General features: G+C 39.3%; 1 protein-coding gene across 1 annotated transcript; it reads left to right on the top strand.

Annotated features, from left to right (window-relative positions):
• The first annotated feature begins 22,381 nt into the window (after nucleotides 1–22,381).
• Nucleotides 22,382–71,757, top strand: LOC114652454 (uncharacterized). Its single transcript, XM_051928512.1, has 2 exons — nucleotides 22,382–24,808; nucleotides 71,725–71,757. The coding sequence occupies exons 1-2, from the start codon at nucleotides 22,382–22,384 to the stop codon at nucleotides 71,755–71,757; spliced, it is 2,460 nt and encodes an 819-aa protein (XP_051784472.1).
• Nucleotides 71,758–72,089: the final 332 nt, after the last annotated feature.

Below are 72,089 nucleotides of genomic sequence, written 5' to 3'. Positions count from 1 at the left end.
ATAAGAATAATGATAATGGTATTATACATCCATCCATCCATCCATTATCCACCGCTTATCCGAGGTCGGGTCGCGGGAGCAGCAGCCTAAGCAGGGAAGCCCAGACCTCCCTCTCCCCGGCCACCTCCTCCAGCTCCTCTGGGAGGATCTCAAGGTGTTCCAAGGCCAGCTGGGAGATATAATCCCTCCAGCATGTCCTGAGTCTGCCCCGTGGCCTTCTCCCAGTGGGGCATGCCTAGAACACCTCCCCAGGGAGGCGTCCAGGGGGCATCCTAACCAAATGCCGAACCAAAAAAAAAAGAAAGGTAGCAATTTTCTAATAACCGAGTAGCATGGATACAGATGTTTCTCTTCTTTTCTCTCTTCAGGATGTATTGTTCTAATTTCTTATGAAATCTATCGTGTTATTACCTTGTTAAGAAATTCCCCATCCATTAAAATCCTCCCTTTTGTATTAAACATAAATTTCACTCTAGACTGATATGATTCTTTTCTTTTTCTGTTTTGTTTTTAATAACACATATTTGAACAGTATAGACGAGAACAGACCATTCTGCCCATCAAAGCTGCCAGTCTATCCACTTAAATCTTCTAAAAAAACATCAAGCTAAGTTTAAAAAATCCCTATAGTCGTCCTGTCTACCACACTACTTGGTCAGTTATTCCATGTCTCTGTGGTTCCCTGTGTAATTAGAACTTCATAATGTTTGTGCAAAATTTACCCTTAACAAGTTTTGAACGGTGTCCCTGTGTTCTTAATGAACTCATTTTAAAGTTACAGTCTTGATCCACTGCACTAATACCCTTTATAATTTTAAACAATTCAATCAGGTCTCCTCTTAATCTTCTTTTGCTTAAACCGTATAGGCTCAGCTCTTTGAATCTTTCCTCATAACTCATCCCCATGTATACCTGGAATCAGCCTAGTCACACTTCTCTGGACCTTTTCTAGTGCTGCTGTACTTTTTGTAGCCTGGAGACCAAAACTGCACACATTATTCCAGATGAGGCCTCACCAGTGAATTATAAAGCTTAAGCAGATCTTCTTGGACTTGTACTCTATATAAACTGACATTCTGTTTGCCTTGCTATTGGCTTATGAACACTGTCTGTCAGTTGATAATGTCTAGTCCACTAATACTCTTAAATCCTTCTCATAAGATATATGTTTGATTTTCAGATCTCTCATTGTGTATTCAAACCTAATGTTTTTACTTTGTAATACTTTACATTTATTTACATTAAATTTCACCTGACCAAGGCTGTATGCTTTCAAAGACCCACTGTAATGATTCAACATATTCACCAGATTCCAGATTATCTGCCAATCCACCTATCTTGGTATCATCTGCTATTTTAATCAACTTGTTACTTATATTCCTATTCAAATCATTTCTATATATTAAAAATAGTGGCTCTAGCCATGCCCCCTGCTGGACAACACTCTTAACCAGGGCTGTCTTAATGCATGGGCACGCTGGGCAGTTGCCCAGGGGCCCCAGGTCCATAGTGGCCCCATGCTAATCTATGTATGTTGTGACTTGCTGTTAATAAATAAATACTATACTAAACTATAAATATTTGCTATTGTGTTACAAGTGGACATTGGTATTCGCCTCTGATTTAACACTAGAATCCCTGAAGCCTACGAAAAATCTCGTAATCCTGGCCCACCTTAAATCCCTTTGCACCTCTCCGTCAGTGTCTTTTGTTTTGTAAATGTGTTGATCAGCACAAGCAGCAAGCAGCCTGCTGTCCCAGCCCGCTATGATGGAGCTCAACTCGGGCTAGAAGGTCTCCCAGCTCAAGCCAAGGCTCCTTATCTGCGTGTGAAGTGCCTAGAGTTGTGTAGGGTAAATAATCCAGTATATCGTTATTTGGAATGCATGCATTTCATGTGTGTTCCGTGTCTACAAAGATCTGGGTAAGTGTAGGTAGTGAAGTGTATAATGTGTGAAGACTTTAGTCCAAATATCAAATAAACACATGTGCATTTATTCAAGAATATAACCAAAGAAAAAAAAGCATTTGACTTACATGTGGCTGTCAATGAGTTAAAAACCCAAGCTCAGATGTCAATCGACAGGGAGTTTATACATGTATTCTTGAATGATGCAGAAATAAGAACTGCTGCCTTATAAGCCAAAGGTTCTGGGTTATAGACTGGGTGCTCCGCATTTTGAGTAGCTATTATTATTACTATTATTACTATAATATAATAAAAACATACATTTGATTTGAGTCTGTAACACCTGGTATAAATTTTGGCTACTTGTAAAAGTTAGAACTTGTTTTTTTATTATTCAGTTTTATTCTCTCAGTGGCGTTCACGTGGTACAAAGAACTTGCCTCTCCCTCTCTGAGTTGATGGCATTTATCTCCATTCTTTTCACAAGATCAGTGATGACCAAAGTGGGTGCTGAAGCTGATACCTGCTCAGAACTACTTGTTGTACCGGCAATCAAAGATATGATGTCCCGTGACTGCTATCAGACTGGACAAAGGCAGAACCGTAACAACAGACAGCTTCTTCACAGCGCTTTCTCTGGTTAATAGACTGCTGCATGGCAATGCAACTCTTCTTGGCACCATAAAGTAAAATGGGACTTCCACCTGCAGTTATAGTCACTTTAGTAGCAATTCACCACGCTAGTGTTTACATCTGACAGCGCCATGCTGACGGTGTATGCGCCCAAAAAGAAGAAGCCATTGATTTCAGTCTGTAACAGGCGCTGTAAAGGTTTGCTACATGTAAAAGATATCGTTGAAGGAATATAAGCAGACACACAAAGGCTAGTGAATCATGTCTTCTGGGTATCTGGTTGACACTTGATTTTTTTGTTTTTCAGTTTTATTCCTGAATAAAGGCACTTCATTATACTTTTGGGAAACTGTAAACTGTTTATTTTATATTCTAGTAACCACTTGAATGAGATCAAATCTGTCTCTGCCTCTCTCGTACATGTACACACACAAATTCATACATGAAAACATCACTATTTAAAAACACTATGCCATGGAATACAATACAATACAATACAATACAGTTTATTTTTGTATAGCCCAAAATCACACAGGAAGTGCCGCAATGGGCTTTAACAGGCCCTGCCTCTTGACAGCCCCCCAGCCTTGACTCTCTAAGAAGACAAGGAAAAACTCCCAAAAAAAAACTTTGTAGGGAAAAAAATGGAAGAAACCTTGAGAAAGGCAGTTCAAAGAGAGACCCCTTTCCAGGTAGGTTGGGCGTGCAGTGGGTGTCAAAAGAAGGGGGTCAATACAATACAATGCAGTACAGTACACAGAACAGAACAATTCCTCAATATAGTAAGAAATAAAAAATATAAATTTTAGAAGTACAGAGCAGAATTTAGAGTAGATGATATATCCCATGATAAGATTTGGATTTGTGTAGAGTCCTGGAGACCTCATCCTTCAAGCTGCCTCCCCCATTTGGCCATTCCACGGCTGAAACAGTGCTGGGCCAGCCAATCTGATGAAAGGACCCCTCTTTCCCACGATTCCTGCGATCCTCCATCTGGGATGACTTTTCCTTAGGCAGGCAAATCAACTTGGCAGGTGGGCCATGGCACCAAGTGCCACATTTGAGTACCGAGAAGAAAAACAGAATAAGTGAGGGTTAGTATACAATTATAACTGTCATGTTACTTATGTTTAAGTGCTAATGACTAACAACAGAGATGCAGTCTGTACAGTTAATCAGCAGCTCTAGTCAGGATATGCTAAACTGAAGTAGTGAGTCTTCAGCCGGGATTTAAAAGCTGAGACCGAAGGGGCATCTCTTATAGTAGCAGGCAGACCATTCCACAGTTTAGGGGCCCTGTAACTAAAAGCTCGACCTCCCACTGTTATTTTATTAATCCTTGGAATCATAAGCAGACCGGCATCTTGAGATCTTAATGTGCGCTCAGGTTTGTAAGTCATGATAAGTTCAGACAAGTAAGCCGGACCTCGACCATTTAATGCTTTATATGTTAAAAGAAGGATTTTGAAATCTGCCCTAAACTTAACCGGGAGCCAGTGTAAGGATTTAAGAACTGGAGTTATGTGTTCGTATTTTCTTGTTCTTGTAATAATTCTCGCAGCCGCATTTTGGATTAACTGGAGGCTGTATAAAGAACAGTTTGAACATCCAGTGAACACCGCATTGCAGTAGTCAATCCTACTAGAGATAAATGCATGAATTAGCTTCTCAGAATCCTGTTTATTTAAAAAGCGCCTTAATTTCCTAACATTTTTAAGATGGAAGAAACATGTTTTGGACAACTTTGTAATATGCGCTTTAAATGACATGCTAGAGCCAAAGATAACTCCTAAATTGCGGGCTGATTCAGTAAAATTGACTGGGATTCCCACTGAGTTAAATGATGACAAAATATTGTTATGATCAGCATCATTCCCTCCAACAATTAACATCTCTGTTTTATCTGTATTTAAAGACAAGTAGTTCTTATTCATCCACTCCTTTAATTCACTAACACAACTAATTAAAGACAGCATTGGAGAAACTTCATCTGATTTAAATGAAAGGTATAACTGGGTGTCATCTGCATACGAGTGAAAATTAACATTATGTTTCCTAATGAGAGATCCCAGTGGAAGCATGTAAAGTGAAAACAGTAAAGGTCCCAGTACTGAGCCCTGCGGGACACCATATTGAACTTCTGTGTATAATGATGGAGTACTGTCAGCACATTTCTGTACATATTGGAATCGATTTGATAAGTAAGAACTAAACCAAGCGAGCATGGTGCCTGTAAGCCCAACATAATTTTCTAGCCTGTGCAGTAAAATAGAATGGTCGATGGTGTCAGATGCTGCACTTAAGTCCAACAACATAATTACAGTGGAGTTTACTTCATCAGAGGATATCAGAATGTCATTTACAACCCGTGTTAGTGCCGTTTCTGTACTATAACCAGTGCGAAAACCAGACTGGAATTTCTCAAATAAATTGTAATGCGTAAGATGTGTCTGAAGCTGACTGGCGACTACTTTTTCTAGTATTTTAGAGAGAAACGGTAAATTTGAAATAAGCCTATAATTATTTAGTATATGTGGGTCAAGGTCTGACTTTTTAAGTAATGGTTTAATGACTGACACTTTTAGTGTATCAGGTACTGTGCCATGCAATAATGAACTATTGATAATGTTTAGGATAGGCGTTGCAAGAACATCCATGGCAGTTTTTACTAGTTTTGTTGGCACTGGATCTAGGGAACAAGTAGTGGGCTTCATTTTAGAAATTAAACTTAATACTTCCTGCTCAGTTACAGGATTAAAATAACTAAGGTGCTGAGTGCAATGTGAGACAGGGTCTGCTAAGCTAGTATTTGGTTTGTACTGTGATGCAGAGATCTGGGATCTTATATTTTTAATTTTCTCATTGAAGAAGTTCATAAAGTCTGTACTGCTAATGTCTGTTGGTATTTTGCACTGTTGATCTGAATTTCCATTTGTTAATTTAGCCACTGTTCTAAACAGTACCCGAGGATTTTTATTATTGTTATCTATTAATGTAGAATAGTATTCTGACCGAGCTTTAAAGAGGGCTTTTTTATATTTATTAACACTCTCTGTCCATGCAATTTGAAAGACATGTAGCTTTGTTGTTCTCCATCTGCGCTCCAGTTTTTGACCCTCTAATTTAAGAGCTCGAGTGTTTTCATTAAACCAGGGAGAGTTTCTATGTGCTTTGATCACTTTTATTTTAAGGGGAGCCACTACATCCAGAGCATCTCTCAAGGTCACATTATAATGTGATGTTAGCTGATCTAAATTGTTTTCCGTGTTTACATTTGATGTTAACTGATCTAAATGGTTTTCCACAATTACACTCGACTTACTCAAAGTATCTATAAATTTTGAAGCAGAATTACAATCTAGATGTCGCACTGTCTTTGTTTTAATCTGGGAGTGTGTTGGCAAGGGCAGGACTGAATCAAATGTAATTAAGTAATGATCAGAAATAACTTCATTTAATGGAGTAATAATTAAATTTAGAATTTCAACTTTGTAAGTTATAATTAAATCTAATGTGTGGTTATGATTATGAGTTGGACCTCTGACATTCTGACAAAATCCTACTGAATTTAACAAATAAGTAAAACATTTGCTAAAAGTGTCAGTTTCCATATCAATGTGTACATTAAAATCTCCCATCAGTACTACGTGATCATAATTTATAGCCAAGTCAGATAAAAGGTTGCTAAATTCAGACATGAACAATGAGTACGGCCCTGGTGCTCTATAGACTAGCACTATAATTGTGTTGGAATCTGTTTTAATATTTAAAATGAATGCCTCAAAGGATGTAAAGTTGCCTAAATTTTTAGAAGTGATTTGCATTTTGTTACAATGAATTATTCCAAGGCCTCCTCCTCGACCACAATCTCTAGACTTATGAAGGAGCGAGTATCCATCTGGTGACGCCTCAGCTAGGGGAACAGTGTCACATTTACTAAGCCAGGTTTCGGTGAGAAGACACAGATCAGATTTTGTACTTAATATAATATCATTTACCAAAACAGCTTTAGTGCCAAGAATACAGGCAAGATAAAAAAAAAAACCTATTCAAATGATAACTCATGTTCATTTTTAATGTTTAAACACAGATTTTGTTGGAAGTACCAGTACAATATATATATATATGTTTAATTTTATCCACCATTTACATTTTTATTCCTGTGAGTGGTAGTGTAGGTAGGAGCCCCAGTGCAATGCTTTGCCTGGGGTCCTATAATGCTGTTAAGACTGTCCTACTCTTCACAATTCTGATAGGGTTCCCCACACCATAACCCTCTGCTTCCTGTCTCTGAGCCAATTTTGCAACTATCTACAAACATTTGATTAAAATATATGTTTCTTTGTATGGTTAGTATATCCTTATTTCTTATTTTATTTTCCACTAAATCTATCAAAAGTTTCATGCTTACTAGCATCTTAAAAATGATTTCTAATTGTCTAATTGACTGACTCTGCTGTTTAATAGATTTGCCTATTGTTTCAAATGAACTTTTCAAAGGTCATCAGCTCTTCTTCAGTTCTTAAATCATCCATCATAATAGTTAAGTTTTCACATGTCAGTTTTTTTTTTTTTTTTGATTTTTGAGCAACTCCAATCATATCTGATCCGAATGGCTTTTTTAGGCTAAGCTTTTGTTAATGAGCCAGGAAGACCAGTTTTCTTTACAACATGTTAGACTAACTGCCAACTTCTAAATCTGCACCTTCTGGGTACATGCAGTAAACCCTGTGATGGACTAGTGCCCTCCTGTCTTGTGCCAAATACTGTTGGGAAAGTCTCCAGCTTCCCCCGACCTTGAAGTGGATTAAACAGGTTTAAGAATGATGATAGCTTGCACAAATATACCTTGACACTTAGACCTAAGATGAGCTCAATAATTTATGAATTATTAAAAAGCCTAATATAAGCATCAGTGTAGACTCTGCTAGGTGTGTGGATTTGAGAAGGATTTGAGGAGTGTGTCTCATCTGCAAGTTTACAGTTGTAATGAAGAATAAGTTTCACTTCCTGGAAATGCACTGTTGGAGCTATTCAACAAGGTTTTTGGATGATTGGTGGAGCATCTGTGGTCTAAGTGTGGCTGACTGATTAGAAGCCAATCTATTGTGCCATATCTTTTAAATGGAGACCTTATTGCTACTTTCTAGTTAACATTGTCATTGTTTTCATCAGTGCCAAGAAATCTAGACCCTCTTATAACTTCAACTCAAGTGTCAATTCTCTCTTCACAAGGCCTCTCTTTAGAATGCAGTTTCTGGGTTTGATCTAATAAGGCTGATCAATCATATGCAAAACTGCATTCAGGGATGTCTCCATGATGCACAACTATAAGCACTTGGTCAGTAAACAAAGAGCCATAACTGAATAATTGGCAATCTTGATGGACAAAACGTTTTGACTAATTGTCAAGTAAAAGGTTGGCCATATGTACACCCAATGTCAAAACCTCAACTCCTTCCTTTATAACCCATTGCAAGCACTAGATCTTTTTTCTGGATGTGGCTGTAACTCTAGTCCATAGCAAGACCATTGTTGCATAAGGTGTAGCTGCAACAAAGGCTGCAGTGATCCCTTTTACTCTGAAGGGCTATCTGGTGCTAGACTGTAACAATGAAAGACCCGTCTGTAATGGAGGTGGACAAGACCAAACCTTGCTAGAGTAAAGTAAGGTGCAGAAGCAAGAGAGACCTGCATAAAGCCACATGTTTGTCATGCTAACAGTGGGAATCAAATGATCACTGCAAATGAGGACCACTGTGTATGAAACCTCAGAGAAAACTGCAGTACTGCCCCCACCAAAAAGGTGCAACCAAACTGAAGTAAGAGATGAGGTCCTAAACAAACAAAGAAAAAGAGTGCTTAACATCCTTCAATGGGTGCCAGAGAAAGCTGACCCAGAAGTAGCAGAACAAATCATTGCCTAAACCCAGATTCAAGAGGAACCAAACCATAAGTACACACACTTTGATTCCAAGAGCTATTGATTCTAACTTAGTAGTTAGGATAAAGCCAGCTAATATACTGTATTATGGTTATTGGTACCAGTGTAAGTGAAAGCTATTAACTTTTGTGAAGGATACATTTTTAGCCATTATAAATTTCTTTTCGTACATTCAGTTGGAAAGTTCAGAGCACTTTGAAAAGTAAAAATGATTCAATATTTCTAAGCTCAGATGGTAGTGAGTTCCAGAGCTGGGGAGCAGAGCAACTGAATAGTGGTAAGACGGACGACGGGGACATTCAAGTGGATGGAGGAAGAGGATCTAAGAGTACAGGAGAGAATGGCAATATGGTGGAGGTCAAACAGATATGGAGGGGCAAGGTTGTGCATAGCTTTAAAATTAACAGAAGAATTTTGAATTGAATGCGGAACTGAACTGGAAGCCAATGAAGCTGCTGCAAAACGGAAGTGATATGGTGAGTAGAGGGGGTTCTAGTAATGATGCAGGCAGCTGAATTCAGGACCAGTTGAACCTTATAAAGAGATTTGTGAGAAAGACCAAAGAAAAGGGAGTTGCAATAATCCAGACGAGAAGTGACAAGGCTATGAACAAGGACAGCAGTGGCGTGGGGAGTGAGGGAGGGGTGAATACGATTAAAGTTACACAGGTGGAAATATGCAGACAGGGAGATGTTATTGATGTGGGACTGAAAGGATAAAGTACTGTCAAGGATGACACCCAGACTCTTAACCTGTGTGGAAGGGGAAACAGAGGAATTATCAGTAACAAATGAAAAATGGTCAGTTTTGGATAATGTTGATTTTGCACTAATGAGGAGAACCTCAGTTTTGTCACTATTTAATTTAAGAAAATTTGAAGAAAATCAGGATTTGATTTCTGCTATGAAATCAGTAAGCGAGGAGGGTGGAAAGGAAGCAGTAGGTTTGCTAATGAGATAGAGCTGGGTGTCATCAGCATAACAGTGGAAGCTAATGTTATATTTACGAAAGATATTGTCAAGGGGAAGGAGGTAAATAATGAAAAGGAGGGGCCCCAGGATAGAGGCCTGGGGCCCACCTGAAGTAACAGCGGTGGGTTGGGATGTGAAAGTTTTAAGCTGAACAAACTGAGTGCAGCCTGAGAGGTAGGATCTGAACCAATCTAGTGGAGTGTGGGTAATGCCAATCGAAGATAATCTATTGAGAAGAGTAGTGTGACAAATAGTGTCAAAGGCTGCACTCAGATCAAGGAGGATGAGAATAGTAATTAAACCAGAATCAGCTGCCATAAGGAGGTCATTAGTAATTTTTATAAGTACCGTTTCTGTACTGTGGAGGGGACAAAAACCAGACTGGAACTTTTCATACAGATTATTTTGAGATAAATGAGAATGAAGTTGAATAGCCACTATTTTTTCAAGATTTTTGGAAATGAAGGGTAAATTAGAAATAGGACGAAAATTAGTGAAATTAGTCGGATCGGCAGCAGGTTTTTTCAGTATTGGGGTTATTGCAGCAGTTTTAAAAGATGAAGGAACAGTACCAGTAGTGAGAGAAGAGTGGATTATAGCAGAGATAAGGGGGACCAGAGAGGGGAGGCAGGCTTTGACCAGAACTGTAGGGAGGGGGTCCAGTTGACAGGTGGATGGCTTAGACTTACAGACAAGATCTGAGATTTCTGAGAAAGTAGGAAGCTGAAAAGAGGAAAATGAGTGAGTTGGTGGGTGAAATTTATATGAAGTACTGGAGGAATCCGTACCGAGAGACTGTTGAATCTTCTGGATTTTTTCATTAAAAAAGGACATAAGGGAATTGCAAAATTTAGTTGAGTAAAGATGAGAAGGTAAACAATCCGGGGGTTGTGTGATATTGTTAAGTAGTGAAAACAATGACTTGGTGTTGCCTTCATTGGAAGAAATAATGTGAGTATAACAGTTAGATTTAGTTTAGGCAATACTGTCCTTGTAATAAAGTATATGGTTTTTGTACATCTTTTTGTGAACAAAGAGTCGGTTTTTTATATAACCGTTCAAGTTGCCGGCCTTTGGCTTTCAAAAGCCAAAGTTCAGACGTGAACCAGGGAGCAGAAAAGGAGAAAGAAACAGATCTAGTTTTTAATGGAGTGACAGAGTTAAGAATACCATTAAGTCCAGTGTTATAGTGTGAGACCAGTTCTTCAGGAGTGGATAAATTATGAATGTCCATAAGGGAATCAATACTAGAGGAAAGAGAGTGTAACTTAATATTCTTAATATTATGGAAAGACATGAGACGGGAAAGCTTAGTGTTGGAAAGTGCAAGTTTAACATTGAATGAAATAAGAAAATGATCAGCTATGGGGAGTTCATCTGCAGTACAATCAAGCGGGGTAACTCCAGAACAGCAAATCAAGTCTAAGATATGTCCTTTGGAATGAGTGGGAACATCAGTTTGCTGCTGGAATCCATAATTCTCAAGGTAGGATGTAAAGTCTCTAGTAATAGGGACATTGATATTATCTATATGTATACTGAAATCCCCCAGAAGTATTGTGTTTGATGAAAGAGTAGATAAGTGTGTAAGGAAAACAGCAAAGTCGTTCAGAAAGTCATTATTTGGTTTAGTGGGCTGGTAAACAGTTGCTATAATAGTAGGAATAGGTCCATTTGACACACAAGAGATTCAAAAGAACTGAAGGCAGGAACAGACAACTTCAAGACTTTCCATTTCTCACGATACATTAATGCAAGACCTCCTCCCCGACCAGAGCCACAGGGTTGAGAGATGTAAACAAACCCAGGGGGAGTGGATTCGTTAAGATGGGAAAAGTCATGAGGTTGTTGCCATGTCTCAGTTAGACAGAAAAAGTCAAACTTACGATCAGTGAGAAGATCGTGGATGAGAGGCCCCTTGCTTGTGAGTGAGCGGATGTTCAGCACAGCGAAGTTGACAGCGGTGTTATCGCATTTAGCAACGGTGTTAGCTTACCGGGCTAGGCTGGCTAACACACAGTGATCAGCGACTCTGCTTAAATTACGTCGAGGACGTCAAGAACTTGATCAGATGGCGTTTATTATTGTTGAACTGTCAGCTTGGATACTCTGGCGGGACCCGCGGTGGATGTGTCTCCGACGGGGGAGGAATACGATGTCTGGGTGGAGATACAGGCCAGTCAGCGGAGGCTCGGACAGGCGAAAGTGGAGTCGGAGTACCTTGGCAGCTGAGTACTGAAGCAGGCCTGTCACAGGTAGGATACAACTCTCTCTCTCTCTCTCTCTCTCTCTCTCTCTCTCTCTCTCTCTCTCTCTCTCTCTATATATATATATATATATATATATATATATATATATATATATATATATATATACTGTATACAGTAATCCCTCGCTATATCGCGCTTCGCCTTTTCGCGGCTTCACTCCATTGCGGATTTTATATGTAAGCATATTTAAATATATATCGTGGATTTTTTGCTGGTTCGCGGATTTCTGCGGACAATGGGTCTTTTAATTTCTGGTACATGCTTCCTCAGTTGGTTTGCCCAGTTGATTTCATACAAGGGACGCTATTGGCAGATGGCTGAGAAGCTACCCAGCTTACTTTTCTCTCTCTCTTGCGCTGACTTTCTCTGATCCTGACGTAGGGGGATTGAGCAGGGGGGCTGTTCGCACACCTAGACGATACGGACGCTCCTCTAAAAATGCTGAAAGATTATCTTCACGTTGCTACCTTCTGTGCAGCTGCTTCCTGAAGTGAAATGCCGCACGGTGCTTCGCATACTTAAAAGCTCGAAGGGCACGTATTGATTTTTGATTGAAAAACAAACTCTGTCTCTCTCTATCTCTCTTTCTCTTCTCCTGACGGAGGGGGTGTGAGCTGCCGCCTTCAACAGCTTTGTGCCGCGGTGCTTCGCATACTTAAAAGCCAAACAGCCCTATTGATTTGTTTGCTTTTCTCTATCTCTGTGACAGTCACTGCTCCTGATGCGCACTCCTTTGAAGAGGAAGATATGTTTCCATTCTTTTAATTGTGAGACGGAACTGTCATCTCTGTCTTGTCATGGAGCACAGTTTAAACTTTTGAAAAAGAGACAAATGTTTGTTTGCAGTGTTTGAATAACGTTCCTGTCTCTCTACAACCTCCTGTGTTTCTGCACAAATCTGTGACCCAAGCATGACAATATAAAAATAACCATATAAACATATGGTTTCTACTTCGCGGATTTTCTTATTTCGCGGGTGGCTCTGGAATGCAACCCCCGCGATGGAGGAGGGATTACTGTATATATATATATCCTGCCTGGAAGGTCAAAATGAAAGGATGTCATAGATGGAGATGCAACCCGGCTAGGATGGTTTTGAATTCTTATACCAGATGGGGTGAAATAATAATAAGTGTACAGAGGTTAAGCTGGCTATCAAGAACAGTTCATCACCCAGTATGAGAGGTGGCAGTAGTCCTCTGGTTTAGTCTCAGTTTGGGCACCCACAGGGTTGCCTGGAATTTGCAGTTTGAAAGGGTGGCACTTTTGGGATCCTTGGGGGCTGCCAGAGGGCACATCTGGGAGTAAATCTCCCTGTTCTTTGAAGCTTCTGTGTCTGTTCTGGGTCCAATGAAAAAGGTGTCTAACGTTAATCCATGAGTCAATGTCAAGGACATCACTCACTAAGGAGGAGTGGAAGGAGACAAAAAAGCATTTGGATATACTGTACTCTGCTAGTTTAAGCTAAAGATCCTGTTATGGTTTTGTTATAAAAGAAAATTATTTTAACCTGGGACTAGGTTTGTGGCAGTTGGGTTTGGTGTTTGGGTCTTATACACTTATATATACACTTACTGTATATGCTCTTGCATGTATCCATCTTCTGTTTTGTATTTGGCTTATTGCAACAAGTGTGTTTGGGTTATAAAGTCTATCATCAAATCTGAACCACAAACAGAGAATGTGAAAATTATTTAATGTAGTCTTTGGCTAATTTATGAACTTTCTTCATACGTAAATGGTAAACAGAAAATCTCTTCATAGTTCTAGCATTCTGTCAGGAAGGTGAAACAGAGATCCCTCACACACGTCACATTGAAGATATCAGATGCCAACATTATACCCACAAATAGCAGCTAGAGGTCCATACATTTCTCTCAGGATCTTAGGCAGTGAAGCCATTGCTAATGTGAACCACATGAAACTGGAGTTGACATCTGACATTAAAACCCAGTGACTTGAGGACCCAATGGTTATGTTTACAGCTTGTCGTGTCAGATTAACTATGAGAAAGAATGAGTGAGACAAAGTGGCATGGCATGAGGATAAAGGCAGCAGAGGGAAGCATTGATTCAAAAATACTGTGCTACTTTAATTGCCTTCTGAAAGGCCTTCCAGGCAGAGAACGAAATGTGCACTGTGATTTCATTATTTATTTCTCTATTTTTATGTGTATTTCATCATATCAGCATCACATGTTCACATTTATCATCATCATATTGGTCACTTAGCTATAAATCTAGACTTTCCTGTGAACTTCATTTTTTTCTTTATTTTAGATATTTATAATTAAATATTTAGTAGTTTTCATCTTAATCTTCATATCATTCATCTTCTTCATCATCATCTTCTTCATCATCATCTTTATCATCAGTTAACACAGGATCTAGAATTGCTGTAAGCTGAATTCTTCTAGGGTCCCAGACACAGTCTTCTTCCTGACCACTGCGCACCATTCCACATTTGGGTGGCACCCAGGCAGTGTCATACCCATAATTGTGCCATATCTTTTGCAATGGGTGATCCTGCCTGTCAATCTTCTTGACCCGACCTACATTGACAAGAAGTTCAAGGACAGCTCTATTCTCTGGCCTAGAGTGTATAGGATACCTGCTGGCCTTATGGATGTCCCGGCTAACATAGACTCCAGGACCTAGCATGCCATCACTGGAGCGCTGGAAGCCATACTTCTTGATATTCTTGGCTTTCCTTTTTGTGGTTCCGTGGTACATCACATAGACTTGGCCATTCTGTGGCTTGGTGTTGTATTCAAGTGTGGTTGGGTCACCATTAAAAGAGTTAAAGAAGCAAGCCATAATGAAGGATCTAAAACTAAAAAAGAAACAGAGAAATGGAGTGAATTACTGTAAAGTGTAAAACCAGCAGAACTTAAATTAAGAACACATCGGAATAGCAAACAACCATAACACAGTGTCATTTCTGGTGTAAAGATAGATCTTCAACACGGCTCTTCATCAAAGCAATTCCAGTTACTAAATTAAGCCTTTGGTTATTTAGTGTTGGTTTCATTATTTTCTGTATTGATTTAGAGGCATATTATTTGTTGTTAGCGCTTTTATGCCAAGTTATTTGACCAATGAGAAGAGTTTTCCTCTGAGGAAGAGGACAGAGAAGAAAGAGAAAAAAGAAAGTGAAAGAATAAGATAAAAGGTAAATGCAGAGAAGATCTTTTTTATTTTATCTCTTTGTCTTATCTTATCTCTAATTCCAGCCAGGGAACATAAGTGTGCAAAGTCAAACTAATCCCAGAGTGTGAGAGTGAAAGAGCAAGAAGAGCATGGAAGCCACAAATGTTTCATCAGAGATTTTGAGAGGTTTTCTTCCAGAAGAATGAGAAGAATGGAAATGCTGGAATTCCCAGGCTTAGGTTGTTCTTCCATGAACTAGAGAAAGAAAAATGAGATAGATAGATAGATAGATAGATAGATAGATAGATAGATAGATAGATAGATAGATAGATAGATAGATAGATAGATAGATAGATAGATAGATAGAAGCTCAAAAACTAGTAATAAATAAAAATTAAATAAATATTTTATAACAAACAACAGCCTCCCTCTCAAATACACACCAGAATGACTAAAAACAAAGAAATATTTTGACTTGGCTGAAGATTAAAAGAGTAGTCAAAGTGAGACATTATGCAGACGTATTACTGTTGGTACAAAGGAGCCACCATAGTGTTTCTTGATACACTTCTGCTGAATAATTTGTTGACTGAAAGTCCTCAGTGTTATTAGTGTGTCAGAGAGGGGATGTTCAGTATTGTTCATAATGGCACTCAGTTTTGTCTTCTTTCTCTCCTTTGCTACGACCAGAGGGACCAGGGGTCCAGAGTGTGTCCTATAACTGAACCTGCCCTTTTAATGAACTTGTTGATTCTGTTGGCCTCTGTTGAAGTGATGTTACCAGCCCAGGACACCACACTGGTCATCACAAAGATGTGAAGGATGTCATCATCCATATTAAAGGACCACAGCCTCTTACGAAAGAAGAGCCTGCTCTCCCTTGTATTATGAGACCAGTCCAACATGTACAGGCAGAAATAAGTGTGAACTTGACATCATTCTAGAGAGAAGACACTTATAATAGTGTTAATAATGTGAACAACTCAGGGTAACTAGTAAATGGATTGTTATTATCATTAGATAGATAGATAATAATAATAATAATTCATTACATTTATAGATAGATAGATAGATAGATAGATAGATAGATAGATAGATAGATAGATAGATAGATAGATAGATAGATAGATAGATAGATAGATAGATAGATAGATAGATAGATAGATAGATAGAGTACAATCCCTCTTAACCGGCCACCTCAGGACTTGACCCATGGCCGGTTGCCATTTTGGCTGGTTAATCCGACGCATACCTATTTTCATGTAGAAAAATATTTGCTTTGCCAGTCATTTGCCGTGCTTTTCCCAACACCAAGTTCGGCATAAATTTTCGCCATGGAATCACTGTTATCCAACTGCTTTAGCGCCTTAAGACGCGTATCCATTGAAACTACAATTCGTTTACGTTTTGTGCTCATCGTAAAGGAAACAGTTCAGTAAAATATCAGAAAATACTCCGCCCCCCTTCTCCACTTTAAATTCCGAGAATGTTTGCTTCAGTCATACAAAAGTCGCGTTCTTTTATTCGTCCCACGTACTACAATGTACTCTTTTTAACTCCAAATCATTGTTTTATTACCCCCTCCACTTGTACTTACCTTATAACTTAACTGGGTGCGTTCAACAACGTTTTGGCACTCCACCCTATTCCTACAACAAATAAAAGAACTCGGCTATACTCGTCACAAGCTAGCCAGATTGATTCGTGGAAAATTCATAAAGGAATATGTAAACAGAAATCACTCTGAGTGTAGGAGTGTGACGATGCGGGTTCACTCCACGCTCCTATCGTCCTTCCGGGAGCCCTGAACCTGACACTGTCGGTAATGTCACCGAGATGAGATGACAAATGAGGACAATTCTCTAATGAATCCAGGGGACAGTGCAAAAGTGCTTTTATTACTCAAAAATTAAAACAGTGTTCAAACAAAAAGTGCAGTGCATCATAATTTCAATAAATAATCCATTAAAATGGGTGAAAGGTGGAGGTTAAAATACAATAGAAAAAAATCTTTTAAAAACAATGAGGTTAAAACAATGGCTAGAGGCAGTCTCTTAAAATCCAAAGCACGGTGCCTTCTTCTTTCTACCTGGCAGCTCCCCTGCTTTTCCCATTGGGCTTAGCAACAGGGGAGTCGCCCTACCTGCAGGTGCAGCTGCCTTCCACACTGGTCCGGTAGCCCTCCGATCCCTGGCTATGTCGGACTTCATCCAGACCGAGACTTGGGTTCTTTCCCCAGCGGCCAGGGTGCTCACGCTGGGGCTAAACTAGCCCAAAGCCTCCATGACTGCGGCTGCCTTTCGACAGCCAGTCGTATTCAATACCGATCACTCCAGCTCCGTGATCGCTCAGCTGGAGTGACCGCTTTCCTCAGCCCCACCAAGTGTCGGCCAAACACTACTCTGCAGGGGCTCACCTCCCAGCTGCCTGCCTTTGCTCGATTGAGCCTGCTCTCTCTCTCTCTCTCTCTCTCGCTCTCGCATGGGCTATCTTCTCCCTGCTTCCTCCCGCCTTCTTCCCTGCAACCTCCGTCTCTTTCTTTTCTTCCCCCCCCCCCCTCCACTAGCCGCCTCGCACTTCTATATGTTACAGGGACGTGGATCAGCTGTGGCAATAACAATTACGGATGCGGAGAACTCCTCACCTGTGTACTTAAGCGAGGTTTGCCTGCATCATGAATTCCCCGGAACCAATCCGCCACACACACCACGCCCACCTTGTTAAGCCGCGAGTGCAGCGATTATTTAAAAAAGTGGCCCTGTTAACTTGAGCTGTGGACCCGCTACACCACAAGGAGCCCTCTCACCTTCCAGGAGAGAAGGAAGTGCATACATATAATATAAAGAAAAACTCAGGATTTAAAAAAAAATATTTTATTTTATTTTAACAGGCTGGTTAATCTGTTGGCCAGTTAATGCGAGGCCGGTTAAGAGGGATTGTACTGTAGATAGATAGATAGATAGATAGATAGATAGATAGATAGATAGATAGATAGATAGATAGATAGATAGATAGATAGATAGATAGATAGATAGATAGATAGCATCAGGTAGAGGGATCCTTTCATTGGATTGGCTGGCCCAGCACTAACCCATCTGTGGAATGGCCAGTTGAGGAAGGCAACTTGACGGCCGAGGTCTCCAGGACTCTGAACAAATCCAAATCGTATTATGTGATATCATCTACTGTTAAAATCTGCTCTGTACTTGTAATATTTTTATTTTATTATTATTCTGTATTGAGGATTACTTGTGTTTTGTTCTGTGTATTGTATTTCATTTACACCCTACTTTTTGACACCCACTGCACGCCCAACCTACCTGGAAAGCGGTCTCTCTTTGAACTGCCTTTCCCTAGGTTTCTTTCATTTTTTTCCCTACTAGGGTTTTTTTTTGGAGTATTTTTTTGGAGTATTTCCTTGTCTTCTTAGAGAGCTGGGGGGATGTTAAAGGGCAGGGCCTGTTAAAGCCCATTGAGGCACTTCTTATGTGATTTTGGGCTAGACAAAATACATTGTATGGTATTGTATTGTTTGTATTGTATTGTATCTATCTATCTATTTACTGTATCTATATAAAGTATACATTGTCAGGTGTGTGCACATAGGGGACAGCTCAAGGGCTCTGATGATCTACCGCTGCTCCTGGGATTGGTGCTGTGTCCTAATTCCTTTTCTCATCCTCCCTCTGTAGATTAGAAGATTGATGGCTATAACACTACTGACGTCACTTCCAGTTGTCCGTCCACCTGGATCTGCCTCTTCCTGCTGAAAGGACTTAAAACAAGAAGATCCACCATCCTGAGTCAGTTCTGTTATGAACTCACACATGTGAAGACATTTCCTGAGTTGTTGCATTTTTTTTCTTTTGCTTTAAACCATTCAATTATATTTAAAAACTAACACATTTAAGAGCATATTCCTTCTTCTCACCAGTGCATCACTGTTACTCAAGAACTGATTATTTCTTTATAGATAATAATTTCTTGCCCACAATCAAATCTTGAAAATATGACGCTATTTTTATCTCTGACCATGCCCTACTGATCATGAAACGCACATCATTATGCTCCACATACTCATCTCACAGCTGGCGTCTTAACCCCCTGTCATTAGCTGACGAGAACTTTACACGATTTATATCCAAGCAAATGGATTTTTTTAAGAAACAAATGCATCCTCAAATATCTCTGCAGGAATACTCCGGGAAACTCTGAAGGCATTTTTAAGAGTACAGATTATCTCATCTTTCCCACAAAAACAAATCGGAAACCAAGAAGGCCTCAGAGTTAATCAGTGAAATTAACAGAATAAATCAAGAACATGCCAGGTCTCCAAATGAGGAACTTTTTAGGAAAAGACAGGCTTTGCAATCAGAACACAACCTCTTGACAACAAAAGGAACTGAAGAACTCATTTTTAAATTGCAACATAATTACTATGAATACAGAGAGAAGGCTAATAAGATCTTAGCACAACAAATCCATAAGCAGGAGGTTTGCAATGCAATTCCAGTAATTACCAACACAGACGGAGACAAAATCATTGACCATAACAGTATAATGCACACATTTAGAGACTACTATAAGTCCTTATATTCTACTCAGTTTAAAGAACACAAGACACAATCTAATGGTTTTATGATACATTGCAGATACCACAGCTAGATGCAGAGGAATTGGATACACCACTGACACTATCGGAATAACTAGATGCTATAAACGCACTTCAGAGTGGGAAAGTACCAAGGGCCTCATGTATAAATGGTGCGTAAGCACAAAAATGTTGCGTACTCCTGTTTCCACGTTCACATCGCGATGTATAAAAACTAAACTTGGTGTAAAGCCACACACATTTCCACATCAGCTAAATCCTTGCCGTACGCACGTTCTCTGCTCGGTTTTGCAAACTGGCGGAACCCAGCGTCAAAGCAGTTCTTTTGTTCCAGTGTGGTTTCCCTTTCTTTTTTAGATCCACATCCCTGATGCGGCTTTATCAAATACACTAAAATTAACTGCATATCATTTATTAGTTTAAGGCATCTGATTGTAATTAACCTGTAACAATATACAGAATAGCCAAACTACTCCAAATACCACAGCTGCTTTAGTGTTGTTATTCTTAGTGCACTACTCAGAGTATTTAACCCACTGAATCTGATTTTGGAATCACAGCCCTACAGCAGCTGATTGGAATGAGAATTATCAGTATACAGCATCAAGCACACGCTGCCTCAGCCATGCGCACTGTTTATTGAACTACTCTCATACAACAGACGCTTCAGAGCCTTTCCTGTACGGACCTCGCAGTTCAGATACAGTTTCATCCCAAGAACTATAAACGCACTCAATCAGTCCATCAAGTGCTCCTTGTAGAACTGTTTGTACTTATTAGTATAACCACCTCACTGTAAACTTGCGATACAGTTATAATATTGCACAACCTGAGCCACTTTATAAAGCCTGTATTTACATATGATGATGATATTATTTTTAAGATGAAATGCAGCAAAATATGTTTATTACATTATACAGATAAAATGTTAACATCATCTAAATTATCTATATTGTTAATAATTAAACATGTGAGGGCACGGTGCCGCAGCGCTAGTGAGGAGCTGGCTCTCCGTTCACGGATTGTTCCTGCCTCACGCTGTATTCTTGCTGGGGCTCGCGCAACACTGGAAGGATAGAATACTTAAACATATACTACGAAGATATTTCAATATTTCTTAAAAATGTTGAAGAATTGCCGTTTTAAGCTTACAGATGGCTTGACATCTATTACAGAGCTGATTTTGTGGCAATTGGACCCTTAGAGAAAGAAAAGGAAGGACAGGAATTGGGGGTTAGTGCGTTTGAAAGAGACAGTACTGCTGCAATAAATTATTTCAACTTGTGGAAGTTGACGTACGCGCAGATTTATGCATCTGGATTTTTTGTGCATACGCACATTTCCAGTTTCGTCTGTATGTAATGTTTTAGTGTGAATTCTACACATGCCATTATGCATGAGGCCCCAGGTCCTGATGGCTACCCTGCCGAATTTTATAAAACAATTTCAGTTAAGTTAGCTCCCCTCTTATTAGCAACATTAATAGAAGCCAAAGACAAAAAAAAATTCTACCTCAGACTTTTCGCCAAGCATTAATTACCGTTTTTCCTAAGAAAAATAAGGACGTATTACAATGTGCATCAAAGAGACCAATCTCACTTCTGAATAATGATGTTAAGATACTCTCCAAAGCCCTAGCTAGAAGGATTGAGAAAGTGCTTCCTTCGGTAATATCACAAGACCAAACTGGATTTATTAAAGGTAAACATTCGGCTTCCAATCTTCGACACCTATTTAATTTAATATATTTACCCATAAAAACTAATACTCCAGAGATCATATTATCTTTGGATGCAGAAAAAGCATTTGAAATGGTTGAATAGGATTACTTGTTCATCATTTTGCTAGAACATCTGTGCATGGATCAAACTACTGCATACCAGTCCAGAAGCTTCAGTTTATATTAACAACATTATTTCAGACTACTTCAAACAAATACATGGTACTAGATAAGGATGCCCCCTGCCACAACTGCTATTTGCAATTACCATTGAGCCATTTGCTGTTCAGTTTCGAAATGCATCAGAAATAAAGGGGATTTTCAAAGAAGGACTTTTACAGAAAATGTCACTATATTCAGATGATATGGTACTGTATATATCAGACCCACAAAATTTTGTACTTGCAACCCTAACTGTACTAGCAGAAAAGATATCTGGACTCAAAATTAATTTGAACAAAAGGGTGCTTTTTCAAGTGAATTCTCTAGGAAAACAACACTAGATTGAACACCTTCCCTTTTATCATTGCAGAACAGTTAAAATACATAGAGGTAAACATCACAAGTAAATATAAAGCTCTTTTCTCAACAGAATATTGCTGTTTGTTGGGAATAAATTAAACAAGATGTGCATAGATGGTCTACCCTTCGTCTTACTTTAACAGGGAGAATTAACAATGTCAAGATGAATATCCTCCTTAAGCTTCAGGTTTCTATTTCAGAACATCCCCATATATATTAACCATTCTTTTAAGAAATTACATTAAATCATAACTTAATTTATTTGGTGTCTCGATGCATGCTCAATAATCCAGGTAAGGAAATCCTAGAAATTTGATTCTGTTCATCTGGACAAAGTTTTTAAGTGGGAGATTCTGTTCATCTGGACAAAATTTTTAAGTGGGAGAAATATTTCGAGACTTATCCAAGTCTCTTCCTCAGTCTCAATTGACTGCAGGTTTCCCCAACCTTATAAACAGTACCTTTGCTTAATCACAGAGACTAGCACCATTGACAAAGGGCCAGTTGATCAGTGATATGCAAATTGTCCACTGATTAGTAGACGTGTGAACCATTCATAGAGGGTTGAGGAATGGCTGCAATCACAGCATTGTAAGATGAACAGATGAACAGAATCAAATTTCTAGGATTTCCTTACCTGGATTATTGAGCATGCATCGAGACATCGAGAGCCACTTTGGCAAGGACGGCCTAAAGCTTGTACGTGAGTATGAGCAAACAGCACGCAAGATGGCAGACTACAGGAACCATCTGAGATTCAGACTCAGATGTAGACAGAGCGGGATCACTCCTAAAAGTCTACAGATGAAATCGTCAGTAAAAGGCCTGCGAGCTAACAAAATCCTCCAGAAGGCACAGAGTCAGCTGCTAAATGAACGGGTGAGACAAACTAACTTCACTATTGATGTTTTAAAATCCAAAGAGGAGCAGATCCACCAAAGACTTTCTTCACTTCTAGATGAGAAAACACTTCAGCAGGTGCTTGAGTTTACCGAGAAGGCTCGTCTAGCACAGCATGAAAAGTCTAAAACCAGGAAAAAGAGGAAGTTTGATCTACTTGCTGTGCGCCACAAACACCAGCACGCTATGGGGAGTGTCCTCCACAACCAGCAGAGAGAAGGATGCCAGACAGAAACTAAAGATGTGGACAAATGGGTGAAGAACTTGTCTGACAAACAACTCACCCAAGCAGAGAAAAACGTCCTTTCTAAAGGGTTAAATTTTGCGGTCACACCGAAACAAATCCCACTAGTGGAACTGATTACAGCCACAGAATCTGCTATCAGAAACAACAACATTGCTGATTTGGAAGCAGAACAACTGCGGATAAAAGTTTCATCATGTCTCAGCAACGCAAAACCCCCTGCATCCAATATCAGCATTGAGGAGAGGAAGGCCCTCACGGCACTCAGCAAGGACAACAACATCATCATCCTTCCAGCGGACAAGGGGAGATGCACAGTTGTGCTTAACCAGACAGACTACCATGAGAAAATTTTATCTCTGCTCAGTGACAAAAATACTTATGAGCCCTTAAAACGAGATCCAGGTAGTGGTTACAAGAAAAAGGTGATAGATTGTCTTAAGCAGTTAGTTCAGGACAATGCTATTGACTGGACCACATACCACAGATTATACCCAGAGGAATCTACACCAAATCTGTATGGTCTACCAAAAATACACAAACAGAGTGCTCCTTTAAGACCCATTGTCTGCATGATCAATTCAGTCACGTATAACATCTCAAAGTTCCTGGCCGCTGTTCTTAACCCGGTGGTAGGCAGCTCAAAACACCACATTCAGAACACTTTGGATTTCGTGGAGAAAGTGAGAGAGGTCATTATGGAGGCAGAAGAAACCTTGGTCTCATTTGATGTTACATCTCTATTCACTTGTGTCCCAGTGACTGAAGCAGTGGAGGTAGTACGTAAGAGATTACAGAATGACCCCACTCTCAGTAAAAGAACCTCTCTCAACGCAGACCAAGTGTGCCTGCTTTTGGAACTGTGTCTTCAATCAACATATTTCATATACAAAAGCCAGTACTACAGGCAGAAGCACGGGTGTGCCATGGGTTCCCCTGTTTCACCTATAGTAGCCAATCTATATATGGAAGAAGTGGAAAAGAGGGCTCTATCATCCTATCCTGGAACACCACCGAGCCATTGGTTCAGATATGTGGATGACACCTGGGTGAAAATCAGATCTCAGGAGGTACCACAGTTCACAGACCACATCAACGAGGTGGACAAACACATCAAGTTCACCAGAGAGGATATGAAAAATAACAAGCTAGCCTTCTTAGACCGTGAAATTTCCATCGTCAACGGGGGACATTTGAAAGTGGATGTGTACCGTAAACCCACACATACGGACCAGTATCTAAGGTTTGACTCTCACCATCCACTAGAGCACAAACTAGGTGTCATTAGGACTCTACAACACAGAGCTAACACCATTCCCACAGACTCAGAGGCCAGGGAAGCAGAAGAACACCACGTCAAAAAGGCCCTGAGTAAATGTGGATATCCCAGCTGGTCCTTTGTCAAAGCAGGGAGGACACCTAAAGAACGCTCCAAGCGATTCATGAGAGAGGAAGGACATCCACTGCCTAAGCGAAAACCCTTAGTGATCCCGTATGTGTCAGAAGTATTGGAACAGCTGAGGCACATTTTCTCGAAACACCAGGTCTCAGTGGCTTTCAAACCCCAAAACACGCTACGCCAAAGATTGGTCCATCCCAAGGATCGTGTCCCACGGCACAAACAAAGTAACATAGTTTACGCAGTTAAGTGCCAGAAGGAGTGCCGTGAATTGTACATCGGGGAAACCAAGCAACCACTGGCTAAGCGCATGTCACAATACAGAAGAGCTTCCTCGTCAGGCCAGGACTCCGCAGTCTATTTAAATCTACAGGATAGTGGTCACTCCTTTAAAGATGAAGAGGTGCACATCCTGGACAGGGAGGAGCACTGGTTTGAGAGAGGAATCAAGGAGGCCATTTACGTGAAAAAGGAACGACCATCTCTGAATAGAGGAGGGGGCCTAAGGGTACATCTGTCGCCATCTTACAATGCTGTGATTGCAGCCATTCCTCAACCCTCTATGAATGGTTCACACGTCTACTAATCAGTGGACAATTTGCATATCACTGATCAACTGGCCCTTTGTCAATGGTGCTAGTCTCTGTGATTAAGCAAAGGTACTGTTTATAAGGTTGGGGAAACCTGCAGTCAATTGAGACTGAGGAAGAGACTTGGATAAGTCTCGAAATATTTCTCCCACTTAAAAACTTTGTCCAGATGAACAGAATCTCCCACTTAAAAACTTTGTCCAGATGAACAGAATCAAATTTCTAGGATTAATTTATTTGGAATTCAAAAAATCTGCGCATCCAAAAGGTGACCCTGCAACGACCTAAATCAGAAGGTCGCATGGCTGTACCTAACTTTCAGTTTTATTACTGGGCGGCAAACATACAAACTATAAAAACCTGGACATTGACACAAATAGATGACCACACACTAGTGTGGTCCGCAATAGAAATTAAATCCTGTAGTACTTCTTTATGATCCTTGCTTTGTACACCAGTAAATACAAGGTATTGTCAATATACTAACAATAAACTAACAATATACTAATATTTTATCTGTGGCACCTCGAATTTACAGTTTTTAATGTTTAGAGATTTTTATATAAATAATATCTTTGCATCTTATGAACAATTAACACTCCAAATTTAGTCTCCCATTAACACAATTTTTCCACTGTCTCCAAATTAAAAACTTTGCTAAGCCCAATTTTCTTCACCTCCCACCTATTTATATTCCAGAAGAGATATTGATTGGTGTTGAGGACTCAGACAGCATCTCTATAATATATAACAACATTTTAAAGTCCCTTACTTTTAAAGCTCCCAGAGTACAGTGCTCAACATTTCAGAAACAGAGTGGAAGGTAGTCACACACAGAATTCACTCTCACTCCATATGTTCAAAGCATTTAATTATTCAACTTAAAATCTTTTATCGAGCACAATTTTTATCGCTTTAAATTGTCCAAAATGTTTCCAGGGCAAGATCCAACCTGCGAACATTGCATTCGAGCTCCAGCTTCATTGGGCTGTATGTTTTGGGCATGCACCAAATCAACATCATTCTAAACAAAAATTTTTAAGACAACCTTGGTGTCCCAATCCCTCCTAATCCACTAACAGCTGTGTTTGGTCGACTCCCAGATGGGCTTAAAGTGGAGAAGGACAAACAAACTGTAATTACCTTTTTCTTCACTATTAGCACGTAGACTTGTCTTGCTCAACTGGAAGAATCCTAGCCCACCTCTGTTAAGTCAGTGGGTAACTGATGTTATATATTACTTGAAATTGGAAAAAATGAAATTCTCACTTAGAGGATCAGTACAAAACTTTTAAAATATGGCAGGACCTAATCAATAACATTTTAGAATAAGTCTTTATACTGGGGGGAAAAGACTCCTTTCTCTCTTTGCTACTCTCAACAGTTTTACTTGGGCTGTAGGCCTCTCTTTGTCATGGGTTGGTGACGATTTGAATTTAGTTTTGTTAAGTTTGACTTGATTGTATATGGTTTTAATAAATTCAGTAAAAGATAAAAACTAACAAACTATCTAATAATGGTAATAAAATATATTTAAAATGTAATGAAGTATATATTTTCAAAAACATTCAAAAATATTTAGTTGGCCTGTTTTAATATATAAAGGTTAATTTCCAATAATTTTGCATAAATGACAAAAGTTACAAAATGAAAGTAAAAAACTAAAGCTCCACATGCTATATAAAAACTATAAAAATGAGGCAGCAAATCTCCAGCTTAATAAACAAAACTGTGGTCAAATGCCAAAGTAGGCTTAGAATACAACTAGCTTGCTAGTTGCTACAGAAAATAAATCACTAAGGTGGTCCCAATGTCAAAAAAACATTTAGCCCCCATTGGTAGTTCCCAACAATATACTTTAACAAACATATTTTCAACCATATGGTATATGAGATATGCGATATACTGTGTGTCTCTGAACCTATCTATCTATCTGGCAAATGTAAACCCCATTCTTCTGTGTGAATTCACTTTATTTTCAACTCCCAATATCTCACTAGAAGTTATTTAGGTTGGTACCTGTGTGCAGGCTTGAAAGGAATGTGAACATTTTCATTTTTTGGGGGGTGCACTTTATTAATCCCTGGGGAGAAAATTCAATTTTTTTGTTGTGTTGATATCAATAGTGAATGAAATTTTACAATAATAGAAATAATTTTGGTCTCGTACGATATAGAATCTTTTTATTATAAGTAATTTAACCCTTGTAAGGAAGTTGTGTGTATGCTTCCACTTGAGCTTTTTATTTAATTCTCTAGGTATCTTTGCACACATTTTATTCTCTACTATTCTTAACTTTAAATTCTGATCTTATACATTGTTTCAAGTTTTAAGAAACATTTTTGTGGTGGCTCTGAGGCTAGGGATCTGTACTGGCAATCGGAAGGTTGCCAGTTCGAATCCCGTAAATGCCAAAAGGGACTCTGCTCTGTTGGGCCCTTAAGCAAGGCCCTTAACCTGCAATTGCTAAGCGCTTTGAGTAGTGAGAAAAGCGCTATATAAATGCAAATAATTATTATTATTAAAAAAAAAAAAATTATTATTATTATTTTTGTGCTGCAGGCTTGATGTGCTTTAATATGCATTTTAAGCAAAAAGTTTTATTTTTGTTTCTGGAAGTGAGTAAATATGCTGTAAGGCTAAAATTTTAAATTTGGGTATGTTTGGAATATTAGATCAAATGTTCTTTAGAAAGCAAATGCAACCATATAAGTAGAAAGTTATATAGTTTCATGTATCATCTCAAAATACAAAATAAAAAACAAAAATGTTAAACTACTGAAAAACTCTTTCAACTGCGGTGGGTTGGCACCCTGCCCAGGATTGTTTCCTGCCTTGTGCCCTGTGTTGGCTGGGATTGGCTCCAGCAGACCCCCCGTGACCCTGTGTTTGGATTCAGCGGGTTGGAAACTGGATGGATGGATGAAAACTCTTTCAATATAATTTGGAAATATTGACCTAGTCTCATCATACTTTGTCAGTTATCAGCTAATTTTGTACAACAGACTGGATATGCTGTCTGCCTAAATGTGTATAAATTCTAATGCTTTGATATAACAAATCACAGAATCACTTAAATAAAAAGACGGGAAAATATGACTTACTAGTCAAGAGAAGAGAATTCTTTGGAAAAGAATATTTAGAAATGTTAACTTTGAATAAAACGTACACACCAATCACTGGACTGTTAACAAAACTCTGCAGACAAGGACCTCACTTTTTACTTGTACTGCACCAGCGCTCAGTTTAGAAAGTGTTCTGTCATAACTGAATTTGGTCCAGGATACAGAATGTGTATATACAGTAAGATACATACTGAATATGAACAGTTTCAAAAAGCTCTCTTACCTACGTTTTAAAAGGATTTCTTCTTTTTCACTGAATTTTAATTTTTTCAATTGGATTTTGTCTTGTTTTTTCTTTGTATTTTTGCGACAGACTCCACTCTCTGCATGAAGTAAAGAAACAGTAACATTTAGATGATCTGTATAGAAAGATAGACAGAAAGAACTGAAAGGCACTATACGATAGATAGATAGATAGATAGATAGATAGATAGATAGATAGATAGATAGATAGATAGATAGATAGATAGATAGATAGATAGATAGATAGATAGATAGATAGATCTTTACAGTCCCAACAGAGAAATTAAGCATATACTTGACATACACAAAAAGACAGTAAAGAGTTATAGAGGTGTCCTGGCACACAGAGCTGCCTTTCCTGTTCTTCTCACGGTTTCCTTTTCAGGCTGGTTTATTTCTAAATATTGTTCTTTCATATTGGATTCAGACAAATTCTTGCCAGCTGAAGAAAAGATTGCCCAAGTGACTATTTTTAAACATCTGGGTGGAAATCAAGCTCTTTAGGTCACTGAGTCAAAAGATTTGTTGGTTTATCACACACTTCTTCATTTTATGTTCTCTTTCAATTTATAAATGTACCTGCTACACACTTTCCAGTGCGGATGATGAAACAATTAGTGAAAAATAATTGTTATCTGCACAAAAAGAGAAGAGGAAAAGAGCAGCCTACCTTGAGAAATGCCAAGTGCCAAACTGGTGAGAGGGCACCGTTCTTTTTGTAGGGTGTGTGTCAGGACATGAAGCAGACAGACAATGTAACCTTATTAGAAAGTCCCCAGTGCTTAATCATGATGTCACTTTTACCACAAACAGAAGAGAAAACAACTGTTGCAAGACTTTGCATATTTTGACATTTTAATCCCTTAGACACGGCGACTGACAAAACCACATTATTCCACACAGATATACATCTTGTTGATACATCGCTTAAAGGCATCTTTTTATGAGATCACCGCCTTGTCCACAGAAAATACATAGTTATGGCAATTCTTAATTCTGCTTAATCTAAGTATGTTTACATCAGCACTTAATGCAAAACAGAAAATCCCCCTGAAGATGGTGCCCACTTCACCTGCACTGTACTGAGGCCAGCCTATACTGCATGTCTTTGGGAATGAGGGAGTAAAAATCTGATCACCTGGAAGAAAACTTCTCACACACACATGGAGTACATGCAAACTCCACAAAGATAGCGTTGGGTTTGGGATTAGAACCCCAGGCACTTACCACTGTGGTGTTTTGCCGCCCACACAGAACACGGTGAATAATAAATGAATGTGTATAGTGTCTGTCAACATTTGGACCATCTTTTTAAATAAGCTTATGCATGGCAAGTACACTGGTAAGGGACTTGCATGAATACTGCCCAGTGCCATTCTCAGGGTCTACAAAAGTAAATGTTCAGTAAATGTTCAAGTGTAGAAATGGCCTGCCTGCCTCCTTTCACCAGTTGTGTTAAAACAGGATAATGTGCCCACTGTGGAAAGAGGCTCCCATGACCATTGTAAGATGTACCTCAGCATGTGGTTGCAATCCATCATTGAAAGATCTCCTAAAAGATCCATTTTAAACATATACATGTGTTTTGTGTGTGCGGAGAACACTTTATGTGCATTTAAGCATCACTTGCTGCAAAGTATGAATGACGCATTGACAGCGGCTGTGTGTGCTCGCTGTTACTTGCAATTAAGATGATACAATGGGAGTAAATGTGAGGCCTGAAACAACTGCTAACCACATTCACGACAAAAGGAAACTGCAGGCAAATATTAAGAATCAGAACACTTCTGTGCTAATATTAGAAGTTTTTTTTCCCCTTTGATGCATGTTCTCTGTTTGGAGGACTTAATTACTTCAAAAGGCAAATTTTCAAGCTTATGTTTTTTAGGGCGTGATTGGGAGGAATGGCCCCCCCGATCTGAACCTGAGCGGTGTTTTGTTATTGGACTTCTGTGCTCGTCACAGATTGTCCATAACAAACACCATGTTCAAGCATAGGGGTGTTCATATGTGCACTTGGCACCAGGACACCCTAGGCCTCAGTTCGATGATCGACTTTGTGGTCGTGTCGTCGGACTTGCGGCCACATGTCTTGGACACTCAGGTGAAGACAGGGGCGGAGCTGTCAACTGATCACCACCTGGTGGTGAGTTGGCTTCGATGGTGGGGGAGGATGCCGGTCAGGCCTGGTAGGCCCAAATGTGTTGTGAGGTCTGCTGGGAACGTCTGGCAGAGCCCCCTGTCAGAAGTAGCTTCAACTCCCACCTCCGGCAGAATTTTGACCATGTCCAGACGGAGGTGGGGGACATTGAGTCCGAATGTGCCATGTTCCGTGCCTCTATTGTTGAGGTGGCTGACCAGAGCTGTGGCCGTAAGGTGGTCAGTGCCTGTCGTGGCGGCAATCCCCGAACCTGTTGGTGGACACCGGCGGTGAGGGATGCCATCAAGCTGAAGAAGGAGTCCTACCGGTCCCTTTCGTCCTGTGGGACTCTGGAGGCAGCTAATAGGTACCGGCAGGCCAAGTGGGATGCAGCTTCGGTGGTTGCTGAGGCAAAAACTCAGGCATGGGAGGAGTTTGGGGAGGCCATGGAGAACGACTTTCGGACGGCTTCGAGGAGATTCTGGTCCACCGTCCGGCGTCTCAGGAGGGGGAAGCAGTGCAGTGTCAACACTGTATATGGTGGGGATGGTGCGCTGCTGACCTCGACTCGGGATGTTGTGGGTCGGTGGGGGGAGTACTTCGAAGACCTCCTCAATCCCAATAACATGCCTTCCAATGAGGAAGCAGAGCCTGGGGACTCGGAGGTGGGCTCCCCCATCTCTGGGACTGAGGTCACCGAGGTGGTCAAAAAACTCCTTGGTGGCAGGGCCCCGGGGGTGGATGAGATACGCCCGGAGTTCCTAAAGGCTCTGGATGTTGTAGGGCTATCTTGGTTGACACGTCTCTACAACATCGCATGGACATCAGGGACAGTGCCTCTGGATTGGCAGACCGGGGTGGTGGTCCCCCTCTTTAAGAAGGGGGACCGGAGGGTGTGTTCCAACTACAGAGGGATCACACTCCTCAGCCTCCCTGGAAAAGTCTATTTGGGGGTTCTGGAGAGGAGGGTCCGTCGGATAGTCGAACCTCGGATTCAGGAGGAACAGTGTGGTTTTCGTCCTGGTCGCAGAACAGTGGACCAGCTCTACACCCTTAGCAGGGTCCTGGAGGGTGCATGGGAGTTCGCCCAACCAGTCTACATTTGTTTTGTGGACTTGGAAAAGGCGTTCGACCGTGTCCCTCGGGGAATCTTGTGGGGGGTGCTCCGGGAGTATGGAGTACCGGACCCCCTGATAAGGGCGGTTCGGTCCCTGTAAAACCAGTGTCAGAGCTTGGTCCGCATTGCCGGCAGTAAGTCAAACCCGTTTCCAGTGAGAGTTGGACTCCGCCAGGGCTGCCCATTGTCACCGATTCTGTTCATAACTTTTATGGACAGAATTTCTAGGCGCAGCCAGGGTGTTGAGGGTGTCCGGTTTGGTGGACTCAGGATTGGGTCACTGCTTTTTGCAGATGATGTTGTCCTGTTTGCTTCATCAGGCCGTGATCTTCAGCTCTCTCTGGATCGGTTCGCAGCTGAGTGTGAAGCGGCTGGGATGGGAATCAGCACCTCCAAATCCGAGACCATGGTCCTCAGCCGGAAAAGGGTGGAGTGCCTTCTCAGGGTTGGGAGCGAGATCCTGCCTCAAGTGGAGGAGTTCAAGTATCTTGGGGTCTTGTTCACGAGTGAGGGAAGAATGGAGCATGAGATCGACAGGCGGATCGGTGCGGCGTCCGCAGTAAGGCGGGCTCTGCATCGGCCTGTCGTGGTGAAAAAGGAGCTGAGCCATAAGGCAAAGCTCTCAATTTACCGGTCGATCTATGTTCCTACCCTCACCTATGGTCATGAGCTATGGGTAGTGACCGAAAGAACAAGATCACGAATACAAGCGGCTGAAATGAGTTTCCTCCACAGGGTGTCTGGGATCTCCCTTAAAGATAGGGTGAGAAGCTCAGTCATCCGGGAGGGGCTCAGAGTAGAGCCGCTGCTCCTCCGCATTGAGAGGAGTCAGATGAGGTGGCTCGGGCATCTGATCAGGATGCCTCCTGGACGCCTCCCTGGTGAGGTGTTCCGGGCACGTCCAACCAGGAGGAGGCCCCGGGGAAGACCCAGGACACGCTGGAGGGATTGTGTCTCCCGGCTGGCCTGGGAACGCCTCGGGATTCTCCCGGAAGAGCTAGAAGAAGTGGCCGGGGAGAGGGAAGTCTGGGCATCTCTGCTCAAGCTGCTGCCCCCGCGACCCGACCTCGGATAAGCGGAAGAGGATGGATGGATGGATGTTTCATGTGTGTATTTTCATTTAATATTCTTTTAGCATTGTTTACAAAAGATTCCAATTTTTTTTTGTTTATTCTTCAGTGTGCCAATCTTCCATTTTAGAAATTCAGTGGGTGGTAAATGGGTCACGAGGAAAACTACATTGCTGCTAGGGACCAACTCCCAGAAAGCACCAGGATTCGCCGCATAAAGATTAACTTGCATATTCCAGTACATCCACCTTCTTTTTCTTCTTTCGGTTGCTCCCGTTAAGGGTTGCCACAGCAGATCATCTTCTTCCATATCTTTCCATCCTCAGCATCTTGCTCTGTTACACATGCATGTCGTGTCTCACCACATCCATAAACCTTCTCTTAGGCCTTCCTGTTTTGCTTTTGCCTGGCAGCTCTATCCTTAGCACCCTTCTCCCAATATACCCAGCATATCTCCTCTGCACATGTCCAAACCAACACAATCTCGTCTCTCTGACTTTGTCTCCCAACCGTCCAACTTGAGCTGATCCTCTAATGTACTCATTTGTAATCCTCCATCCCCGTCACACCCAATGCAAATCTTAGCATCTTCCACCTCCAGCTCTGTCTGTTGCTTTCTGGTCAGTGCTACCGTCTCCAACTCATATAACATAGCTGGTCTCACTACCGTCCTGTAGACCTTCCCTTTCACTCTTGCTCATACCCGTCTGTCACAAATTACTCCTGACACTCTTCTCCACCCATTCCACCCTACCTGCACTCTCTTCTTCACCTCTCTTCCACAATCCCCATTACTCTGTACTGTTGATCCCAAGTATTTAAACTCATCCACCTTCGCCAACTCTATTCCCTGAATCCTCCTCATTCCACTGTCCTCCCTCTCATTTACACACATGTATTCTATCTTGTTCTTACTGATCTTCATTCCTCTCCTCTCTAGAGCATATCTCCACCTTTCCAAGGACTCCTCAACCTGCTCCCTACTATCGCTACAGATTTTTTCCAGTACAACCACCATTAGTCCTTTATTCGGGGTGGAAGGAAGGACAAACACAGGTTAAAAAGTTTTGGGGTGCCAACCCTGTAATCTCTATTTAAATTAAAGAGAAGCAAAGTAGTATAGGCAACAAATAAATCATGGCCACTGCTGTTAACAAACAAAGTGTTTTTTCTAATTATGAGAAATTCCACTATACTCTCTCATTCACACTCACGTTCAAATGAAGACGCCAGCTTCTGTTGGGCAGTTGTTTAAATACGTCTGAGCTCAGATAGGGCAGGGCTGGTGAGGTCTGCAGAGGTGTGCACGGGCAATGGGAAAACAAAGGTTGGTAGCAACAGCATCCCCTGTCTTCCCGTGGTGGCATCTCTTACCTTGTTAGAGCCTTAAAGGCTCCCGCTATGGAAACGTGTGACACTAGATTTATGAATTTCAGCTGTAAACAAGTGTTGTAATGCTTCAGCTTCTGGTTTTCTGGTAGTGACTTATAGCTTACTACATATTTAGAAATCAAAATAAAATTGAGGTGCTTATAGTGGGTCCATCAGGTAAAGCCCAAATTGGTCTTGGTCTTCTCGGCTCGGTTTCCAAACCTCAAGTCCGCAATCTTGGTGTTACTTTTGATAGTAACCTCTCTTTTGAGAAACAAGTAAATTCTGTAGTCAAGAGTTGCTTTTTCCAACTTCATCTATTAGGTAAGATAAAGCCTTTTTTATCTTCTAGGGATCTTGAGATAGCTACTCATGCATTTATTTTTTCTCGCCTCGATTACTGCAACTCGCTGTATTCTGGGATTAACAAATCCTTGATACACAGGTTACAGTTGGTACAAAATGCTGCCGCTCGCTTTCTGGTTGGGGCAAGAAAGTATGACTCTGTCTCTCCTATTTTAGCTTCTTTACACTGGCTGCCTGTCAGTTTTCGAATTGATTTTAAAATCTTGCTGCTAGTTTTTAAATCTTTACATGGGCTTGCTCCTGCCTATTTATCTGAACTGTGTGTTTTACATCAGCCATCTAGAGTGCTTAGATCTTCTGGTCAGCTGTCTCTGGTTGTCCCTCGTACCAAGTGTAAAACCAAGGGGGACAGGGCTTTTGCAGCTGTCACACCTCGTCTGTGGAACTCTTTACCTCATCATATAAAGGAGTCGTCTACAATTGAACTGTTTAAAACAAGATTAAAGACTCATTTCTACTCTCTTGCATTCAGTGACCTTCAGTAATACTGATGGCTTCCTCTTTGTGATTATATTACATTACTTCTATTTTTTATGTATATAACATTACTTCTATTTATTATGTATTTTATTTTATGTTCATATATTTTACTTCTATTTATGTTTTATGTTAATTTGTTCTATTTTTGTAAAGCACTTTGGCCACAGCATTACTATGTTTGTTTTAAATGTGCTATATAAATAAGTTGACATTGACATTGACATTGTTGTGTTTTTATTAACAACTCCTGGCAATTCTTGTTTATCTATAATACCAGTTAATCCCTCAACATTGTAGAAACTTGTTTTCTAATTTTTGTCTCATAAAACATGCCTATAACATCTCTCTACTTTTTATAATTTTATGTTGTTTCCAAATATATATATTACAATAAAATATTTGTAGCAAAACAAGCAAACACATATAAAACAAAAGAAAAGAAAAAAGTTATTTAATATAATAAATACAATTAATTCAACTTATCAAACAAAGAGTTAAGAAACATTAACCACAAAAAAAAATTATTTCTCCCTATCTTAGTCTATTAATAAGAGTTTCAAGCTCTTCTGTAGCCTATTAGGAGTTACTACATTTTCTAGAAATGTCGGACATGACTTTATCCTGCATAAGGTATGGTTTTGATTAACATTTATTTATTGTTGTACACTAAACTAACTATATATTTTGCATACCCTGCACATTGTCAAAAACAGTAATCTTAATAGCATGAAGGCCAAAATATACAAATATAAATGATTTATTAAATAAAGAAACAGAAGGAAGGGATAAACAAAGAAAGAGCACATCTATACAGGTAAAGCTTATCCACTTGTCTACCTCCAAGTAACACAAAGAACATCCAAAACGCACCTCCAAGTTCTCTTTCTCTGTCTTTTTCTAGCTTTCTGTTTCTGATCTGATTCTGTCCTCACATTCTTTCACCATTTGAGTCCTTGCTCCAGAACTCCATCTTCTTTTCATTGCTTATATCAGAACCACTTCAGTAAAATTCACATTTTGCCCTTATAGATTTTGGTTATAATGGTTGCTCCAGAAAATATCTTCTAACTTATTTTCAATATGAAAAGTCATTCACAGGATACAAAAACCAGCAATCCATCCATTCTCTGACCTCAACATTTTCTCAGATTTTTTATTAAGGTCATGAAATTCGTGTCCTCTACTCTACCAGAATCAATCCTTCATTTTTTTGATAATCAAGGGCCTCTGGAAGTCACACTGTGTATCAAAGAATCTTGGGAAGACTTAGACCTTCTACACCTTTTTAAGTGTAGTTTTGTAGCACCTAGATGTCACAAATCTTACATTTGCACCAATATGAATATTTTCTGTTTGTTATTGTTTATTTAAAAGCAATTTTTCACATTACTATTTGTTATTGTTTCATTGGTGACATCATTCCAGTACCATCATTCTGGTACCATAGGGTCATGTTGTTGTTTGTGGCAGTCACATCTGATGCCAGTTATGTGTATTAACTGAAGCTCTACATGTGATGTCTTGGTATGGATAATAATTAAAAATGGCATTGAGCCAATGCTTGTCATACGTAAGCCAGAGATCTTCACCTGGCTTATATTTATACTTCATTTTGATGTCTTTTTCCTACATTTTTGATTCTTCATTATAATTTATGTCAACAGTTATAGTTACTTTTACTATTTTTCTAGTTATGTAGCTTATGCCAATTTATTTTCTTAATTATTTAGTTTCTGTTTGCATATTTTTGTTCTGCTATGTTCCTTGTGTTTTGCGGGTGGACTCCCAAGAGGTGGGGCCTCCAGTACTTCACTGCCCACAGCCTTTAAAGGCAAGGTGAAAGAGCAAACTCCTTGCAGTTTTTAGTGGGAACTGAATGGGGAGCAGACAGGCCATCTTTAAAAGCAATGCACACCAGATTACATATTACAGTTGTGTGATATACAGCACAGCTTCTGATACAATATTAAAAAATCCAGACCATATTCAATATCAGATTTTGAGATTGGGTACTGGTGTATTTAAGACAACACTGACATCAGCAATGCAAATGGAGATGGGGATAATGCTCTAAAAATTAGAAGAAAACAACTGAAAATAAATTACTAGGTTAGTTTACAGGGGTATAGTCCAGATCGTCCAACTAAAGAAACATTGAAACCTTGTTGGTAGAAGGAGAGGAAGAAAATGAAAACTTTTGGGTGGGAAGTGACGCAGAAAGCAGAAGAACTCATTATAGACACTGTGGCAAAAGGCGCTGTATAGGCGTCGACCCGACACAGACTGACAGCAGAGGCACGTATAAAATGAACCAAAAAGATTTATTTTCTTCAGCTGAGGTCCACATCTTCCCCGTGTCCGTCAGCTTTATCACAGTCCCAAAACACACCACAATGAAGCAAAACACCACCACAAGACTCTCTTCTTTCTCCTCCACTCCTCCAAGGCAGTTTCATCCTCCTCCTCCCGACTCTGGCGCCTGGAGTGGTGACTGTCGACCCCTTTTATAGCCCACCCGGAAGTGCTGCAGGTGCTTGTTGACATTCTTCCGGCTGCACCTCCAGCTGTGGCTGCGTTCCTGCCCAGATGGGCTTGTTAGGCCATGCAGCCCCTCCTGGCAGTGGCCATGGAGCCCAACAGGTGTTCCAAATTATTGGCCCCTATGCAACCCAGGGGGGCAGCCAACAAGTGTTCCAGGGGACGTAGTGTGCATCCCATGACTGCTCCCCTGATCCAGTGTCAAAGGGGCGTCCCAACCGGGCATGGGCCCCAGTCATCTGCCACAACACATTAAACATTAACAATACTGTTACCTGCAATACAATCTTGGTTCTTCCAGGCACGATTGTAGATTTCACACTTTTACATATAAAGAACAAGGATAGATAATGTAATTTCAGTGCATATACTGTACAGAAATACATTGACAAGTATCACAGGTATGGACAGATTTATAAAGATACATCAAAGGATTCAGACAATAAAATAGGAGTAGTAGTCATTGTTCCAGAGTTATGTCTCCAATATTGTAACAGGGTTAGTGAAACGTTATCAGTCTATGCAAAAGAAATTATTGTATTACTGTTAGCAGAAACTACAACAGAATTCAAATGATGGGTCTCACTGTAACTTTTTTATGGATACCAGCTCATATTGATATTAAAGGTAATGAAACAGCAGATCAAATTGCAGAAAATATCTAGAAATCTAGAATGTAGAAAATACAAACAAATAGTTAGTTGTTGGCCTGAGTAAATCTCAAGGCAAAAAGTATTGTTAAACAAATGATGAAGGAAAGATGTAAAAAACAATGGAAGGAAGAAAGGATGTACAGGGAGGAACAGAAATAATGAACGATTGATAACAAGACTTAGATTTGGACACACTGGTCTGAACAGTTCACTTTATAGGATAGGGAAACATTATACCGATATTGTGTGAATATTGTGGAAAGGTAGAAACAGAAGAACATGTGATATTACAATGTAGGAAGTATGACAAGGATAGGAAAATATTAATAAAGAACCTCAGGGAACTGAAAGTGAATCTTACTTTGATGTTTTGCAGAAGAAATCGGGGGATGCACGCTATCGGTGTATATTACAATTTTCGAAGAACACCAAGTTGAGTGAGAGGTTGTAGTAATGAAAACATTCTGATCCACACTCCATACCAGTGTGGTGGGGTTAATGTATCAAATTCTTGTTTGCCAACTGCCAGTAAAGAAGAAGAAGAAGGAGAAGAAGAATGTCAATATCAATTTATTTATAGAGCTCATTTAAAATATCAGTAATGCTGTAGCCAAAGTGCTTTACAATAAAATATGCAATAAACATAAATAGAATAAAATACAATAAAAACACAATACAAACCAACAATAAACTGAAACAAACAAATGACAATGTGGAAGAAAACCATCAGTATCACTATATGTCACGGAAAGCTACAGAATGGAAATGCATCTTCAGTCTCGTTTTAAACAGTTCAATTAACGACTCCTTAATGTAATTAGGTAATGGATGCCACAGACGAGGTGCAGCAGCTGCAAATGCTCTGTCGCCCATAGTTTTGCACTTAGTATGAGGGACAACAAGAGACAACTGATGCTTAGATCTAAGCTCTCAGGAAGGCAGGTGTATAACACACAATTCAGATAAATAAGTGGGAGCACACCCATGTAATGTAAAATTTTAAAATAAATTCTGAAACTAACAGGTAGCCAGAGTACAGAATCTAAAATGGGAGAAACAGAATCAAACTTTCTTGCCCAAACCAAAAAACGGGCAGCAGCATTCTGGACCAATTGCAAACTACGTATCAAGGATTTGCTGATCCCAGAATACAATGAGTTGCAGTAATCAAGCCAAGAAAAGATGAAAGCATGAATAACTTTTTCAAGATCCCTAAGAGATAAAAAGGCTTAACCTTGGCTAAAAGACAAAACTGAAAAAAGCAACTCTTGACCACAGAATGTATCTGTATCACAAATGAGAGGTTACTATCAAAAATAGATAGATAGATAGATAGATAGATAGATAGATAGATAGATAGATAGATAGATAGATAGATAGATAGATAGATAGATAGATAGATAGATAGATAGATAGATACTTTATTAATCCCAATGGGAAATTCACATTCTCCAGCAGCAGCATACTGATACAATAAATAATATTAAATTAAAGATTGATAATAATGCAGGTGAAAAACAGACAATAACCTTGTATAATGTTAAATGTTAACGTTTACCCCCCCGGGTGGAATTGAAGAGTCACATAGTTTGGGGGAGGAACGATCTCCTCAGTCTGTCAGTGGAGACAGGACAGTGACAGCAGTCTGTCACTGAAGCTGCTCTTCTGTCTAGAGATGACACTGTTTAGTGGATGCAGTGGATTCTCCATAATTGATAGGAGCCTGCTGAGCGCCCTTCGCTCTGCCACAGATGTTAAACTGACCAGCTCCATGCCAACAATAGAGCCTGCCTTCCTCACCAGTTTGTCCAGGCGTTTTTCTTCTTAATGCTGCCTCCCCACGTGTAGAAGAGGGCGCTCGCCACAACTGTCTGATAGAACATCTGCAGCATCTCACTGCAGATGTTGAAGGACGCCAGCCTTCTAAGGAAGTATAGTCAGCTCTGTCCTTTCTTGCACAGAGCATCAGTATTGGCAGTCCAGTCTAATTTATCATCCAGCTGCACTCCCAGATATTTATAGGTCTGCACCATCTACACACAGTCACCTTTGATGATCACGGGGTCCATGAGGGGTCTGGGCCTCCTAAAATCCACCACCAGCTCCTTGGTTTTACTGGTGTTCAGTTGTAGGTGGTTTGAGTCGCACCATTTAACAAAGTCATTGATTAGGTCCCTATACTCCTCCTCCAGCCCATTCCTGATGCAGCCCACGATAGCAGTGGGCAATAACCCCAAGATTCTGAACATGAGGTCTGCAAAAGTCCATAAAAGAGCCAAGGAGTTCAAAAGCAATTTGAGCTTTGGCAGGAGGACCAGCCATCAGCATTTCAAATTTATTTTGAATAAGATCAAGATAATTGTCAGCCATCCAGGATCTTAATTCTACAAGACAATTGCAGAGCCAATTCATTGCAGAGTTACACACAGGAATACAGACTTGCATGTCATCAGCATAACAATGAAAAGAAACATTACACTTCCTAAAAATAGCTCCTATAGGATGAAGATAAATAGAGAATGAAATAGGACTCAGAATGGATCCCTGACATACACCACATTTAACAGGAACAGTAGACAAAAAAGAGGAATTGAAAGTCACTGAAAAGTGTATATCTTTAAGATATGACCTGAACCAGTTAAGAGCTGCCCCTTTAAGCCCCAGCAAGATCTCATGGTCAATAGTATCAAAAGCTGCAGAAAGGTCAAGGAGGACAAGGACTGCTGCCCCACCTGAGTTGGTAATGAAAGAGATGTCATTAAATACTTTCAGGAGGGCAGTCTCAACACCATGAATCGCCTAAAGCCAGATTGGTAGATCTCAAATAAATTATTGAAGTTAAGATATCAACCAATTGATTATAAATAATTGTTTTCTAATATTTTAGCCAAAAATGGCAATTTGGAAATCGGAGGAAATTAACTAACACACATAGATCTAATTCTGCCTTTTTAAGACAGGGTCGCACCACTGCATGTTTAAAAAATGCACAACCCCTTCACTAATAGAACCATTTATAACAGACAACAATGCTGGACACAAGATATGAAACGCTTCCAGTACAATGCATGGTGGAACAACTTCAAGAGGACAAAAAGTAGGTCTGAGTGTGTCAATAGTATTTTTCATCTGTGATAGTGAAACCACATCAAAGGATTACAATACAATGCCATGATTAACAACAAGAAGTACATAACCAGTTGGAACAATACCAGAGCAGATAAAGAATAAGAATGAAAGAAACTGCTCACATGAATGGACAGTACTGCTTAATCCCATCTCTGAATGGCGGTAAATAACTGCATTAATTGCATCAAATAAGACCTTGGTTTTCTTACAATGAGTGGATACCAAATCTGAGAAGTAATCATGTTTACATTTAACTTCATCCTGGAAGCTGAACAGAGAAGTCCTGTTACAGATGGCCTGACATTCTTCCAGCACCGTCCAGCCGGCACAGCATGAGGTTTCATTAAACCATTGAGCAGGTCTCCTTTTTCACAGTGTATTTTGAGGGGAGCAATAGAGTATAAAACCATTTTACATGATGAATTTAAAGCTAAGACAGAATCATCAATACTATCACACTGGTTTGTAGATCAAAACTAGACAATATGATTTTAAAATCAGATATAATAGGAGAATTTAAAAAGCGAGAATAGCTTGAAACACAACCTACAGTAGCAACATCAACAGTAATGTTCAAATCCATCATTACAGAAAAATGATCAGTAGAATGAACATCACATATATCAGTGTTATTAACTGAAATACCACATATAAGAACGAGATCAAGGGTGTGACCAAGAGTATGATGGCACTACATAAAAGTACACAGGATGCTACAAGTCTGTATTGACTTAAATTTTCCATCATATCAGCCCTGCAACTGCAAACCTTCTGCACACCAACACATCCTGGTTCAGGGTGATATGATTCTGCTTTTAGTACTTTCTGCTTTAGCACCTTCGGGGAGGGTTTACATAGAGAAGTATATTGCACCTAATATCCAATTATGTCACACATTTCCTGTTATCGCATTTCTCTTTTTTATAACGTTCATAAGTAAGTTTAAAATACCACTGTGGTTTATGGTGCTCTGTTTGAAACCTCATAGCACTTTTTCCAGTTACTTTGTGTGCTTTAATTGTCTAATGTGAGCTGCCATCCTAATAATCTTATGATCTTGAATAGTTTCAATCCTTCCTAACATCTATCCATGAACCTAACAGTTATATTAAAGTATAACAAGAGGTTATTGCCTATTGTGGCAGCATCAGGCTCAAATCAGACACTGAAAAGGGAAGGTAGTAACATGGCATTGAAAGCTACACTGCATACAGTAGCTGGACTAAAATAAATGGACAGTCTTTGCAATATAACTAAACACCAAAGACTCAGGTGACAGAGAGGAATATGTTCAAGATTTGATCCCAGCACAGAGGCAGGAGTGAGAACCACCATGTTGCGCATATTCCATTTCCCCACCTGTGTATCTGAGCCTGCATAGTCCAATTTAGTCTGGGGGCTGTGGTCTATCCCAGCAGCTTTAATTATGTGGTACCAGCCCATCAAAAAGTACATTCTAACACACACAAACTCAACTCATTATGCTGGTGTAAAACTCTGATTCTGAGGAAAGCCAAGACGTTTCAATGTCTCTATGCTTCTAAAAGTGCACCATGGAGTTCATAGTGTAAAGAAGGCTTTAATAATTGCTCATTCTTGCTTATTTATATTTTACCATTTTGATGGTGGCATTCTTTAGCCATATTTTATGTAAATTGTTATGGGCACTTCACACTTTGGAGCTTCTAGTTTCAGAGATTCATTCATTCAGTTCAGTTCAATTCAGTTTACTTTTGTATAGTGCTCTTCACTTAGTGCAGGCTCAGTGTGCTATTACAGGCACAGCAGATAAAATGCAAGTTGACATTTTGCAAATTACTAATTACATATTGAACAGATGACTCATTCATCATAGGCTCCATTAATAATGGAGATGAGTCAGAGTACAGGAAGGTTGTGGTGGACTTTGCCTTGTGGTGCAGGGACAATGATCTACAACTCAAGACAGATGAGCTGGTGGACTTCCAGCATGTCAAGGAGCCTCTGAGACCAGTCATCATTCAAAGGGAGGGCTTTGAAGGGGTGCAGAGCTACAAGTACCTCAGGATTCACATGAACAACAAACTGGCCTGGTCTGACAACACAGTAACACTGTACAAGAAGGGGCAGAGCAGACTGTACTTGCTAAGAAGACTCATATCTTTTGATATATGCAGCAAGCTGCTGGAAATGCTTTACCAGTCCATAGTAGCCAGTGTGGTGTTCCACGCTGCAGTATGACGGGGAAGCAACCTGAGCACAAAAGAAGTACAATGCCTGAACAAACTTATCAGGAAAGTGTGCTCTATCACCGGGGAAAACCTGGACACAATGGAAGCTGTTGTGGAAAAATGAATGCTGGCAAAATTGGCCATCATTATTGAATTGCCATAATGAAAAATCCCCTCTATCCCTCCAGGAGGTGCTGTCTTGGAGCACTTTTAACCACAGGCTCATTCTACCACAATGTGCTAAGAAGCACCTCCGGGGGTATTTTCTGTTCATTACTATAAGGCAATTCACTGCTTTCACCTGATGTACTTGTTAAGTTAATTGTAATTTATTTATTTACTTATCGATCAATCGATTGATTAGTTGGCCGCATTATCTATCCTATTCTTGTTTTGTATGTTTCTGCTGCTGTATGCATCTAAAATTCTCAGTTAGCCACTATAGTGATGCCATCTAGTAGATAGCCATAGAACAGCTTGTGGGAAAATAGTGCTATAAATAGTCCGTAGGTATGTTGTTGTGAAAAAGGTATAAAGTTGCTGATGTTTTGAAACAACAACTTTTAATTGCAAGATGAATATTTTGATGATAATGACAGTGATTGAGATAGTGACAATCATCTGGATGATGTGGAATCTCCAGGCTCTGGCACTGATGCAGATAGCTGCCCTGAAGGCGTATCTTCATTACAAGGTGTCTGACATGTCATGTGGACAACATAAAGAAACACGTTATATTTGGGTCACATTCTGCCATGCTTCAAGTTCTCTCATTCAAATGCAGACCTTTAGTCATGTTGCTGGTCAAGATAAAGTAATTAATTTCTTAAAATTTTGACAGAGTTACTGCTGATAATACAACCATTGCTTTCTAATATCATGATTTTTGACAGAGTTTATTATTAATCCTATAAGCATAGAACTTTATTGCAGCATCCTTGTAATAAGTGGTCCAGTGTGTTAACAGTAGAAGATTATTTAATGTTTTTTTTCATAGGCTATTGTGTGGCCTTTGACCATCAGCTTATCATTTAAATGTTCCACTGTTTACATTGCTAGTTTTATTAGAATATGCAGTAAATGCTTCAAGGTTAATAACAGACAACCTTCAAGCAGTTTTGGCATCAAAAAGTGTTTATTAGCAATGCACTACTCCTCCTTTTCAGTAACAAATGTTGTTACATTAAAAAAATACGATATAGTCATTTATTCTGATTTCCAGAACCAATGATATATGCCTTTGCAATAATTAAATCTAGAAGATGAAATCCTTTCTGTTTTGGTTGAATTACATGTTCTTTGAGATCTAAAAAAATACAGTAAGTTTATAAATTCTCTTGCTTTAGGTCACACTGGTTAGCTAAATCTTCTTCTTCTTTCAGCTGTTCCCGTTAGGGGTTGCCACAGTGGATCATCTTCTTCCATATCTTTCTGTCCTCTGCATCTTGTTCTGTCACCTGCATGTCCTCTCTCACCACATCCATAAACCTTCTCTTAGGCCTTCCTCTTTTCCTCTTCCTGGGCAGCTCTATCCTTAGCATCCTTCTCCCGATATACCCAGCATCTCTCCTCTGCACATGTCCAAACCAACACAATCTCGTCTCTCTGACTTTGTCTCCCAACCGTCCAACTTGAGCTGATCCTCTAATGTCCTCATTCTATTCCTATCCATCCTTGTCACACCCAGTGCAAATCTTAACATTTTTAACTCTGCTACGTCCAGCTCTGTCTGCTGCTTTCTGGTGAGTGCAACCGTCTCCAACCCATATAACATAGCTGGTCTCACTACCGTCCTGTAGACTTTCCCTTTCACTCTTGCTGATACCCGTCTGTCACAAATCACTCCTGACACTCTTCTCCACCCATTCCACCCTGCCTGCACTCTCTTATTCACCTCTCTTCTACAATCCTCATTACTCTGTACTGTCGATCCCAAGTATTTAAACTCATCCACCTTCACCAACTCTACTCCCTCCATCCTCACTATTCCACTGATCTCCCTCTCATTTACACACATGTATTCTGTCTTGTTCCTACTGACCTTCATTCCTCTCCTCTCCAGAGCATATCTCCACCTCTCCAGGGACTCCTCAACCTGCTCCCTACTATCGCTACAGATCACAATGACATCAGCAAACATCATAGTCCCCGGGGACTCCTGTCTAATCTTGTCTGTCAACCTGTCCATCACCATTACAAATAAGAAAGGACTCAGAGCCAATCCCTGATGTAATCCCACCTCCATGTTGAATGCATCCATCGCTCCTACCGCAGACTTCACCACTGTCACACTTCCCTCGTACATATCCTGTACAACTCTTACGTACTTCTCTGCCACTCCCGACTTCCTCATACAATACCACAACTCCTCTCAAGGCACCCTGTCATATGCTTTCTCCAGGTCCACAAAGACGCAATGCAACTCCTTCTGGCCTTCTCTAAACATCTCCATCAACATCCTCAGAGCAAACATTGCATCTGTGGTGCTCTTGCTTGGCATGAAACCATACTGCTGCTCACTAATCATCACCTCACTTCTTAACCTAGCTTCCACTACTCTTTCCCATAACTTCATGCTGTGGCTCATCAATTTTATTCCCCTGTAGTCCTGCACATCCCTCTTATTCTTAAATATCGGCACCAGTACACTTCTTCTCCACTCCTTAGGCATCCTCTCACTTTCCAAGATTCCATTAAACAATCTGGTTAAAAACTCCACTGCTATCTCTCCTAAACACCTCCATGCTTCCATAGGTATGTCACCTGGACCAATGGCCTTTCCATTTTTCATCCTCTTCATAGCTGTCCTTACTTCCTCCTTGCTAATCTGTTGCACTTCCTGATTCACTATCTCCGCATCACCCAACCTCTTCTCTCTCTCGTTCTCTTCATTCATCAGCCTCTCAAAGTACTCTTTCCATCTGCTCAAAACACTCTCCTCGCTTGTGAGTACATTTCCATCTTTATCCTTTATCACCCTAACCTGCTGCACATTTTTCCCAGCTCGGTCCCTCTGTCTAGCCAATCGGTACAGGTCCTTTTCTCCCTCATTAGTGTCCAACCTCTCACACAACTCATAATACTCCTTTTCTTTAGCCTTCGCCACCTCTCTCTTCACCTTGTGCCTTATCTCCTTGTACTCTTGTCTACTTTCTGCATCTCTCTGACTATCCAACGTCTTCTTTTCTATCCTCTTCCTCTGTATACTCTCCAGTATTTCCTCATTCCACCTCCAGGTTTCCTTTTCCTCCTTATTCTTTCCTTTTTTATCTCTTTTTTTATTTACACTGGTTAGCTAAATAAAAACTGAAATTTCCTACTATTAGAAACCTGTGATAATTAGTTATTATAATAGATACTTAATCATTTCATCAACAAAAGAGGAGTTTAGAAGATAACAGATGGTCAGAATGAAAGAACAAAAGTAAGAGATGCTGGGGGAAAAAAAAAGTATCGAAGTTCTCAATGCTGAGACGTGCTGACGCAACTTTGCAAATGAGAGGGTGCTGAGAGTTCCTAAGAATTTGTGTGTTTTCTGTGGCATGAGAATTAATTTAAAATACATTTTGCTGCTACAAACTTGGGTCTTGGTTGCCACTAAGGAACCATATGGGAATTTTTAAAGCTTTTTTTCCCTTAAAAAGGGTTTTTTGCTTTTTTTTTTGCCTGCACAGGAGCAAAAGTAGCTGCGTGTTTCAGATGGGCCCAATATTTGGATTCCCATATGGAAAAGAATGGATACCAGACAGGTCTCAAGAGGGAACCTTACGGGTAAAAACAGTTGCCCCACATGGTTTTTATGTGGGGTATATTGCAACTTCAGTATTGAGTACATAAATGGTCCTGCATGGATTGTAAGTGGAAATTTCAAGGGTGTCTTGTGGGCTGCCTTTTGTTAAATTATTTTACAGTAACCACTTCAAAAACCCCCAAAAAAACAGAATTTAAGTGCCCAATCAAAGAATACAATTAATTGTTTATTATATAAACTAATACAGTAATAGAACAAATTATTGATAAGAATAAACAAAAATTGAAATAATAATCTTACAATAAATGTTTTTTATTTCTGTATTTTAAAATTATTTAAAAATGCAACAGAAGTATTGAAGAATGCAAAGTAAATTATATTAACAATTACAGTAATATATATACTTAAGTATTATTTGCATAATGTACGTGTAATTACATTTTTGAGTAACAATAACTATCTAAAATTCAGTTAACAGTTAAATTATTTGTATATGATAAAGTTTAATAACAACTAAATAATAAACAATACAGGAAACAGTTAAAAACAAATGTAAGGGTAAACATGTATAAAACAAAAAATAAAAATTCTACAAAAAACAACAGGGATCCACTGTTGAGCAAGCTGAATATCAAAAAGCACAATACAGTTCCAAAAGCTTGGACCTCTAATTATATCTGCAATAAAAACAATATTAATCCTATTTGATGTCTAAACGTGTACATCATTCACTTGTCAATCCTGTATAGTTCTCGGCAAGCTCTTCAGTATGTCTAAATGAGGGAGGAAAAAAAAAACTTTGATTATATTCAGTAAGAATCCCCTTAAAAACACAAACATACACATACAGTTTAATGTTTCTTTCTTCCAGTTTAATAATACAAATAGCTAAAGAGCAAATTGCATGACTGAAAATTGGTACATAATGTCTTGTTCAAGAGGTTCGACTGTTGCTTGGACAAAAATCACACTGCTTGTACAATGACAGTTATAATTTAGTAAATACCAATCTAACTGATTATAAACAAACAACAGAGATAAAATAGGAAATTATTAATTCAGGTGTGGGCAACCCTCCTCCTGGAGTGTCCATTTCAAATCATTTTTAATATATATATATAAATGATTTGTATAGGAATATAAGTAACAAGCTGGTTAAGTTTGCAGATGATACCAAGATAGGTGCATTGGCAGACAATCTAGAATCTGTTATATCATTACAGAGGGACATGGATAGCATACAGGCTTGGGCGGATATGTGGAAGATGAAATTTAATGTCAATAAATGTAAGGTAGTACACATAGGAAGTAAAATGTGAGGTTTGAATACACAATGGCCGGTCACAAAATCGAGAGTACACCTTATGAGAAGGATTTAGGAGTCATAGTGGACTCTAAGCTATCAACTTCCTGACAGTTTTCAGATACCATTAAGAAGGCAAACAGAATGTCAGGTTATATAGCGCCTTGATGTGTGGAGTACAAGTCCAAGAAGATTCCGCTGAAACTTTATAAAACTATGATGAGTCCACAGCTTGAGTAAATTCGTGATTACTCCTTTTTTTTTTTTTTTTTTTTTTTTTTTACGAATTTTCGCTGTGTTAAGATCAAAATTTTGTTTGCTATCAACAATTGTTCCCAGATATTTGTATTACTCTACCATCTCCACTGTCTCCCCTTTAATTAAAGTTGAAACAGTGGATGGTGGGGAGCACCTGAAATCTACCACCATATATATTGTCTTAGAAATATTTAGTTGTAAATAGAAGCAATCACACCACTGTACAAACTCATTGACAACATGTCCATGGCAGTCTTCCTTATCTTGTAGAAGACTCACAATGACAAAGTCGTCTGCAAATTTCAAGATGTGTCTATCAATGATAAACAAAAGAGGAGATAAACAACAACCACAGATAAACTTAGGCTATCACTGAAACAGTCACTGACACTCACTCTTTGTGTTCTGTTTGTTAAAATGTCCAGAATCCACCCCACCAAGTTAGAGTCCAAAAAAAATTGATTGATCACTTGCTCATCTAAAATGTGGGGCTGGATCATGTTAAAAGCTGATTAAAAGTCTGTGTGGTTTTTTGATCCTTCCAAGTGGTCTTACAATAAATTCAAAAGTGTTAGTGTGGCGTCCTCAAACCCCTTGTTGCTCTGTATGCAAATTGGTGAGGGTTCAGAAAAGCCTTTTTTTAAGCAGTTGTTTCTTGATTAACTTCTCAAAGGATTTCATGATATGAGAAGTTAATTCCACTGGCGTAAAGACACTCAATATTTTGGGGTGTGCAGTTATTATAAGTAGAGCCAAGGGTGGAATAGGAGGGTTGGAATAAATTCTTGCATCTCTTTGGCACTCCATGATGCGGGTTGCCTTTCCCAAGTGTTTGATGGAAACAACAGCACAAAACGTTAGTTTCTTAATTTTATCTCTCGAAATTGGACTCACTTAGTTTGTTGGCTTAAATCAGCGTTTTTCAACCTTTAAGTATTTGCGACCCAAGTTTTCATAACAGTTTTAATCACGACCCCATAACGTTTTTTTGAAAGGAGCCCACTAATACCAATTTGTTCTTTTTTAATTAATGATATATCATAGATGCATATTTTATTATACCTACTTAACTTATATCAACATTTATCTAACTCTATATTTATTTTTCCAGTATCAGAATGTAGTTTAAATTAATTTGTTTTGGTTTCAATAGATGTATTTTTCATATTTTCGATTCTTGTTTTCTTTTTTTCACATCTTCGCGCCCCCCTGGGGGGCCCACCCCACAGACTGAGAACCACTGGCTTAAATGGTAGGACTGCGTCAATAACATTTTTTTTTCTGATTGAGTATAAGAAATTAATACTTACTTTTCAGGACTTGCCAATATGAGTAATTTTGGAAAAAATACAATTATGCATGAGGGAGAAACTGTTGACTTTCAAGATGTTTATACCTCTCAGCATCTTGTAGACTAAAGAGCGAAACTCTGTTCAGTTCAGTGTCGTGTTGTTGTTAAAACCCAATACAACTGCGCATGCAGAGAAGTTCAATTTCATTAATAAGAGCCTGACACTTGCATTTCCTAAAAAGTCTTAGTCTTTACACACAATAACAAATAATGACATTATTTTAAATCATTAACTGTTGTCTCTCATATTACTTTATAGGTTTAATTTTACAGCATATAATGTGGTCCATGATTTATTGGTGAAGGTTAGGTACTTATTTTTCAAAACCAGTTGTAGTGTTGTTTATGAAAATCAGGTACAGCAAGTTATGGGGATATCTTCATTACATTTTGGTCACACTAAAAAATTTTAGTCCACCAAAATTTACTCTAGGATTATCATTGCCAGAGAGTGTGGTTGGATATTTACTATTATAATTTATTATATAAATGACAAGAATAACAGACAAATCTGTTTTTAGCATATAAGGGAGAAGTAGCTTTGCCTTTTTATGAAGACTATGTCTAATTTCAATTTCACATTCTGGACTGAAAATTCATTTTTTTATAAAAGGGGAAGCTGTGATTTGTATCATGGTTGTTTTAAAATATATTTTCCACTTAGAAAAAAGTTTCAGTATTTACATTATATACACCAGTTATCCTCTCAATTAGGACATTTGCCGTTTCATTCTAATCGGTCATGTTATTTTTCCTTACTGTGGTTTTTTGTAAAAAAAAAAAAAAAAGTGCTGCTAAGCTTGACTCCAAAGATACAGACCACCTTGATGATGATAAATATCTGGACATTTTTGTTTTAAGACTTTAGAATTTGTTTGAAACAATAGGCTTATGTAACCCAGGACAGATGTCATCATCAGAAGAATACAATACAATACAATACAGTTTATTTTTACATAGCCCAAAATCACACAGGAAGTGCCGCAATGGGCTTTAACAGGCCCTGCCTCTTAAAAGCCCCCCAGCCTTGACTCTCTAAGAAGACAAGGAAAAACTCCCAATAAAACCTAGTAGGGAAAAATTGAAGAAACCTTGGGAAAGGCAGTTCAAAGAGAGACCCCTTTCCAGGTAGGTTGGGCATGCATTGGGTGTCAAAAGAAGGGGGTCAATACAATACAATACACAGAACAGAACAAATCCTCAATAAAAAATAAAAAATAAACATTTTTTTAGAAGTACGGAGCAGAATTTAACAGTAGATGATATCACATAATAAGATTTGGATAATTTTAGACTCCTGGAGACCTCATCCATCAAGCTGCCTCCCCCATTTGGCCATTCCACGGCTGAAACAGTGTTGGGCCAGCCAATCCGATGAAAGGACCCCTCTTTCCCACGATTCCTGCGATCCTCCATCAGGGATGACTTTACCTTAGGCAGGCAAAACAACTTGGCAGGTGGGCCGTGGCACCAAGTGCCACATTTGAGTACCGAGAAAAGAACCAGAATAGGTGAGGGTTAGTATCCAATTCTAACTATCATGTTACTTATGTTTAAGTGCTAATGACTAACAACAGAGATGCAGTCTGTACAGTTAATCAGCATCTCTAGTCAGGATATGCTAAACTGAAGTAGTGAGTCTTCAGCCGGGATTTAAAAGCTGAGACCGAAAGGGGCATCTCTTATAGTAGCAGGCAGACCATTCCACAGTTTAGGGGCCCTGTAACTAAAAGCTCGACCTCCCATTGTTATTTTATTAATCCTTGGAACCATAAGCAGACCAGCATCTTGAGATCTTAATGTGCGCTCAGGTTTGTAAGTCATGGTAAGTTCAGACAAGTAAGCCGGACCTCGGCCATTTAATGCTTTATATGTTAAAAGAAGGATTTTGAAATCTGCCCTAAACTTAACCGGGAGCCAGTGTAAGGATTTAAGAACTGGAGTTATGTGTTCATATTTTCTTGTTCTTGTAATAATTCTTGCAGCCGCATTTTGTATTAACTGGAGGCTGTATAAAGAACAGTTTGAACATCCAGTGAACACCGTATTGCAGTAGTCAATCCTACTAGAGATAAATGCATGAATTAATTTCTCAGAATCCTGTTTAAGAATACCTCACATTTTGCCATTGAGATCAATCTGTGCTGTTTCACCATTCCAATTATCATTGCATGGCTTTGAAGCTGGCACAGTGAATTTCTAAGAACTGTAATGAAGATATTTGTAGTTTTACAATTTTTTAGTTTTACAAAAGTCCACAAACAGAGTAGTTTAATTAGGCCACTGCTTTTAAATGTCAGACTTGGTACACATTTTCTGAATTTCATTTACCTTTATTGGCTAATGCCAACAAGTAATGCCTAATCTATATTGTGGTGATCTGTTATTAGGAGTTTCAAATTAGAGCATTTATATTAGTAAATAAGCACAGTATCAAGTCGATAACCAATGCTAGTATCAGTATCAGCACTTGTACAGTGTATTACTACTTCTAAATTGATACTTTAAACTTGAAATTTACCTGTCAGAATTTCCTGCTTGCCACTGTGCCTTCAGATTATGGCTTCAGTTGCTGGCATTTTTCTTCAGGCCACCTCCAGAGCCAAAAAAAAACAAGAAACAAAGCAAAGTTAGACATTATTATTTGGTTAACACCTTTATTCAAGGTAACTTAGAACATCATCATACAGAGCTTGATGAATGTGTGCTGAAATCTACAGTGCAATACAGTAGACAGTTTGTTGTATTAAACTATATATATCTATATATATTTTTTCTTTATAAATCCAACGTCTCCCTGTCTGTCTGTCTGTATGTCTGTCCACTTTTTACAAGAGAACTACTTAACGGATTTAGATAATTTTTTTTCTATAATTTGCTTGAATATTTCGGTTGATTTTGCAACTTCTCTCTTCAGGCCAAGTATCATAGTTCGTTTGCAGGAGTGATTTATTCGTGTGAATCTGAGAGAGAGGCTGTGAGCCGAGGGCAGGGGTGTCAGGTGTGTGGAGCCCTCCTTATTCACGCGTCAGCCTCTGTTCGAGTTGGACTACCTGTCAGCACATGTTGGAACGTACCTTGCCTCCACTTAGCTAGCGATACCTGTTTGCTCAGCAGACATTATCATGTACAGATTATTAAGGAGTAACGTTTGATGTTTTTGAGAGATCAGAGTTACATGTGTTTTAGACAGTTTTCTTCACAGGACACTTCTGTCTCTGGGCAGAACTGTGGGGGACAGCTAGTACTAAATATCAGTGTGGACTGGCCAAAACTGAAGACCAAGTAAGGAGACAACTGAGGAAGTTACACACAGTAAAATTTGCCAGAACAGATGGAGTCAGTCCTCGAGTTTTGAAGGCCTGTGTCAACCAGTTTTGTGGTGTCCTCTGTCACCTGTTCAGTTTGTCCCTAAGGCTTCAGAAAGTGCCACTGCTGTGGAAAACATCCTGCATTTTTCCTGTTCCAAAGAAGGCAGGTGCCTCTTCACCTAATGACTACAGACCAGTGGCAGTTAGGCCTCACATCATGAAGACCTTTGAGAGACTAGCCCTGGACTATAACTTCAAAGAGGCGTAGTGTTCGAAATTCAACCAAGTTGAACTGTCTGGGAAAAGTAATTTGTCACCAGGAATGTCATCATTCGTCATGTTGCTTAATCAATAATGTTTCCACCAATGTCTCTGACTACAAAGACCTACAAAAAACATATTTTTTGCTTGACTAGATAACATTTAGAGGGGAAAGAAAGGTTATGTAGTTCTGTGGCTACTTTTTAGAAGTTATATTAAAAACAGGCACCTGTACAAGTTCTGTACTGTATAGGTTGATCATTATTTTTTGTTAATTCATTTGTAAAATTAGCATTATACTTGTATAATTTCCAAATGGAAGAAAGCAATGTAACCAGTTGCTTTACCACATTTATAACCCTACCAAATCAGATAACATTTTTGAGCCATCATTTGTGTGTGTGTGTGTGTTTTGGGGGTGTGGATTGCCAAAGTAGACTAGGTGTTTATGGGTGCACTTACATTCTCTTAGTTTGTTTGAGCTTACAAGCCCGCCACCCAGGAAGAAGCTCTGGTCTGGGGGTCATGTTTGAAAACACAGTTTGTGCGTCCATTGATCCAGTTGTGCTGAAATAGGATTAGATGTACCAAGGGGAGCCTATTGCACCCATTGGTCCAGAGGAAGACCAAAGAAGAATTTGGACCAGTATAAAGGCAAGGCTCATCCTCTCCCTTCTGACTTCTGTTAGTGTCACCAATGTAAAAGAGCTACAGTCTCTGCCACTCCATGCAGAGGCTATTCTGGATCCTTACAAAGGACTGAACAAAAGAAGACAGCATGCCACTTGGTCATCCAGGTCATATTAATATTACTTTATCGATACTCATTATACTACTTATAAATTGAACATATTATCAATAGTACATAAATAAATGTGTTACTTAACTCCTGCCTGTTTATTTACTCTGTCTGATTGCCTGAGGTTATAGATGTTAAAGGGAAGAGAGGAGGAAGTGCTGGACTACAGTACCTGACAGTGTGGTAAGTTTGTGGAATTTGAGGCATTCTGGAAAAGTCTACTAATAATGAGTATAAAAGGGAAAACAGGGTCACACAAGGACCCTAAGAAGACAAAATGCAGGCTTTATGTAGCGACTGAATGAATGGGTATAAGTTACAAACTATTGATTTAACTTAAATAATGTGTAAGTGTTGGGTTTGTGAGCTGGTGGTCGTAGATACAAAAACTGAATTCAATGAATATTCTTCTCAGTAGGCTTTCTTTATTGCAGCCATACTCTCTCTGTCCAAACGTACCAACCTTCAGTTCCTGTTCTTCCCTTTAATTTCTTCTTACTTCTCCTCATAACCAATTGCTTTACAGAGCACTAGCTGGAACCTTAGAACACTGAGTCTTCAAAAGTTTTAAAGAACATGGAAATATCTTCAACTTATACATTTCTAATTAAAAACTGTATAAATTATTTAAATGAAATTAACAGCTTACCTCTAACTAGAATATTATACATGTGTTATTCCGTTTTACCATAAAATATTACAATCTTAATATAAATCCTAATATTCTAAATGTTCAGAGAGCTGACATGGCGTCAATTTAACATATTCTCTGTGGCGACCCCTGCGTGTGGCTACAGTCGGCACAAAATGAAGCCTGTTTAAGAAGCAGGTAACAATTAATGACGATGTCATGGAGTTAGTAGATTACAAAGGACTGAATATGATTCTTTATTTACAATGGGCTTTGAGAAACACTCACAAATTAACAACCAATCTTAACATTTTATGATGCTTTTAGTATTACAGTGCTTTCAGGAATTGCACCCTAGAGCAGAATAATAGTTTTGAGTTCCATTTTTTTCTGCAATATTTTTTTTTACTAAAACATTTACTTTTTGATGAACACACATCAGGATCAGGTTAGCTTCTTCTTTGAATCTCATTGTTAATTGGCATCTTCTTAAGAGAATGAAATGCAGTTTAATGCTGTTTATTCAGTTGACAGTGAAACAAGCAATGAAGGGTCATGAATTTCACCATGTGAGTAAAATAAAATATAAGTATATGCTACATTATAAGCAACAATTCCCTTCTAATTAAAAATTAGAACAAAAAAGTCCAGCCACTGAAAACCATGACTGAGAACCACTGCCTTAGGGAAAGGAGCATGACTGACATTTCCATAACTTACCTAGAGTAGGCATATTTTTGATGTAATTTTCCAATTCTGTGAATTTTGACAACAGTGTATAGTCATTTTTTATTTTTGTGAGTTGAAACAGTAGGTCAGTGTGTTTTTGAGTTAGTGCAGTATACTTGAACTGCAGTTCACTATGACTCTCCTTCAATCCACTGAGGTTGTTGAACATGATGTTGTTATCAATAGACAAGTTGTAAAAAGTAGCATTTAGGTCATTCAGCTGTGCCTGCATTAAAGGTCCATTTTGCAAATCTTTGAGGGCAGTGAAATCTGTGGAATATAAAATGTGTTGTAAGTAATTACAGAAATTAATCTTTTGAAAAGGAATTGCTCTCATCATATTGTTTGAAGGTTATAAGGCAAATAAAAAACTGGAAACAATCTATAGGACACATTGGTTAAATCAGAGCAGCACTCTTCAAAATGACCTCTTGCACTCTCTGAAACTAAAAAACTGTTTTAGGAGCTGAAAGCCAAGAATCAATTCACTTTGTGGACCTGAAAGCTGAAATCCACTCTGCCAAGCTAAGCTGTGCCAATAACTAAACCCAGTCTGAGAAGACTGAGAAGCAGCCATTACTTCAGCATGTAAACTCTTGTGCCAGAAAGAGTAATGCATTTCCCTATGAAGTTGCAGAGGACATTGCAAAGAGCCTAATTGAGAATGCACAGCAAATTGTGATGAAAGGACCATGTCACAAGGAGCAGGAATGCACTCCAATGTCAGAAGAATCCTTGACTTGAACCCAGAACAGCAATAAAAGCAACAACTCCATACAACATCAAACATCATATTTAAAGCCATGGTATCATAGAACTGTTTATCTGCACCAAGGTAAATTAGAACTCTAAATAATTAGTACACAGGCAGCTTATTCTGTGCTTTATGTTTGCCTTTCCCATCTGTCTTGCATCCTGTCTACCCAGCCTTGAAGCCGTAATGGATGGAGCACAAGAATGGAGGTGTAACCAAGCCATGATGGTCCTCGGTTTCTGTCCTATGTACAAATAATGGATGGACGAGGGGCGAATGGGTATTTTGAACAGCTTGTCCCCCTGCAGGAGAGGTGGCAGTGATTTTCCAGCTGGAGTCCAGTCTGGATACCTACAGGGTTGCCTGGGAATTGTAGTACGGATGGGCGACCCTGTCAGGGCCCTTGGGTGCCACAGGTGATGCTGTGAAGAATGGAGTGCCTTATTTCGGGAAACTCCCATATTAGCTGGAAATGCTTTCGTCATGCAATGCTGTGACGCTGGAAGTGCTCCTGGGTCTGCCATAAAAGGAAGAACCTTGCCTCAAGCAGGGATCAGAGATGAGAGGACGCTGGATAACACTCACAGGGGAGACACAAAGGGAGACAGATGCTCTTTATTAGTTGTTGGTATTATGCTGGACTGATTTGTTACTATGACAAGGTGATGTTACCAAATAAATAACATGTTTAATTTCATCTTGCACTTGAGTTGTGTCTGGTGTTTGAGCTCTGGACACCCCCTAGTGGTTACAATTGATATAAGTTTAATGTCAGGAGACTACCTCCTACAATAGAGAAAGGTAAGAAAAATAAAATAGGAGCCTTTCTGAATTATTTATTTAATTACCAGCATCGTTAAACTCAAAACTGATGATTAATTAACCAAGTTAAAATTAATGTCAATTTCTACACCCCATGTACTGCAACACCATTTTAGATACGCCATGTCACCCAATGCCCTACACAATATGACTCTCCCCACACATCCGTTATACAAAATAGCAGAAGCCCAGATTCGAATAGACATCAAAAATCGTAGTGTAGTGATGTAATTGGAAAAAAAACTAATAATAATAAATGGGAAAACAAAATGATCACAAATTAGACAAAATGTTCTTAGAGTTAAAAAAAACTAATGAAGTTGAAGAATTTCTCTGCAATATACTGCTGGTTGGTTTCAGAAAAGCAGTGCCACAAATCATTTTCAGTGTTTTTTCTGTTTTCCAAGCACTTTTTTCTATCCCATAGTCTTATCTCATAGGCTCTGAGACAATTGTGTTATCATATTGTCACTTCTGTAGGGAACGCTGTCCTAAATGTGCAGGTGTTATCCTTCTTAGCGTTATATTTTTTCACGAAAAAACGTTTATTTTGGCTTGAAAAAATTACATATTATTAAATCTCATCTTTCTACTGCAAAACACTAAAAGTATAAAGTCAGAAATGTAGAAAGTATAATAATGAAACAAATCATAATAGTAATGAATAATAATACTATAAATTTAAATAATGCTAATACAGTACATACTGTTAAATTGTGTCATTTGTGTGGTATATCTTGAAGCACTGTGAAATACACAATTCAACGTCACAGTTAGGACATTAGTAATGTGATTCCTTGTGGATTTTCTTTCCAGACTGATATGCTTTTGAACAGCATACTGCACAAGTAAGATTGACACAAGTGTCGCTTTTGGATTGATCAGAACCACGTTCAATTTCACCGTCTGTCTCAATTCCACTACATGAAGACAGATTCACTTCGTCATTATTGCTCGTATCACTGTCAAGAGCGTGCAGCAAATGGGCTGATGAAAAACGTTTCTTACAAGACACCATTATGAGGCTAGGAAATGACGTGTCTGCCCCATTGCCTGGGTAACACTCGGCCTGTCGTTTACACAAGACACGCCAATACCATTTCCAGACCAATGCTCAGCACTAACGCTGTTGCCACTTTTACAGCCCGAGTAATCCTCGGGTCTAACGCTTATGTGAAATGCATCTGTACAGTTGCCCAAGTGATGTTCAGGACTAACGCTTTTCACACTGTTTTTACAGCTTGAGTGACGCTCAGGTATAAAATTAAGGAGGTTAATGGGCATGTGGTGTAGTGCACTGGCAAGTTACATTACAGTAGCTATTATTTTCCTGGAAAAAAGAGGCTGGATAATGAAGGATGAGATTAGATTTTGTATTTATTGAGGAATACCAGACACCCTCCTAGAGAAGTCTTTCTTCTTTGTCTAATTAGACTTTTCAAAACAAACTTATGTAATACTATAGAATGGCCAGGAGGGGGTGGGCGGCCAGTTGAATGAGTTGCATAGAATACTTGTATGTTATAACTCACCAATGTCTAGTGCTGTACATGGAGGGACACCAAAAGAATTTATCGTATTTATTAAAGAACAAAATAAAATACAAAGATAAAATATTATATGCAAATGATATATAACACTTTAGCTTGTTCCTTACTTTAACTATTAGCTTCTATAAAGCAGTTAAAATATAAGTAAGAAAGAAAACAATTTTCTTACATGAATTCAGCAGTGAGGACTCAGATCCATATCTATCTTCAAGATGAACTCTTGAGATTTTATTTAGAACTTTTTGTTCAAAAGCACCCAGAAGCTTCTACTTCTTACTTAACTTTCGTCACACCTAGAATGATCCCTGCTGAGATGGTGTAACACTTCAATTGACATAGACAGTTTCTTTTATGTCTAATAACCCCTAACACATATGATTAAAATATTATTTTTTTAATTGGTAATATTGCCTTATTTCTAGTACTATATTCACTTCGATTTGTCATAAACATCATACTTCAAATTCTCGGAAAAACATTATGACTAAACAATCAGTTAATTACCTTAAAGAGCTATAGTTCAATGGTTTGCAGTTCAGAGCATAATACTTAAATAATAAAACCACAAAGTTCAGAAGTGCAGGTTTTTTTGTGCAGCACTTCAAAGCTGAATTGTTTTTTGTGGTTTTAACTGTGCATTCAGCGCACTGCCTAATTTTCAAATGTACTAATTAAAAGCATTTTGTTATTGAGAAAAGCTCACAACAAAAATTGATTTTCTCTAAAACAATCTATTGTAGTTAGCGAATGGAACAGAAAATTCTTTGTGAGATAACTCGGCTGGGTCTATCAAGTTAGATCTTACACAATTTGTTGTAATTGAATGTCAGAGTTCCCATTTGAACTTTGAAGTGGTGATACACTAATTGTTGAGAGATATTCAGATGGTTGTGGTTCTATATATGAAAATTATTTTTGTGAAAAATTAATGTTATCCAGAATATTGCTAATAGGAAAAAAAGTACCTGAAAGTGTGATAATCTGTTCTGCTATGCCAATTAGATTTTCCATTCTTATTTTAGATTCCCACTTTCGTCTACTAACCCACGGACATGCTTGTACTTGATGATATACCCCTGAGGACACTTTATGAGATTACTCGTAGGTGGCATCTATCTATAGATAGATATAGTTAACTCGTATTTAGCAGCCAATGTGTAAATAAATATTTTTGTGATGCTAGCTAGTGCAAAAATTACCTTAGGAAGACAAGGACTTTGTATGGCTCTTGACTTTGACTTTTGCTTTACATATTTGCTTTGATATTCTTATTTGTTTCTTTCTTTTAGCTTTGACCTTAGTAAGTTTTGACCACAACTTTAACTGTTTCATCTTCTGTTCAATTTTTAACATTTTCTCTACACTCTGGTAGTACATAGTAAGAAATACAATATTAGGAGAGCAGTTGAGCAATAAAGATACTTACAGAAAACAGCCAAGGCAATGGCAGCAGGCAGTAAAAGAAACCAAGAAGACACCAGTAGTAGCTTGAGTATCCAGACATTTTTACCCTCAGGTGATGGAGCTGTCAAGAGTCAAGAACAGATCTGAGTTCAAAAAGTAGTCAGTACTCTTTGCTGAAGGCTACCTATCTTTTACAGTGATATAACATATTATAGTTTCAGATCTCCTTAATGCAATTGAAGGTCATGGAGGGCCAGAGTGTGTCCCACAGCAGCAAGTATGTGATAGAAACTGGTCAAGGATAGGGTGCCAATTCATCACAGGTCTAATATGGAATCACTAAATAATCTAACATGTATGTGTTCAGGAATGTAGGAGGAAAAATGGCGTACTCAGAAAAAAACCCAAACAGACATGGGGAGAATGTGTAGATCCCACACACAGGCCACTAGGCCCTCAATTCAAACCAAGCCACTACACCAGTAACCCTCTTAGGCTTTTCTGTGTTTGACGAAAAGAACCAGATAAGAAAACCTTGGTAAACATAGACTAAGATTATGATAGAAATACTGAAAATTAAGAAGGTGTAAGAAAAGGCATTATATTGCGCCCGACCCGACACAGATTGACACAGAGGGGAGGGTAAAACAAATAAACTATTTATTTTTCTTCAGCTGGAGGGCACGTCTTCCCCGTAATCCCTCCAGCCACAACACAGTCCCAAGTACAGTACTTAAGCGCCACTACAAAATCACTCCTTCTTCCACCACTCCTTCGCAAGCTTGGTCCTCCTCCTCCCGACTCTGGCCGCTGAGTGGTGGTCGCTGGCTCCCTTTATTAGGTACCCAGAAGTGCTCCAGGTGCTTGATTGCCGACATGCAGCTGCACTTCAGGGTGTGACAAGACCAATGCCCAAAAGAGGCCAGCAGCTCCTGCTGCAGCACCCTCTGCCAGCACCTGCGGAACCCAACAGGGCTGCACCGAACTCCAACCCCCATGAAGCTCTGGGGGAGTCCGAGGCACTGCTGCAACACAGGGAGGCTGCCATCTAGCATCCAGGGGGAGATACTGGGTTTCCCACCCTTGTCCCCCTGGTATATGTGGTGAAGGGGCATCCCGCCCAGGCATGGGCCCTGGCCATCCGTCACAAAGGTTATAGTTTAGGTAGTCCTACTGGCCCTCAAATCCAACATTCTAAGTTTGGAACCTACATCTGGATATGTTCCATGTTGACTTTGCACATTTTCCCTTGTGTAGTTGTGTATTTCTTCCACCACTCACTCCAAATCTCCTACTGCATACCCAAAGATGTAGTGGTTAGGTTGGTGAGAGACTCCAAAATCGTGAGTAACAGTATGTATGAGGAGACCCTGAGTGAATTGGCATGTAATATGGTATGGTATGGTATGACATGGCAATAAGGTCATGGTGGAAAAGATAACATACAGTGAATTTTGACAATTTCAAACTATGGTATGATCTGGTCAGAAGAAAACATGACTCCCTGTCTTCTAATGTATGCGGACTATTTAGCTACATCTGAGAGTCCCACGGTCAAGAAATGACCACAATCATCTTCAGCCTGCTTTCCCAGAAATTGTCTCAGCAGTGAAGGTTGGCTTGCCTTTTTCTCCCTTTTTCAGGGTCACAGTAGCAATGTAAGCTTTTCAAATCAAAGCTGTCAAGTTGCCATCCGCTTAAGGCAAATCGATATGATACAGGCCTGTGTTGTATTTCCATATCTATCTATCTATCTATCTATCTATCTATCTATCTATCTATCTATCTATCTATCTATCTATCTATCTATCTATCTATCTATCTATCTGAACATTTCCATGGGGTGAATACTTTTTACAGGGACTGTATTTCCACACAATTGAATGATGAAAAGATACTCTCCGTAATGAGGCCATTAATAAAACAGAAAGTCAAAAATGAAGGCAGGATCATTTTCACAAAGTGGACAAAATGCAGAAACTTGTTGATAAAGTAGTTCAGGAAATATGAAAATATGAGGAAGTGAGTAGGAGAAATGAGTAGTTAATTGGAGTTCACACATTTTTCAATAAGTTTCCTATGGGTGGATACACTTTATAAACATTTGTATATTAAGTTGATTGGTGGCTATGCATCGTCCCAGTATCATCAACAATGAATGTTGTCACACACGTATGCATGGGAGGCAGCTAAAGGGCCTGAATGAGGGTATTTCCACGCCAGACCAGGGGGTGGCAGAGTGTACTGACCCTTCCTCTCTTTACACTGCAGACCGATTGCGGGAAATTCCGTCTGGTCCTGATGACCTCACTTCTGGTTCCAGGTTTAATGACATCATTTCTGGTTACGGCCCTGACAGTGGCACTTCCAGTTCTGGCCCTAATGATGCCACTTCTGGTTCCAGTTCTGATAACGTCACTTCCTATCCTCTGCTTTAATACCGACATCTTTGCCTCATCAAGACAGTTCTGTTTTGAACTTGACTCTGTACACAAATGTACTCTCAATTCAACTCTTCTACAGCCAGGAATAATTATATGGGTGGCTGCCCCAAATCTTTTCGTGACTCCTTTGTCTCATCTTTGACAGTGTGTACTCCATGTGTTAGTGTGTCCTAAAGTGGACTGGGTTTGGATAGGATAGCAGGCTGCTTGCTGCTTGTGCTGATCAACACATTTACAAAACAAAAGACATTGATGGAGAGGTGTAAAGGGATTTAAGGTGGGCTGGGATTACTTGCTTTTTTGTAGGCTTCAGGGATTCTAGTGTTAACTGGGCATTTTGGAGGGTCAACAAGATGATTAAAACAAAGAAAGCTAAATATCAACATAAATGTGTCTCGGTTAAGCCAACTTAATCCACTCCGAACAGACGTTTTCTTAATTAGTCACATTGCAGAGACAGATACTTTATTGATGATTTTGAAGTGTTATAAAGACCCAAAGAAATGAATGTTAAGGTCTTGTTACATAGTAGTAAATGAGCAATAAATGCAATTTTACAGTACCTAAACTAAAGTGTTACCTAAATTACTAACTGGCCAGCAATGATATTGAAATAATCAATAAGAGCTAACTGGCAAGTGTAAGGGTATAAAAGAGCAGCTACTCAATGAAGACTTTCCTATGGGCAAATGGAGGACATCCATGGCTGTTCATGTCTAGTACCATGCCACCAACTCCTCTGAAAATTGACATGCAGTTATAGAATACCCCAATGAAATATCATAAAACATTTGTAATGTACGAACCCGCTATATCCTAACTACAGGGTCACGGGGGTCTGCTGGAGCCAATCCCAGCCAACATAGGGCGCAAGGCAGGAAACAAACCCTGAGCAGGGTGCCAGCCCACTGCAGTGCACACACACACACACACACGCACACACACACACACACACACCAAGCACACACTAGGGACAATTTAGAATCGCCAATGCACCTAACCTGCATGTCTTTGGACTGTGGGAGGAAACCAGAGCACCAGGTGGAAACCCACACAAACACGGGGAGAACATGGAAACTCCACGCAGGGCGGACCCGGGAAGCGAATCGGGGTCTCCTAACTGCGAGGCAGCAGCGCTACCACAGGTGCTGCCCCCTTGAAATCATATAAAATGCAAATTAAAATAACGATTATTTCATAAAAAGTAGGTGCTAGGTTAAATGGTATTACTATCCATATGCAGGATGTGGTTGACTGAAAACCAAATAGTCAAAAGAGAAAAAGGAGAAGAATCGAGTGAGGTCAGCAGGTGATGGAAAGTGTGGAAAGTGAATCCGGGAGGTGTCGCCTCTATGAGAGACGTAAATTTGTTTGGTTTTTGCCATGTCCCTGTTAAACATGGAAGTCCAGCACTTCTCTAGTACCAGGACTTCATACTGCACTTCATACAGGGACATGCAGTCTCACCTGTCATCATGAAAAGTAAAAAAAAAAACTAATAATGATAACATAAAATAAATGTGTCCACTGGTCTGTGCTATAAATTTGTTTTCTGCGTGATTCCAATAATTTTGATCATTTTTATAATCAAAATTGCTAAATTTCCTGATCAAATACAGGTGAGAAATGCGAGGTGCAGCAGCGACGAGCCTCACCTCACCTCGGACTGCGCTCTCCCTCACACACTGGGCTGATGCATATAATTGGCGCGTGCCTGTTGCTGTCTCTCTGTATGTCGCCAATATAATGTCTGCAGACACGTTTATTATACACCCTGACTTTCCACAGTCTGGCTAATACGTTTAATGTATGTGTGTGACATATTTAGTCTTGCTGATCGGACATAAAACCGCAGTGTGAAGGCACACAGTGAGGCAGACAATACCGAGCCGCCCTGAAGGAGGGGGTGCATGTGAGTCCAACAGGTGCTCGTTGCTGCTGTTCTTCTACGCAGAGGTGCCAATAAGTTAGCGAGATCAGAAAGTCAAGTGCACTGCAGTACTCCGTTTATTTTTATTTTTTGTTCCTACTGACTGCCAAAATGGAAGATTAAGACTTTTAAAACTAAAGGAAAATTAGGAGGACTTTTATATGAAAGTGACGGAGATTTTTATGGAGAAGGATAGGCACATGGACTTCATTTACAAATAAAGGTAAGACCATAAACGGTTTTCAATTTTATAAAAAAATGGGATCAGTCTAAGAAAAAAATAATCCAATATTTAAAAACTAGATTTTGACCTTAAATAAAATATTCTTTTGTTTGTCTTGTTATCCTTTTGTTGAACAGTCTGTATTAAAACTGACTAAAGCATCAGAGTTAAAAGCTTTTAAAAACAACTAAATATTTTAATTAAGGTCAAATTTGAAATTAGTTTTTTGTACATCACTCTATACTTTCATTTGTATTGAATGAGTGTGTGGAATTGCAAAGGCAAATTTAAAACACATGGAGGGTGCAGAGCAAATGCGCTCTCTCTGCTCTCTCTCACCGCTATAAATGTAACATTCTTTCTTAGCCAGATATGCGCCTTACCTGTGTGTGTATAAAGAATGCAGATGAGATATGAAACATAACCAGTAGTCAATATGCATGCTGCCAGTTGAATAGTGAATAAGCTACTCTTTGGGTTCATATATTTGCAACTCTGACTCTGAAGGAGTCAGCGCCTCACTAGCCAGAACCAGAACGTCACCTCATGCCACTGCCTTCAGGACTGGCAGCATAAATCATCAACATACTACTGGTGCCAGTGGCCGAGGAACTTGTCTGTGCACCTGCATTACAGGCACTCGTCAAGCGAATATTTTCACTGTGTGGCTATCTGTGCAATGGACGTCGTTGCAACATGAACAAATCTCTCGAAATGTGTGCTCGTTTAAAGCTTAACAGCAATGTGGTTACACAGACTGGTTTCTTGGGTTGAAACATTTGATCTTGTTGACTGTACTCATTAGGCCACTTCATCTGTTTGATCATTAGGGTTAGGGATAGGGTTGGGGCTTAGTGAAGCGGTGTTTAACGGCATTATGACATGTGAGTGTATTTTGTTGAATGAAACATAACTTGTATTGAAATATGTGTAGGCCAGCATTTGTGGTCTTGCAACAGAAAAAAAACTATAATCGCATTAATATTATTTAAAAATGGCAGAACTAAATAAAATAAAAACTAAAATTTTAAACACAGAATTAAATAAAAAAAAAAATTTGACTTTACTAAAAACTAGAATGAAATAAAAATAAAAATTAATTTTATAAAATAAAATAAAAACTAAAACTACAATTAATATCAGAACTGAAATATCACTGCTGTGAACCACCTTTTCTTCCTCATCCCAAAGAAATAATATCAGTTTAAATCTGGGAAGCGTGCAGACCGCTACGGGAAATGGAAGTCACTGTCATATTTCTGGAGCTAGCTTGAGATTATACATGCTATGGCACTTTATCATACTACTGAAAAGGATAAATTATGATCTAAAAGGCTACAACTAGTATGCAGCAGTGCTTAAGCCTGGATTATACGTGACGTGTCAACACTGTTCATGTAGGCTACAAGGCAAAAATGATATCAGACATGTAGACATGCTCCCTTACATGGATCGAGCATGATACGCACAGAATTTTTCATGACTATGTAGTGCCGTGTATCCCAAATGACGACTTTCAAGGAGAGGCTGTTGGCAGAAGCGAGGCATAATAGGACAGAAAAGATCATCAAAGCACAAGTAAGACATGCAAAAATATTTGAAGTGCATCTCTTCATCAAGCATCCTCCCTTCGCTGCTTTTGCTTAACACTAACACGCCGTCTCCTTTTTTCCTCTTAAAGCCAGTAATAACAGGCAAAACTCTTCTTCCATCAGCAGAGTCTTATCGAGTGCAGCCATCTTTCGCTGAACAATCATGTTAATCATTCACTTCTTCTGCTTTGAAGCTGTTAGGCATTCAACACTGATGAAACACTGATGCCTCCTGACTAAGAGAACAGCAAAACTCCAAATGAATTAGAACGTTAGAGCAATCTTGAGGAGAACAGGCCATTCAGCCCAACAAAACTCGCCAGTCCTATCCACTTATTTAGGCCAACACAAGCATGAATGCGTTTTATTCGCTGACAGCGTGAATGCCTATTGTCATGGTTTATGTACAAGCTCAACGCAGTAAATATGAATAGGGCTTCTGGTATGCTATTGAATTCAAAGGATGTTCAGATGGTATTATGAGGCCTAATGGTTGCCAAGAAGACATTCCTCATGTGATTGCGGTGTAGTTGCATCATCAGCATTTGTCCATAAAGATAAATGATAAATTCATGCATTCATACAGTTCACACTGAATTCTGAGCCAACCATGTTTCATAGCGTGGGAAAAGTCATGAGACCTGAGTGACTTTTTTCAATTTTCATTTATTCAATTTTGATGACAGCAAGTTCAGTGTAGCCTCATTCTTCTGATGCCATTTCACTTCAAAGACTCTTACATTTGGAGATGTCCCTCTGAACAGCACTTTTGTAAAATTTTGTTATTTGAGTACTTAGGGCCAATATGTCGACTCTGCTCAGACCTGTCTCTTTAACAAGGTGTTTTCACCAACAGAACTACCTACTGGATGTTTTTGTTTATCACCTCTTTTAAAGTATAAAGACCATTCATTTAGGACTTTGTAGAAGCCCTTTTTGACAGAAATCACAGCTTAGAGTAATTTTGGGGACTTTCGACAAGCTTTGCACACCTGGATTTGGGCAGATGTTCCCATTCTTCCTGGCAGATCCTCTGTTAGACTGGGTGTTAAACATGTGCAAACTGCCATCTTCAGGTGCCTCCACAGTTGTTCTATGGGGTTTAAGTCTGGAATTTGGCAGGGCCACTCCAGGACAGTCAGAGACTTGTACCAAAGACTCTCCAGCATTGTCCTGGCGGTGTGCTGTTGGTCGCTGTTATATTTAAGGGTTAACCATCACTCCAGTCTGTAGCTGGAAGCACTCTAGAGCAGTTTTTTCTTCTAAGGCCTTTCTATATTTGGCTACATTTATCTTTCCCTCAATACTGACCAGTCTCTCTGCCCCTGCCACTATGAAGCATGATGTTGCCACCACCATTCTTCACCTTAGGAATAGTGTTAAGCAGGTGACGTGTAGTGCCAGATCTTCACCAGACATACTACTTGAATTTCTGCCCAAAGAATTCAATCATTGTCTCATCAGACCACAGATTATTTTTCCACAAATTCCTTTAAATGATGATTGTCAAACTCCAAATGGGCTGTCATATACCTTTTACTCAAGAGTGCTGATAAGATAGTTAGTCTTCCAACAGGTTCGCCCATCTTAGTAAAGGACTTCTGATGCTGTATTAGAGTGACCATTGGGTTGTTGGTCACCTCCCTGACCAAGTCCTTGATTACCTGGTTTCGCTGCTTGGCTGCATGGGCAACTCTTGAAAGAATCCTGGGGGTCCCAAACTTTTTCCATTTCACAATTATTAAGGCTGTTGTGCTCCTGGGAACCCTCACATCTTTAGGAAATATTTTTATACCTTTGTCTTGATCTATGCATCACCACAATTTGATCAGTGAGGTCTGCACAGAGCTCTTTGGACTTCATTGCTTGGTTTTTGATCTGACATGCTGTATGAATTGTGGACCTTCTATATATAGGCCTCTGCCTTTCGCAATGATGTCCAGTTTGCCACAGTCGGACTCCAATCAAGGAGAATTCAAGCAAACAGCAAAGTGCCACAGCAAACGGTCTGAATACTTCTATAAAGGAGAGATTTCAGTTTTTGATTTTTAATAAATTTGTAAATCTTTCCAAAAACATGTTTTCACTTTGTCATTAGGGGTTATTGAATATAGAATAATGCGCAAAAATGGAAAATGTATCCATTTCAATTTTAATTTACAACACAATAAAATGAGCAGAAAGTGATGGGAATGCTTTCTGAGTCCACTGTACATGTTTAACTAATTTAATTTTTTGATTGATTTCCTTTGCAGAGTCAAACATTATTTTTAACATCTGTCTGCTCTTCTTAAACCACCTCATCATGCATAACCGCAAAGGCTAACAAACAGATAGGTGAGCAAGAATGAAACAAGGCAAAGGCAGAGAAAACATGTATAAATATCTTTTTTTGTCTTTCCTGTGTGAAGGTAAGTGGTAAGTTCTGTTATTTATTTATTGTGAGACAGTGAGTGGAATGCATTTATACACTGACTTAGGGACACAGGGACAGACCCATTGACATGCTAGCTTTTCACTCCTTAACTTTACTTATCTGTCCTTCCACACAGACCTCCAGCTTTTCTCTCATCTCTTTTAACTTATTGCTCTCTCCTACCTTTCATGTTTGGACACCAAACCAATCCAGATTTAAACAAAAGCTGTAATCAGGTGACTCACAACTCCAAGACCCTATCTGCTCAGCAGTCATTAATAGCCAGCAGAGATTCACTTTGGAATTGACAGATGTCAGGAATGTATCATTAATTTGTTCATACATTCTACTTTGAGTCCACCTATTAATCCATGTAGTCAGTAAGCAATGGGCACAAGGCAGGAACAAAACAAATCATTGATATATATAACATGTTTAATAGTATGGTGTATTATTTCTCTGCATTACTTTTGTCAAATGAATAAAGACTTGAGTCAACCTTAACTGCAGCATTAAAAAGTCTACCTTTTTTTGTGATTGTGTATTTGTTAACCCTTACAGAAACTCAAATATCAAATTAGTTAGAATTCATAAACCCTTACAGAAACTCAAATATCAAATTAGTTAGAATTCATATTTGTGAATAAAGGAAAAAAAATTTTTTCACAGGTTTTAAGTTTCCATTCTTAGCTTGAAAGATTACTGAAAAGTTAGTCATTATAAAAGATAAATATTGATTAAAGAAACCTGAAGTAACAATATCTGTGAAAGGTTCAGCCTTATTAAAGATAAATACGTTCTGAGATTTTTCAGATAGGGCGGCACGGTGGCGCAGTGGGTAGCGCTGCTGCCTTGCAGTTGGGTGATCTGGGGACCTGGGTTCACTTCCCGGGTCCTCCCTGCGTGGAGTTTGCATGTTCTCCCCGTGTCTGCGTGGGTTTCCTCCCACAGTCCAAAGACATGCCGGTTAGGTGGATTGGCGATTCTAAATTGGCCTTAGTGTGTGCTTGGTATGTGGGTGTGTTTGTGTGTGTCCTGCGGTGGGTTGGCACCCTGCCCAGGATTGTTTCCTGCCTTGTGCCCTGTGTTGGCTGGGATTGGCTCCAGCAGACCCCCGTGACCCTGTGTTCGGATTCAGCGGGTTGGAAAATGGATGGATGGATGGATTTTTCAGATAAGGCACAGTGGCTATACATAATAATAATGGCACCAGAGAATGGCATGGTTTTACATGTTGATTAGCACAATTAAGTAAGAGTTTAACTGGACTCTACTCACATAACAATAATCCACCTTAATAAAAGGACAAGTGTCTGTGTGTCTGTCCAGTTGCTATGTTCCTGTCATTCCAACAGATGGCACATCACAAGCATTTGTAGTAATGCATTTTATTGCTAAAGACATTTGTGAGGTGCCATCTGTTGGAATGAAAAATGCAACATATTTTATTACTACAAGCATTACAAAATGATAGCTAGAGACATCATAAACTTACCGTATATACTCGCGGATAAGTTCTCTCGCAGATAAGTCGGGACTTGATTTTATCATATAATTTCTGGTATTTTATAATGTCGGTCGTATAAGTCGAATGTGGAAAACTCCCGCTATTGGTCCAAAAAATTATGATATGCTAACGCCCATCTGAGAAAGTATCCATGGAGCACACTGCCTTTTTTTTCTAAGTGTGTGCGGCAATGTGCTGTATCAGCATGTGCTCCTAACCTCTCTCTCTCTATTGTGCCTACGTGACCACACGGTAATACCCAAACTATTCCGAAGTGACATTTGAACTGATTTGTGCTTTTTGTATTTCACACCCTCATACACCTTTATCGTAAGAGCATTCCTTCTCTACGGTGGAGTGTTTGAAAATATGAAGCTGGTTTTAAATTAAACGCTGTTGAAGTAGCGAAAGAAATTAGTAACTGCACTGCTGCAACAAAATTCAATGTGTCTGAGAAACTGATACAAGATTTTTCAGGTTTCAAGCCCCGACTTATACATTAGTATATATGGTACATATGCCCTATAACTCAACAAACCAATACAGATCAACACCTATCATAAAGTCTAAATACAGTACAAAAACACAACTTGAGAAGGTATATACTGTAGAATAATAATTAGTAAATCAGTTGTCCAACCTTACAGAGGCTTCTGTCGTACCCTTAAATGACCTATCTAGATGCCCAAAAATCCTTGTTATGGCACATGGGTTCAGGAGTTAGTTAAAGTTTCATTAGGGCACCTTTGACCTTTGAGTGTTCAGAGATCTATGTACAGTATATATGCAACAAAATGAATACTTTCACCTCTCAATAAAAAATGGTCAATTCTAGGTGTATGCAGAACTAATTATCGTCATATTCTGCCACACACTGTTGATACATGATGCAGAAATCTGACCATCTCCTGCCTTAATGAATTACTTTTCAAAGTTGCTGTTTTGGTTAAACTTATAAAAATAAAAGTCTCTTGTAACCAAATATCAATTTCACTATATTTACATCATGAATACAGTCTATGGAGTAAATCTAGCAAAACAAAGATATAGCAATATATTTTTTAAAATATACTTTAAATGTATTTCATTTTGTAAGGGACTTGTTGAAAAATTTGCCTGGTCCTATGATTAAACGAAGCAGACTATAACAACCCCAGTTATAATGAACAATTTCTATGTCAGTAATTCTTGAATATAGGTTAGACTGTTTTTGAAGGATATGGAGATACGTACTGGATCAAATAGGACAACGAAGGAAAAACAATTAAACTTGTTTGAAGAAGATAGGTTGACATTTTTGGAAGTTATCATTGTATACAGGTCTCGGCATTCAAGGCATATATCTCAGAAATCACTAGTTCTAAAATGTTATATCTTTGCTAGGATATAGTCATCCAGGAGCTCTACACAACATAATGAAAATTGTAATTTTATGAAGTGAAAATCAATTTTCGATTTTTCACAGATGCACATACAGACACAATGCTAAAATAAACTTTTCTCGACATTTTGAACATCATATAATCAGAATGTGAACGTAATAGTAAATTTTTTTAAACCAATCATCAATCAGTTACAAGTAAAAAGCATCAGAATTTCTTGCCTGGTTAGTATATTTCCTCAAATTCAGACTCTTTCAAAAAAGCCTGCTTTAACACATGACCCTGTTCTGTTATTCCAAAAAGTCTGCAAGCCTCATGGATGGCGTTGTCATCCATTAACAATTCATTCTGGTAGAGCACTACTGT

The sequence above is a fragment of the Erpetoichthys calabaricus genome, chromosome 5, assembly GCF_900747795.2.
Source record: "Erpetoichthys calabaricus chromosome 5, fErpCal1.3, whole genome shotgun sequence".
NCBI lineage: Eukaryota > Metazoa > Chordata > Cladistia > Polypteriformes > Polypteridae > Erpetoichthys > Erpetoichthys calabaricus.
This window is presented reverse-complemented; position numbering and strand designations above follow the sequence as displayed.

What these genes read in the sequence shown, in the direction of transcription:
- LOC114652454 (XM_051928512.1), top strand. Translation starts at nt 22,382, where the DNA reads ATGCATCGAGACATCGAGAGCCACTTTGGCAAGGACGGCCTAAAGCTT. An exon ending in TGTCGCCATCTTACAATGCT is followed by an intron (nt 24,809 to 71,724) that starts GTGATTGCAGCC and finishes TATCTTTGCTAG; the next exon opens with GATATAGTCATCCAGGAGCT.